Below are 72,089 nucleotides of genomic sequence, written 5' to 3'. Positions count from 1 at the left end.
TCCTGAACTCCTGCTCTCAAGCCACGCTCCTACCTCCCCAACTTCTGGGATTATAGATAAGAGCAATATCCTTTATAATGGAGTGCTGTCCCAAATCCCCTGAGAATGTTAATACGCATTATTTCATTGTTAGATAATGATATGATTTAAATCTGTATCCCCACCCAATTTTCATGTTCAACTGTAATCCCCAAAGTTGAAGGTGGGGCCTGGTGGGAGGTGACTGGATCACTGAGGCAGTTACACATAAATGGCTTAGCACCATCCTTTTGGTGCTGTTCTCTTGATAATGAGTGAGCTCTCCTGAGATTCAGTTTTTGAAAAATGTGTAGCACTTCCCCACCTCTCTCTCTTGCTTCTGCTCGAGCCATGTGAAGTGGCTACTCCCATTTTACCTTCCACTATGATTGTAAGTTTCCTGAGGTCTCCTCAGAAACTGAGCAGATGCCAGCATTATGCTTCCTGTGTAGCCTGCTGAATCATAAGCCAATTAAACTTCTTTTCTGTATAAATTATCCGGTCTCAGGTATTGTTAGCAATGTAAGAATGGACTGATACAGATAATATACAGTTTTTACACCTCATTGACTTTGTATCATTCAAAACTTCTACACTCTCTTTTTAGGATGAGGAAAATGTTTAATAACTGGGTTGTGGTGGTAGATATATACCTCTGTAAATTTACTAAAAGTCAACTTAAATACATCTTATGGTATGTAAAATGTACCTTAATAATGCTATCTTCATAATACCATTAAATTAGAAAACATATATAATTATTAAGAATAATAAGTTTAATCAGGGACACTTGTAACCTTTCAAATTTAATATCACCCTGACTGTGATGTTTAGTGTTTTTAGCCTGAAGTAGAGCTTAGCTGATACAAACACTTTAGTGCCATCCATACAGGGTTTGAATTTGTAATGATATAAATGGGACTACTGGTTTCTGTTTTTTGTTACAATTTTCACAAAAGAAAGAAGAAAAGACAAATATACTAAAAAAAATGGTAAAAGGAACATGAAAAATTAATGAAATGGAAGAAACAAAATGGCATAAGATGGTATAAGTCCAAATACCATCTCTTTTCTAATTTTTCCTGAGTTATCTCACTCCATTAGAATTCATTTTCTCCTTCTGAGCTTCCACAGAATTGTATGTCTCTATAATGAAATTTAATAACTCATTCCAGTCATCTGCAACTATTAAACAGAATAGGGGCTTACCCTACACAGCAAAGACAGTTTGTATTCATTTTTGCTTATTCACTGTGCATAAAAAATGCACAAATAGGAGTTTAATAAACATCTAAATTATATTGAATGATTTTCTCAATAAAAATTTATACATAAAAATTGTTTTTCTTCTAAATTCCAAAACACATCTGGGTTCCAATAGTTTTAATTAAGGCATTATAGGTCATTATTATTTGTTCATTTTACAAAAGCAGAAACCAAAGGCTGAAAATTTTAAGTTACTTATTTAAAATGACACAGCAGTGGCTGAGTATGGTGGCTCATGCCCATAATCCCAGCACTTTGGGAGGTTAAGGTGGGGGATTGCTTGAGCTTAGGTGTTCGAAATCAGCCTGGGCAATATGACAAAACCTGTATCTACAAAAAGACAAAAATTAGCCGGATGCAGTAGTGTGTGCCCACAGTCCCAGCTACTCAGGAGGCTGAGGTGAGAGGATCGCTTGAGCCCAGGAGGCAGAGGTTGCAATAAGCCAAGATTGTACCACAGCACTCCAGCCTGGGTGACAGAGTGAAACCCTGTCTCCAAAATAAAAGAAAAAATAATAAAATGATGTGACTATCGAACAGTGGAGCTGGGATATTTCAATCTATGTCTAGCTGACTTAGAACCCAAACCTTTACCTGCCTCTCGTGAAGATATTTGCAATTGCGAGTACAATATTAACAAATAAAACATCTTGATTTTAAAAATGTTCTGTAATAAGTCAATGTTACAGACATGTAAAATTTTCTAACAGAGTTGGAAATATTTTTAATTCAGGGAGTCAGAACATTATCTGATTTACTTTCTTCTCTTCAGAACCTACCTGTTCTATCAGAAGACTCAAAACTATTAAATTTTTATTTTTTTCTTTATTCTCTTTAAACAGTAAGAATTGTGTTATTAATATGTGAGCTGAACAAAACAGTCAGAAACAGATAAGCTAGTAAAGAAAAAACACACAAAAGAAAACAAAAATGTTTATCATCAATTCCATTTTTCTCTTTTTATAAAGCACTTTAACAAATTATCTCCCAAAGCCTATCTTATCATGATACAGTTGGGTCCCTTGCCATGGTAAGAGGCCACAAGATGAACTATCAGATTTAAAAGGCAATAAATATACTACAGTCCAGTTTCCTGGGAAAAATAAAATGTTTTGAATTTGACTTCCTTTCTATCCCTAAAATGACTTTGGAAAGAAAATACTGATGAATTCCTCATTGATCTTTTTCCTTTGTATGTTTTGTTAGTTGTTTTTTTCTTAAAAAAAAAAAAAGTCTGTGAAAAGTTGTTGTTCATGAATGAAACTCAAAAAGTAGTCAAATCCCTTTGAAGTTTAAGACAGCATCTGTTCTAGTGTCCAAAGAGAGTAGAAAATTAACATCTCCATCACATGGGTTTGAATGTCAAGTTACTGCCACCCAGAAGTTGCAGGTGCAAAGATACAGTTTTGTTTTATAAAGCATGTTTGTGTGTGTGTGTCTGTGTGTCTCTGTGTGTGCATGTGTACAAAATAAGGACCAGGTCTCAAAAAAAAATCATGTTTTAAACTAACTTACAAACATATTTATATTTATTAAGCTAAAATTGTTCTTCAGGTGGATTTTTCTCAGTTACCCGTCAAAACCATTTAAAGTTCAGTCTATGATCATCTGGGTCCTGTTGTAGAAAATGAAAACATTCTAGTGGATAACTTAACTTTGCCAGTTCAGCTAAATGAAAGAAAGATGTTTAATAGGGGGAAGTCAGATTCAAGCAGCATTTAGAAGATAGTTATATCTCTTCTCTTTCCCAGTCAAGGTTTTTAAAAGTTACATTCAAATATTATAAAAATAATGATAAATATCATATTTTAATTTTTTTTTTGAGACAGTCTCACTCTGTTGCCCAGGCCCAGGCTGGAGTGCAATGGGACGATCTTAGCTCACTGCAACCACTGCCTCTGAGGTTCAAGTGATTCTCATGCCTCAGCCTCCCGAGTAGCTGGGAATACAGGCATGTGCCACCACACCCGGCTAATTTTTGTATTTTTAGTAGAGATAGGGTTTCACCATGTTGGCCAAGCTGGTCTCGAACTCCTGGCCTCAAGATATCTACCTGCCTAGGCCTCCCAAAGTGCTGGGATTACAGGACTAAGCCACCATGCCCAGCCCCGTATTTTAATTTTAACTTTATGTATATATGCATTAATTTGTCAGTATTTTGATATAGAGCTATGGAGGCATCAGTTCACTTATTTGTGCTATCTTTTATAAATCATATCAGTAATACAACTTCTATAATTTCCAGTTTCGACTTCCTTAGAGTTTACTGAAAATCTAGAAACACTTGAAAAACAATCCCAGTGTAGAAACCTTCAGTATTTTTAAGTTTCTCATTCATACCTAATTTGATGCCAATGATTTCAAACTAAGGTTGATTTTATAGTCCTCCCCACATTATATTTTGTTAATTTATTTATAATTTACTAACATAAGTAATTACAATAACTCTAAAAAATACAGAAATCTTCTGATTCTGAGAAGATAAAGTAGACATACTTTTCCCTATTCTTCCCACTAAGTACAACCAAAAACCATGGAAATTGTATAGAAGACCTTGAAAGATGGAGAAAAAAAGAGCAGACTGGCTAGGGACTTTGGGATCTAACAAATGACACAGTGGTGGGTTTCCTGGGATTCCCTTTTTGCCTCAAAAATCTCAGGTACGGAGTTGCAGAAGCTGGTCATCCCAGACAAAATAACAGTTACAACAACAACCAAAAGACCCCATCAAAGCCCTGCTTCTTTAGACAGAAGAGAAGAAAAGGAGCAACCTAGTAAGACAGAAAACTTAAACAAAACCTGCTTTACTTCAACAAGGCACTGCATAAAAAACTGTGTCATTATCTATCCAGGCCAGCAAAGGGAGAGTGGGGAGCCTACATATCCACTCTCATTAGGCTGTGCCCCAACACCCACAGCCTTTTGCTTGGGTGCTATCGAAGACTGAGCAGAGAGCCAATACTGCCTGCCTGGTGATAATGAGGCCTCCCTCCCCTGAGGTATCAGTGGAGATGATTTAGGGAAACTGAGGCTCCACCCACACCTGGGAGTACTGAGGCACCGTTCCTACTCTGTGCTGGAGTGACGCCAGCGAGGCCCAGTGGAGGTAAGTGACTTTTACTACTGCCCAGTGGTAAGGAGGTTATACCCTTGTCCCACCCATGGTGTCAGTGAAAGACACACCAAAAGCAGTAACATGCCTGTTACCCCTCCTGGCCAGGGACCTAACAATGGAGGCTTAGTGGAAAGCAGAATTCTCACCTGCGCCAAACAATAACAAGGATATCCCCCAAGAGATGTCAAGGGTAGACAAGTGGAGAACCTGGACTTCACCCTAGCCTGGCAGAACTGAGGCAATACAACCTGTTTCCTTCCCAGTGTAATGTCAGCAAAAATGACCAGAGCAGGGTTTAAATAAAAGCCAGTCTCATAACACAACACCCAAAATGTCCAAGTTTCAAATGAGAAACACTCATTATACCACTACGTACCAGGAAGATCTCAAACTAAATTTAAAAAAATATCTGCAGATACCAATACCAACACCAAGATGACAGATATGTTGAACTGTGTCACAATAATTTCTAAAACAGTTATTATAAAAATGCTTCAGTCATTTTAAAACAGCACTAAAATGAGCAATTGCAAACACTTGCAAGGAAATTAGAAAAACAGTCTCAGCAAAGAAATAGAAAATACATGCATTAATACTAGATTTCAATCCACACTCTGAACAATGTACAGAATATCCAGACATAAGATTAATAAGGAAACAGAGGTCTTAAATAGCACTATAGATTAAATGGACCTAAATGACACGTACAGAACATCACACCCAACAGCAGCAGAATACACATTCTTCTCATGCGCCCATGGATCTTTCTCCAGGATATACTACATGTTAGGTCATAAAACAAGTCTTTATAAATTTAAAAAGACTAAAGTCATGCCAAATATCTTTTATGAATATAATGGAATGAAACTGAAAATTAATAGCAGAAAGAAAACTGGAAGATTTATAAATATGTATGAATTAAGCAACACAGTCTTGAATAGTCATTGGGTTAAAAAGAAAATGAGAAAATATCTTGGGACCCATGAAAAGAAAATACAAAATACCAAAACTTATGGGATACAGCAAAAGGCATACTCCTAGAAAAGTTCATAGTAATAAATATCTACATTACAAAAGAAGAAAGATCTCAAATAAACACCTAACTTTATATCTTAAATAACTGAAAAAAAAAAGAACAAACTAATCCCAGACACAGTAGAAGGAAGGTAATAACAAAGATTTAGAGCATAAATAAACAAAATTAAAAACAGAAAAAGAATTTAAAAATTAATAAAACTGAATTGGATTTTTAAAAAAGATAAAACTGATAAACACTTAACTAACTTAAAAGAGAATATTCAAATAATCAAAATAAAAAATGAAAGAATAAACATTACAATGATGCTAAGAGAAATAAAGAGAATCATAACAGATTATAGTCATGTGTCAATTAACAATAGAGATACATTCTGAGAAATGCATTGATAGGCAATTTCATTCTTGTGCAAACACAATACAGTGTACTTACACAAACCTAGATGGTATCGCCTCCTACACTTCTAGGCCACATGGTAAAGTCTATCGTTCCTAGGCTACAAATCTATACAGCATGTTATTGTACTAAATATTGTGGGCAATTTTAATACAATGGTAAGTATTTGTGTATCTAAACATATATAAACATTAAAAAGGTACAGTACAAATATGGTATGATAATCTCATAGAACCACCATCATATATGAGATCTATCATTGACTGAAACATCATTATATGGCACATGACAGTACTATGAACAAGTATTTGCCAATAAACTGGATAACCTAAAAAAGCTGATAAATTCCTAGAAATATTTACAAGCTATCAAGATAAACCATGAAGAAATAGAAAGTCTGAAGCGAAATATATAACTCATAAGTAGACTGAATCAGTAATCAAAAACCTTCCAACAAAGAAAAGCCCAGGGCTGAACAACTCCAGTAGTGAATGATTCCAAATATTTAAAGATAAATTAATGCCAATTCTTCTCAAACTCTTCTAATAAATTGAGGAGAAGGGAACACCTTTAAGCTCATTTTATAAGGCATTACTCTGATACCAAAGAAATCACAAGGAAAAAAACAACTATAGACAAATATCCCTGATGAAAATAGATGCTAAAATCTTCAACAAAACATAACAAAGCAGTCAGTCATGGTGGCTCACGCCGGTAATCCCAACACTTCTGGAGGCCGAGGTGGGCGGATCACCTGAGGTCAGGAGTTCGAGGCCAGCCTGGCCAACATGGCAAAACACCATCTCTACTAAAAATACAAAAATTAGCAGGGTGTGCTAGCGTGCACCTGTAATCCCAGCTAAGGAGGCTGAGGCAGGCAAATCACTGGAAGCTGGGAGGCAGAGGCTTCAGTGAGCCAAGACTGCACAACTGTACTCCAGCCTGGGTGACAAAGACTCTTGTCTCAAAAAAAAAACAAAAACAAAAACAAAAATAAAAACAAAACATAGCAAACCAAATCAAAAAATAAATTTAAAAGATTATATACCATGATAAAGTAGGATTTATCCCTGGGATTCAAGGATGGCCCAACATAAAAATATCAATTAATGTGATACACCACATTAACAGAATACAGGAAATAAATCACAAGATAAATCACATCATCTCGATAGATTCAGAACAAATGTTTGATGAATTCAATACCCTTTCACAATAAAAAGTCTTAACAAAGTCGGACCAAAAGGAAATTACTTCAGCTTAATAAAGGACATTTATGAAAAGCCCAAGCTATCACCATGCTCACAGGCGAAAAACTGAAAGCTTTTCTTCTAACATCAAAAGATCAGGAACAAGCCAAGGATGACTGCTCTTACCACTCCTGTTTAAAATAGCGCTACAAGTCCTAGGCCAGAGCAATTAGGCAACAAAGAAACAAATGGGAGTTAAATGATGAGAATTTATGGACATAAAGAGGGAACAACAGACACTGGGCCCACCTGAGGGCAGAGGGTGGGTGGAGGGAAGAAATCAGAAAAAAAAAATATAACTATGGGGTACCAGGCTTAGTATATGGGTGACAAAATAATTTGTACAGCAAACCCCTGTGACACAAGTTTACCTATATAACAAACCCGCACATGTACCCCTGAATTTAAAATAAGTTAAACAAACAAACAAACAGCTGGTCTCGGTGGCTCACACCTGTAATCTCAGCACTTTGGGAGGTTGAGGCGGGTGGATCACCTGAGGTCAGGAGTTCGAGACCAGCCTGACCAGCATGGAGAAACCCTGTCTCTACTAAAAATACAAAATTAGATGGGCATGGTGGCACATGCCTGTAATCCCAACTACTCGAGAGGGTGAGGCAGGAGAATCACTTGAACCTGGAAGGCAGAAGTTGTGGTGAGCCAAGATCATGCCATTGCACCTCCAGCCTGGGCAATAGGAGTGAAACTCTAACTCAAAAAAACAATAACAACCGAAAAAAAAAACAGAAAGGAAGAAGTAAAAAATTGTTCCTGTTTGCAGATTATACATATGTATACACACACACACACACACACACGTACTCCATTAAAAAACTAATAAATAAATAAAGTTGCAGGATATAAAATCAACAGCAAAAAATCAGTTGTCCTATATACTAACAATGCATTATGTGAAAAGGAAATTAGAGAAATAATCCTATTTAGAATAGTACCAAAAAATAAAATAGCCAGGCACAGTGGCTCATGCTTGTAATCCCCAAGACTTTGGAAGGCTGAGGCAGGAGGATTACTTGAGCCCAGGGGTTTGAGACTAGTCTGGGTAACACAGCAAGATCTCATCTCTACTTTTTAAAAATGTTTAAATATTAGCTGGGAATTGTGGTGTGTTCCTCGGGTTCCAGCTTCTCAGGAGGCTGAGGCAGGAGGGTTGCTTGAGCCCAGGAGGTCAAGGCCACAGTGAGCCAATTCCAGCCCAGGCAACAGAGCGAGATGCTATCTCAGAAAAAAGAATAAAAAATCAAGGAATAAACTTAACTAAAGAAGTGAAAAACCTGTATACTGAAAACTACAAAACATTGATGAAATGAATTTAAAATGACACAAACAAATGAGAAGGCATCTTATATTCCTGAACTGGAAGACTTACTATAGTTAAAATGCCTATATTACCCAAAATGTTCTACGGATTCAATGTAATCCAATCAAAATCCCAAAGGCATATTGACAAAAAGAGAAAAAAGGATCCTAAAATTCATGTGGAACCATGAAAGACAACAAATAGCCAAATCAATCTTGAGAGAGAAGGACAAAGCCAGAGGCATCACACTTGCTGATTTCAAAATATATTACCAAGTTACATAACATAACTGACGTAAAGACAGACATATAGACCAATGGAACAGAATAGAGAGCTCAGAAAGAAATCCACACAAATACAGTCAACTGATTTTCAACAAGGGTGTCAAAAATACACAATGGGGAAAATATGGTTTCTTCCACAAATGGTACTGGGAAAACTGGATATGCACAGATAAAACAGTGAAACTGGACTCTTACACCATACACAAAACTATACTCAAAATGGGTTAAAAATTTAAATGTAAGACCTAAAACTATAATACTGGAAGAAAATTGATAGAAAAAGCTTAGTTTTGATGATGACATTATGGATATAGCACCAAAAGTACAGGCAAAAAATAAAAATAAAAATAAAAATAGAATTACATCAAACTAGAAAGATTCTTCATAGCAAAGGAAACTAACACAGTAAAAAGGCAACTTGTAGAATAGGAGAAAATATTTAGAAACCAAATATCTGATAAGGGGCTAATCTCCAAAATATAGAGAGAACTTCTACAACTCATTAGTAAAAACCTAAAATGCCAATTAAAATATTAGCTAAGGACTTGAATAGATATTTTTCCAAAGACACACAGGCTAACAAGGATATGAAAAAAATGTTCAACATCACCAATCACCAGGGAAATTCAAATCAAAACTATAAAATAGTATCTCATACCTGTCAGGATGGCTATTATCAAAAAAGTAAAAAAGAAGTATTGCAAAGATGTGGAGAAATTGGAATTCTTGCACACTGTTGTTGGGAATGAAAAATGTTGCAGTGATTATGAAAAGTAACATGGAGATTTTGCCAAAAAATTAAAACTATAATGTATTTCAGCAATCTCACTTTTGGGTATTTATCCAAAAGAATTAAAATCAGAATTTTGGCCAGGCACAGTGGCCCATGCCTATAATCCCAGCACTTTGGGAACCCAAGGTGGGAGGATCACTTGAGCCCAAGAGTTTGAAACCAGCCTGGCCAATGCAGTGAGACCCCATCTCTATAAATTTGTTTTGGTTTGTTTTTTGTTAGACAGGTGTGGTGATGCATGTCTGTAGTCTCAGGTACTCAGGAGGCCAAGAGAGGAGGATTCTTTGAGCCCAGGAGTTTGAAGCTGCACTGAACTGTGATTGTGCCACTGTGCCCTCCTGGGCAACAGCCTATGCAAAAGAGTAAAACCCTGTCTCAACAGAAAAAAAAAAAAAGGAAATTAGATAAGACATTAGTACTCTTAGTCCATTCAGAACAAAATATTTTAGAGAATTTATCACCAAGCAGACCTACCCGAAAAGAATGGGCAAAAGATGTTCTCTAAATAGAAAAACAACAATTAAAGAAGAAATCTTAGAAAATCTGGAAGGAAGAAAGAGTAAAGATGTGAGTAAGTGCAATGCATTTTCTTCTGCTGCTTGGGTTTCTAAATTTTGTTTGATGGTGGAAATAAAAGTTACAACTTACATGATATGATTGTAAATATATGGAGAATAAATTTTTAAGACAATTATAAAAGGTGGAGGCTAAAGGGAGTTAAAGGGAGGTAAGGTTTTTACATTTTACTCAAGATGATCAACTCCCAGTACCAGCAGTCTTTGTGGTAAGTTAAGTATGTATAATGAAACATATATAATATACAAGAGGTATATGTATATACAAGAGATAGACTGAAAATAATTGCAAATGAAATAAGATGAAATTTTTAAAAATGTTTAAGCATCCCATCAGAAGGAAGGAAAATAAAATATAGAAATGGAAATGAGAGAACAAGTAGAAAACAAAAATTTAAATGGCAGGCTAAAGATCTAATATAATAATATTAAATGTAAATGGTCTAAATACATTGATTAAAAGACACAGATAAGCACACTGGAATAAAAAACATGACATAAGTATATATAATCTATTAAATACTCATTTCAAATATAATACAGGCATGTTGAAAATAAAAGAATGGAAAAAGATATTTCATGCAAACATCGAAAGAAAACAGGAGTGACTATATTAATATTACCTAAACTAGATTTTAGAGCAATGAAAATTACCATACATGAAGAAGTACATTATAAAAGTGTCAATGTACCAAGAAAATGATAATTCTAAATATGTACGCATCAAACAACAGAACTGTAAAATCCATGAAGGCAAAACTGACAGAATTGAAAGGAGAAATAGAAAAATTCACAATTATAGCTAGAACTTCAACACATCTCTCTCAACAATTGAGAAAACTAGAGAAAAAATAGCAAATAGAACTCAAAAATATCAAAATAATAGAACTCAAAAACATCATTAACCAACGGCTCTAATCAACATTTATAAAGCACTCCATCCTGCAGGAGCAGAATATATTCAAGTACCCACAGAACATACACCTAAAGCCGGGGGTGGTGGCTCACACCTGTAATCCCAGCACTTTGGGAGGCTGAGGCAGGTGGATCACCTGAGGTCAGGAGTTCAAGACTGGTCTGTCCAACATGGTGAAACTCCGTCTCTACTAAAACTATAAAAAATAGTTGGCCATGGTGGCGCATGCCTATAATCCCAGTTACTCTGGAGGCTGAGACAGGAGAATTGCTTGAACCCGGGAGATGGAGGCTACAGTGAGCCAAGATCACGCCACTGCACTCCAGCCTGGATGACATAGCGAGACTCCATCTAAAAAAAAAAAAAAAATACACCTAGAGAGACATATCTCAAAAAATCTAAAGGAATTGAAATTATAAAGAATGTGTTTTCTGACTACAATGAAATCAAACTAGAAATCGATAATAGAAAGGGCAAAAAGTCACCAAATATATGGAAACTAAGCAATTACATTTTAAATAATCCATGGGTCAAAGAGAAAGTATTAAAGTACACTTAAAAACACACTGAACTGAATGAAAGCAAAAAATCTCAGCATATCAAGATAGGTGGGATATAGCCAAAACAGTGCTGAGAGGGAAATGTATTGTGCTTATATATGTACATCGGAAAAGAGGATATGTCTAAAAAGCTATGAGAGTGTTAAAAAATAACTAGCTATTTAGATTTTCTTATATATTCTTATAATCCTAGTTGCTATTTCATTCTACTACTACTAGTTTGCAAACGTATATGACTATGAGACAAAAAAGGTGTTGATAATTGGCAAAATGAATAACAAATCAAAAAATATAAGAAACATATAGGCCCCTACAATGTAGTAGCAGAGATAGAATAAGGTAACAACGATGTTAAATTACTATCCTGGATTTCGTTTGGTGCATATTACCTATCATTTCCAAATTTCTATTAGTTTTTTAAAATTCATTATGTTTTGTTTGGCTTTTTAAAAAACCTGTCTGTTCAGCAAAAAAGAAAAAAAAAATAGACTCATGAGTGTGTTGTGTCATGAAATTCTGTCTCTTTTGTTTCCAAGTAAGCTTGACACATTTATATTCATTGTAATTGCCATTATAATTGGATTTACTTTTACCTTCTGGTTTCATATATTCTATTTATCATTACAATTATATTTGTGGAAATGAAAATGACACTTTAGATTTGCACACTTCACATACCTCATATTGATGGCTCATATGAAATTAATTTATGACCAGGAGACCTGTTTATAAATACTGAGGACCTAAACAAAGGAATGATACATGAGCTAGAGGGGGGAAATTGGATTTGAAAAATATTTAAAGGTAAAATTAAAATGATTTGATTGTTAATTGAATGAGGGAAGTAGCAGATAAGAAGCTAATCTCTAGCTAGGAACCCTCAGTAAAGGTTGGCATCATACAAGAAATGAAGTAAAGTTACACCAAATACCCCATTCCTCTCTCTCTGCAAGTCCTGTCCCTTCAGGGCCCTCCCTTTGGGAGTCCGGAATTACAATGAGCTATGATTACACCGCTGTACTCCAGCCTGGGCAACAGAGCGAGACCCTGTCTCTAAAATATATATATATATGTATGTATATTTGTGTGTGTGTGTGTGTGTGTGTGTCTGTGTTTGAGATGGAGTCTCACTCATCACCCAGGTTGGAGTTCAGTGGTGTGATCTCAGCTCACTTTAATCTCTGCCTCCCAGGTTCAAGCAATTCTCCTGCCTCAGCCTCCCAAGTAGCTGGGATTATAAGTGTGTGCCACCACACTGAGCTAATTTTTGTATTTTTAGTAGACACAGGGTTTCACCATGTTACCCAGGTTGGTCTCGAACTCCTGACCTCAGGCAATCTGCCCACCTCAGCCTCCAAAGTGCTGGGATTACAGGCATGAGACACTGTTCCTGGCATCTATATATACTTCTTAATATATGTGCATGTGTATGTGTACATATGTGTGTGTATGTATATATGTGTGTACATGTATATGTGTACATATACATATATGTACACATATACATGCACATGTTGCAAACTTTACATATATATACACATCGACTCAATTGCAAATGTGACATATATGATTGTATATATACATATATATGACATATATACATATACACAACTGCAAAATGAGATATATATATGTATGCACACATAACTATAAAAGACGATGACTATGATGTGAAAGTTATGCATGGAATACCATCAGAGCTAAGAGAGGGACCGATGAGTAAGAATACTTAAGTGGACAGAGATGGAAAAGAGTAGTGTAGGCAGAAAGAGTAGTTTGGGACTGAGAGATATTGTAATGAAAATGTGCACTAACTTGTTTAATATCATGTACTATAAAGAAAAACACTTGCAATTGGGTTGGAAAGTTTAAGGTCAGATCAGACTAAGGAGTTTGGAGGACAGTGGTCCACAAAGAATAGTGCAGGGGGCCTGATTGCCATAGGTGTAGATGAGCTTCAGTGTGCAAGCTAGGGTATTCAAGGCATGTGTGCAAAGTCCATCACGTGACGGGATGTGGCCATGAGTGGAGAAAAAAGAGAGATGGGCTGAGGGCCAGAGGCAGGAGACTGGTACCTGGGTGCTGGTGGCTGGTAGCGCGTTCTTCTTGCACTGCTGTTCTGGCACAGTATGCTGGAGTGTTTTAATTTTAGCAAATATTTTGCCAACTTGTTTTATAACTATTAGGCATTTAGATATATGGCATATGAGCCACTATTAGTACTCTTGTGCTGAGTCCTACAAATGCTAATGATAAGACTTGTACCTGGCCTATAGCAGATGCTTAATAAACTTCTGGTGAAAGACTAAGCAGCAACAATGAACATGATGGCTCAAAATGAGGAGAGATGACTGAAAGTAGATCAAATTGGCCAGACTTTCCAAGAGGTGAAGTCTTCTGCTAGGGTTTTAATGTGATAGCAGTATAAATTCAGTTATTTAAGTAGACGTGGTGAATACCCCTATAGTAAATTCCTTCTAAACTACATACTGCAGCTGATAATTAGTACTTTAAAGGGATTTTGTTTAGGAATTAAAAATCACATTTGTAGCTTTTAGGTGTTCAAGAAGTCTTGACCAGCTTTTTACATTTTTGAATTCTGAGCATAATCTAGAAGTATACAATAGCAGAAAGCCTACCAGAACAAGGGAAATTGAAAATCTCCATTGTTGCCAAGGAGCAAGTTCTTAGGGGTGAGTACACCTGTCATCTTTCAACCGAACGGTGTTTTCAACAACACCCATAATTATGCAAACATTTATTTCTTGCTTATCAGAGCTTTCAAAGGATAATTTTATTTACTCCCCACAATGAACTTCTAAGATCTTACTACCATATCTATTTTATATACAGAGAGTATAAATACAGAGAAACTGAGGTGTAGAGAGATTGAGCAGTTTTCCCGAGACCATGCAGATACAAGTGTGGGGTGCCCCAAATCGGTAGTTCAAGTCTAGAATCCTCAATTTTATACTTGATATTGTCTCACATGTGATGGAAATCACTGGATTAATGTCCCAGCAGATAAACTATTGATTACATAAACCTCAGAGTGTTCAAGACAAACATACTGCCATTGAAGAGAAAAAATATTTAGAAATTACAGTATTACTCTGCAAAAAAATACTACTCTACAATACTACTCTTTTTACTAGAGTAAGCATTATTACACTTTTGTTATCCAATTAGACTTAAGGACACAAATATAATTTTAAAGAGGTATGTGTAAAAAGCTTAGGAAACTTGTGTTTCCATCTACAACACCCCTGAAGCAGAAGTTCCCAAGCTTCCCAGTTTATATAAGAATGACCTGGGGAAGTTTTTGCAAAGGAGGCATATTCCCAGAACCCACTACTATAAATTCTGATGAGATACGTCTGGGGTTTGGACACAGGATTTACGTTTTTAACAGCAGCCAACTGATTGCAATGGAGAGCACTCTCAGACAACTTGAGAAGTACAGCTTTACATTCCTTTTCACCGCTGAGTCTTGAAGCCACCTGTCTTTTCAAAACAAACAATTGCTTAATTAGAAGCCTGATGAATTTGGTGTGAACAAACAACAGGTGCTGTTTGCAAGAGATAAGTCAGGAACAAAATCAAAATAGGTCCTGGTTCTCTGCCTATACATAATGCATAGTTGGAACCATTGCACACTAAGTTCTCAATCCCTCACTGAGCTGGATTGAACCTGGAAACCTTAAAATACTGGAAAGAAAATGCTATGAGAGAGAACACACCTATAATTCACCAAAATATAATATATTTGGTAAGCTTCTCAATTGCTTGTTTTCATATTCAGGTTACCCTGCTATGGCTTTCACGGTAGGCAGGATGTGACTAATACCTGGAGTCGTACTTAATGGCATTATTAGGACTGCTAGAGACAGTATCAGCCATGGAATTGGAATAATTGCATTATTAGGACTGATAGCGACAGTACCAGCCCTGGAATTGCAATTGGAATGACAATTCTACTCATAGGGTTTTGGAGCCAACACCTCTCTTGGATAAAGGTAGGAAGTCTCACTTTACTGAATTGGTTTAGGGGCCCTCCATGCTGCTAAAGATTTCAGCCACCTGTGTTTGAACACAGGCTTCTTAATTTGAAAACTGAAATAGAATTTGGATTGTCTTATTCTCCTGAAAACACAAAATCAGGTGTCAATGCCTGGGAAAAAAAGAAATGTAGTGGATTATTGAAAAATCTTATATTCCCAGTTTCTTAGCTTTCTCCCAAATGACTACGATTTCCTTAGTTTGAGATTCTCTCTTTCAAATTGATGCATCGAAAGAAAATTACTGTAAATCATTAGGAAAAAAAAGAAAATTGGTTTAACTTTTTTCTCCCTTTGTCTTCTTTTTAAACTTGTAAGTACTCTGAAGCTTGGGAACTTCTGCTTCAGGGATGTTGTAGATGAAAATACAAGTTTCCTAAGCTTTTTACTTTTTTTTTTTTTTTTGAGACAGAGTTTCGCTCTGTCACCCAGGCTAGAGTGCAATGGTACGATCTCGGTTCACTGCAACCTCCGACTCCAGGTTCAAGCGATCCTCTTGCCTCAGCCTCCTGAATAGCTGGAATTACAGGCGCATGATACCACGCCTGGCTAATTTTTGTATTTTTAGTCGAGATGGGGTTTCACCATGTTGGTCAGGCTGGTTTCAAACTCCTGACTTCGTGATCCACCTGCCTCAGCTTCCCAAAGTGCTGGGATTACAGGCGTGAGCCACTGCACCCGGCCAGCTTTTTACTTTCTAATTAACTAGGAAGATGTTGGATGTCTTAGTCTTTCCAAAGACCTCACAATATTTCTATCCGACAAGAGACTTTTTAATCTGTCCATGAACATGCCTGAGGGTTAGCAGTTTGTACTGTCCTGGAAATTGTGAGAAAATTTTCAAATGCATATTTGTTAATTTGGGAACAGAGTCACATTTTATCTCAAATTATCAAAGAAGATTCTTTTACTCAGAACAGCTTAACAACTACACCCTCTAATAAGAAACAAATCGGTTTCCAGAAATGAAGCAAATCTTCTCAGGGTTTTAAAAAGCTGGAAAGCTTGTTAAGCTTTTTGGGAATAAGATAAAATGTCATATAATTTCCAAGGAAGATTATTTCTATAATATAGGTACTTAATCTCTTCCTCCATCAAGACTATTAGCAATTGCTGTGGACACGCACACATTTGAAAATCTTATCATTAAGGCCATTAAAATATCAAAGGATGATTAGATTACAAACCTTCCCCTTGAGTAACATTTTCTGCTATTGTTGATTTGTCCTGTGAAGCACAAACTTTTCTTGACAGAGGTTGCTAATATTTAAATTAACGAGAGTTTTGTCCTTTCCTAATCTGGGTCCAGAAAAATGCAAGTGATAAACATATTATTTAGGCTATGTAAAATAACTTTTTCTGCCCTTAGCTCTGAAACATACATGAATCTGGAGATAAAATTTAAATAGTTTAATAATATGAAAATCTGCTCCTACCTAATTATTCAGTGATCTAAAGTAAAAGTTCTAAAATACAAAATTTTCTTTTTCTTTTAAAACAAGTGATCCAGATGGTTATATTTGATCTGTTGTCAATTAGATCACAATTATTTACCTCAGATACTTTTGAATACCTACCTACCTTTTAGGGTACAGCCTTAGTCATATAATATTTTAAAGCTAGTTCCTTCATCTGTGGAAGGGACTATTGTGAGATGATTAGAAAGAGTTTTCCATGACTTTTGGATTTTTGTTCCTTTCATTTGCATTTTGGTAATCCTTAGAAAATAACTCAAAAAATATTCAGAGTCTAATTTGAAAGGATCAAAGATTGACAAATTACTACTCTGATATAGTGAAACCTTCAAAAACTATAATAAGAAATAAAATGATCTTCCTCTACCTGTATCAATGAATCAATGAGTATTTTAATTTCTTCCAATCTGTTCATCTAGTTTCTTGAGTGTCTGATAAATACTTAGATCTGTCTCTTCACATTTTAAAATGTAATGGCCATCATTAACACAGCTTTACCATCTTCAACATTTTCTCTACATTAATTCTAGAGCCATGGAAGTTCAGCCTCGGAATTAACACCAAAAGGCAAGTAGTCCAGTTTCTATGAGATTCTGGAAATCCCTTTGTCTCATGCAAACTGGAAATAGAAACTAAATTTCATGTTTAGTATTTCCCATCTTTACGCAAGGATTTCAGACTCCTAAGAAATTCTATCATTCGTGGAGCTGAAATACGATGTGTTTTACTCCTTAGTGGTATACAGACAGTCTTGGAATCACAGGGAATATGCTAAATCTCACATGTGTATCCAAGACGTAAAAGTTTCCCAGTCTCTTGTATCCTCTGAATCTTCTGTGTCATACTAAGCATTACTAATTCCTACAGCTATGCTTCATAAAACAGTTACTATCAATATTCTTCTTCTTATTGCTAGACATCTTCTCAATGTGCAACAGTTTGTCTATATTCTTAAAGTAAAAATATCAGATTTGTACACCACTGCATTTGGTATGCTTAATACAAACCAGTATTTTCTATTTGGTTTGTAAACATTTGGGGGACCCTAAGGCCCTTTTAGGGCACCAAAATGATTTTAATATTAATTTTAAGGCATTTTCATCTTTCACTTTGTTGACATTTATACTGATGATGCAGAGACAATGACGGGCAAAGCTGTTGGTACCTTAGCTGGAAATTAGTCAGTGGTAGCAAACCATACTAGCAATCATTCTCACCTACTTTACCCCCAAGCCCTCACCAGGAAATAAATAGCAAGTTTCATTTAAGAAAATCCTTGCTAAAGGAGTAAATAGGTTTTTTGTTTTTTGTTTTTGTTTTTTTGAGACAGAGTTTCACTCTTGTTGCCCAGGCTGGAGTGCAATGGCGCCCAGTTAATTTTGTATTTTTAGTAGAGAAGGGGTTTCTCCATGATGGTCAGGCTGGTCTCAAACTTCCAACCTCAGGTGATAGGCCCACCTCAGCCTCCCAAAGTCCTGGGATTACCAGTGTGAGCCACTGCACCCGGCCAATAGTTTTAATTTTATTAAATTTTAATCCTTGAGTATTTGGCTTTTTAATATTCTGTGTGAAGAAAGAGAAAGGACACACTATAGATGTCTGCTGCACACCAAGCTAACTCCAATCTGCTAGCAATAGATTATGCCCTTCCTGTTCTATCCTATATCTACATGGCTGCCCATTCTTTGTTAAACTTAAGCATAAAAATAGTTTCTTCTGTATCTTTTGGTCTTCATTCTAAAGGGCTCTGTATATGTATATGCCCTGTCTCCTATTAATCTACTTCATGTCAGTGATTTTCAGCAAATCTTCAGAGGGCCAAGCCCTGGGCCAATTCACAACATTGCAACTTACCAAGTTTCGATGTAGTATAAAGGAGGAATATCTTAAAAAGCCTACAAATACTCTTTCATTTCCCAATTACATTTGCATGTGACACCAGGTTTTTTTAATACCTCAATCAAAACAACAATTGAATGCAAAGCAAATAGGAGAATCCAGCTGTTTTCTATCAGCTAGACAGCAAAGAGATTTGCAAACATGGAAAACAGTGCCACTTTTCTCACTTTGGGTTTTCAAAAATAGCTATTTTCACAAAATTTTATTGTTGGTATGTAACTGCACTTATTATTACTTTAAATGATGAGTATTTTAAAACTTTTTAAGTCAGCTTTAATGTCTAATGTGGTTAATATTGATAGATATAACATATATAAACTTTTTTTGAGTTTCTCAATAGTTAAGATTGTAAAGAGTTTCTTTACTAAAGTTTCTAGAAGCAAATATACAGAGGATTATGAAGGTACTAAATCCTTGTTCTGGATACTTTGTCTCTCAGACATACAAACATACGTTTTGTGCTGTGGGATGGAGGTCAGCAACAATATACAGCTAACTCACATCTACACAAGTAAAAACTATCATGTTTTCTCTGTTGTCTTGTACAGGTGAAAACATAACAGGTATGGGTTCTATAAGGTATATTTCAGGATGTCAAAACCTGAAAGGGATGGGTGAAAGGATGTCATCTTCTGATCCAGACAGCTCACGTAAGATAGAAAGCTGAGGTTTATCTAACGTTATTCAATTGATTGGTGCCACAGCTTATTTGTGAAACTGGATCTTATGTCTCTTAATTTGGTGCTTGTGAATCAGTACTCCGGGACCAGTGATTGTAATTTTGGCCTGAGACTCAGAAAAGAAGTTGCATTAAATGTGAATGTCTGGGATATATTCAGAAGCACTGACTAAGTCAATCTAAAAGACTGAAGGGGCCAGGCAAAGTGGCTCCCATCTATAATTGTAGCACTTTGGAAGGCAGAAGAAGAATTCTTCTTGAGCCTAGGAGTTCAAGACCAGTCTGGGCAACATAGTGAAACCCCATGTCTATAAAAAATAAAAATAAAGGAGTGAGGGGTTGGCCGGGCGTGGTGGTTCATGCCTGTAATCCCACCAGCACTTTGGGAAGCCGAGGCAGGCAGATCATGAGGTCAGGAGTTCAAGACCAGCCTGGCAAATATAGTGAAACCCCATCTCTATTAAAAATTCAAAAATTAGCCAGGTGTGGGGGTGCGCACCTGTAGTCCCAGCTACTTTGGAGGTTGAGACAGGAGAATTGCTTGAACCTGGGAGTCGGAGGTTGTAGTGAGCTGTGATCATGCCACCGCACTCCAGCCTGGGCCAAAGAGTGAGACCCCATCTAAAAAAAAGAGTGGGGGGACAGTAGGAAGCTGAAGTAGGTCAAATAGGAGAGCCTAGAATGAAACCACAGTTAAGGCTCACCAAGAATAATTCAAGGAATAGAAAGGCAGGAAGAGTTCAGTACTAATGTTTTTCTAAATACCCACAATGTTGCTGGCACTAAACTAAGCTCTTAATTTAACACATTATATCATCTAAACCACTTTGTAGCTATTTCCTCCATTTATCAACCAGGAAATGAAGATCCAGACAGGTGAAATATGCTTCCAGGAGCTCACAAACAGCAAACATCAAAGATAGGATTTGAATTTAAAGTCTCTCTCAAACTTGAAAGTTGGCTTTCAAGTAACTTTCACCTCTGGCTTCACATTGTATTGGCCTCTTAACTCTTTCTTTGGCGTGGAAATGGGAGGATGACAGAAATGTGTAGCTGTATATCCATTTGTAGTCAGAGAACATTTTTTGTTTTATGGGTCATGAATTACAAGGACGAGGCGAGAAACAACATGTGTTTTTCTATAATAAAGTAAACTAGTTTTACTAAATGTGCTTCTTGCTTGAACTATGAGCACAGGCACAGTTAAATGCTAGTCAGCAATAACAGGTACTCCTGTATTCCATATCATATCCATGAAAGTTTAGAGCTGGAAGGTTAAGTGTCCCCTTGGGACCTCACAGCTAGACACTTGGCACCCCACAATTTCCACTCTACCTCTAAATCAGTCTAATCCACGTTCTATGTCAGAGTGCAGAAGTTAGGTAATATATTTAAAATTATAATTTAGCATTTGAAAACTACCAAAAATCTACGGAATCAGGAAGATCGAGTCTGATTAAGTGGGATGAAATGGTGCTCTGAAATGTAAGCCAGTCTTTTGAAGAGTTGAACCACCTAAGGCAGAGTTCAAACAAAGGCTGAAGCGAGGTTTGCTGGGGGAAACCAGTGAGTTTCCCCTGAGCAGCGTGAAGTCATCAGGCCAAGGTAATGCTTCCCAGAGGGGTAACCGCTGTGTGTGGAGGTGGGGAGGGGTTGCAGAAACACACAGTATTTTGCAGGTCGGCCCCTGGGGACTAGGATGCCTGACTCCCTGGTATTGCAGTAAAATGCTTGACCTCTAATCACATCCCCCAACACTACACCTTGTGCGACGTGTTGAAAGCATCGTTTCCAGTTTATTCGACTTTTCTGTGTCGACTTGTTCATTCTAGCCCAAATATGTGATAAGGACTAAGAACCCTGTCTTCAAGGTCCTGTCGAGTGCCAAAGAAGCCCACCCCTCAGAGCATCCTTGGAAGGGGAGGAAAGGAAAGGGGAAAGGAAAGGGAAAAGGAAAGGGAAAAGGAAAGGAAGAAAGAAAAGAATAGAAAGAAAGAAAATCTGTTTTACCCTATAACAATTTCAAGCGCAATCTCCAAAGACCAAGTTGGTTAATTTGTAAATTCAGTCATTTTTTTCTAAACAGTGCCACCTACTGTCCATTTTAAGTCATCCGAAGGCTTGTTGGCAAGGACCAAGAGAAAGAAAGGGGGCGGATGATGGGGGGCGGATGATGGGGGGCAGGGGGAACTAGCCAAAAAACGAACTCTACCCAGCCTTGGGACAATTGTAAAAAACGACGAGAAAAGGCCATCTCCAAGCAAGACGTATTTTTACTCGTTAACTTTGCAGAAGAAAGTTTGCAAGAAGCAAAAGCCACTTATGTCATTTCCTTAGAGATGGCTAAATAGCTCTCCAGAAAACAATTTGTATTATTTTCAATGCGCGCTGTTTGAGTATTTTTATGTTAGGGGACTAGGATGAGCAAAAATACACATATAAGTATTTTTCTATTTTTTCCGCTCACCCATGGCAGAAACCTCTTTAGGAGAAAGGCTTTGACACTTGACGTCAGCTCAGAAACTTTTGAGTTGGCGAGGAGAAAGGGTTAACAAGTGGTGGAGCAGCGCGGTCTTTTTAGAGTCCCAGCCGGCTGTCGAAGGCTCCAGGTACACACACAGGCGCACACTTACACACACACACGTGCACACACTCCTCCCAACTATTCCTCCTCGGGGCGGTTACTTAGCCGAAGGGCACTATTTGGCTTTAAAACAAATTACTTAAGCACAACAGGGAGTTTATCGCTCGGAGGGAACGTGTAACGCGGGGGTTCAGGGAAGTCCACAAGGCAAGGGCTCCCACCTCCGCCGCCAGAAGAGAGCAAGGAATCAGGTAGTGGCCCCCTATGTGGCTTGCATTTCTCTACACACGTTAGCAATCAAGTTAATTGAATTCATTGGAGTTTAGAGCCGGCCTCTAGCTCAGAGAAGGCTTTGAATGGCCAATTTCTCTCTCCCTCTCCCTCCCCGCCTCCCGCCCGCCCGCCTGCCCGCGCTCCCAGTTCCCTCCCCTCAGGGTTCCCCAGTCCACACCTCCCTCTCCACTTCCCTCACCCCCCCACTCCCTCCGCCGCCCTATTAAAACACCCACCAGCTCACTTGTTAAGACCCCCTTAAGTTGGAGGAGGCAGAAAGGCAACAACGGCGAGGAAGGAGAAGTCAAGACGTCTGGAAAGAATTACCCAGTCCTGGCTTCGAGCAGCCCATTGAACCAGGGACTTGAAACAGCCCCAGCCAAAGACTTTTCTCCCGATTCTGCGCTTCCTGGGTTCTGCTGAGCCTCCCACAGGCTTTTTTTTTTTTTTTAAAGACGAAAAAGAGATTTTCTGTTATCGGGGGGGAGAAGGGCTGAAGCAAAAAAGAAGAAGAAGAAAGAAAGAAAAAAAGTTAATTTATTTTTAAAGCATAATTTAAGAATTAGAAGACTGAAATGCAACGAAAAAATAAAGAATATTAGTGAAATTACTTTTTAAAGTGGGGGAGAATCAAACATTTAAGACTTCCCTATCCTGTTTAAATGTTGCTTTTAAATTTCTTATTTTTTTTGGCCGGTCGTCTCAAATTCATCTAATCTCTTATTACCTCAATTTTGGAAACTGCCCGCCACCGACCCTCCGGGACCACACAGACAGGCTGAGGACGACTTTATGACCAAGAGCTGAACAAGGTACGTTACACTGGCGCGGTTTGGTGAACGATGAAGGTCCTCAAATAGGCCAGGGTGAAGGAAGAAATTATCCATATAAGTGTTTTGAAATTTTTGGAAAATATGGAGTTTTAAAAATTTCCAAGACTGAAGATCAGGGAATATTTCAGGTCACTGTCAAGCTTAGCAACAGAGCCTTCTTTTCCCATCTCCGTGGCTCTCGCCAGAAATCCGCTGCCTTTCTGGGGACACAGGTAACCTCTCTGCCTAGGGAAGGCGGCACGTCCCCAGATGGACTTTTCCATTTTGCATCTTCCGGAGCAGCAGAGGGGCTCCGGAGTTAGGAAACAGAATTTCCAATGTGTAAGGAAAATGTATTCTGCACAGCCGCCCCCACCCCTTCCCTTCTTTTTTTCCCTTCCACACACAGTCTGTAGGGAGGAAAGCTGCAATAGCCCAGCGAGTTTTACTTGTGAGAAACTTGCTGGGAATGCAAAGAGTTAAGCAATCTGGGCTTCCAGCTCCGGCTAGCTGGGACCCTGGTTAGAAGGAGGGTCCTTCTCTACCTCCTCGCAGCTACCGGCCCCTCTCGGCCACTCCCCCCTTTCCCGGGCCTCCCCTCCTTTACACTTCCCGCACCCCATTAAAGTGTCAGGCTCATAAGCCTGGGCTCAGCTCGGCTCCGGAAGTCTTACTCGGGCCGGGGTCCCTGATGCAGGCGGTGGCACTCGCAGCTGGGAGCGGAAGGAGGGCGCGCATCCCTCTTCTCCGCCCAGGGCCAGTCCGCCTGCCGCCCGGGGGCAGGGCGTGCTAGGGGACCGCGTGCAGCGCTTCAGCAGCTGCAACGTCCCCAGAGCCAATTCCGACGTGGCACCGCGCACGCCGGCGCTTCTCTCCTCAGCTGCAGCTGGGGACACTGCCTGGTGGCAGATCTGGGGGCGCCGTCTCGAGCGCCCAGCCCAGGAAGGAGGCGAGGGACCCGCGGGAGCTGGGGTGGAGGTGGGAGGGAAGCCAGAGGCTGGGTTTGGATGGATAATCAACACCTTGGGCGGAATTCGTCACGCCTGTTCCCGCCCAGCGTAAGCCAGGGCTCCGAAATGGGTCCCTGTGAACAGGAGGGCGGGTCTGAAAGAAGGGTCTGTGTGAGGGTGAGAACCGCGAGGCGAGAAAGCCTTTTTCCTCTGGCTACGGAAACGCAGCCGCGGGAGAATGGCGCTGAAAGGATAATTGAGGCTGCAAAGAGGCGCTGGGAGCACAGGGGCGGTGCCTGGGGACGAGGGCTTGCAAGACCCGGGTCCTATTACACAGCCTTGGGTGCCAGTTTCCCCCAGCGCCTCTCTCTCCAGACCCTAAACGTCCGCGCCGAGTGCTTGGACTCAGGGACACCGCGCGCCTCTGGGGCAAACGAGCTAAACGTGTAGAAGTCCCGTCAGCCACTCCCCTGCCCACTTCCTCACCCTTGGGACCGTTGCTGCCTGTTGGATCTCGGGAGCAATTTTCCAGAAACGCTAGGCTGCTCCAACCCACGTGTCTGCGCTGGGATTGCCTTTGACGTCACACCCAGGGGGGAGGTGTGACGCAATAGATACGGAAGCCCTGATTGGCCAGAAAGGGCTTCCCCCAGTTGGAGGCCTGAGTATATGTAGTCCGTCAGCTCAATGTTAGAATAAAGCGAAGCAAGTTGGTAGTTGGGCTTTGCTGAAGGAGTAAGGCCACTGTTAAGAGGGAGACAACTGATTGTACGTTCCAAGGCTTTGGCTCAGATTTCTCACTGCGGTTAAGGCATATGATAAGTACCTTTGGATTAAATCAGGTTATTATTTTTTTAAAAAGGTTATTTTAAGAATAAAGTTTTTAACGGTCAACACATATTTACATTCACGATACTAGGTTTAAAATTAAAATGTGTATTTCTATAGATTTAAGTCCATCGAATTCGTTGTAGATACAATTTTAAGTTTTATACTTATGTATAAAACAATTTTAAGTTTCATACTTCAATATGACTATTGAATTGAAAAGAACTTTTAAATTCTACATTTTTATTTCCTTCCAATGTGTGCAAGTTGATTCATGCATTAAATTAGTTTTCACCACATTTTTCTAGAGCTTAATAAGATCACTGTACAGCTGAGGTACTGGTTTTTAAGCACCCATCACACTCCACCAAAAGTTTTCCTGAGAGTTTGGCGATTCTTTTACATTTTCAATGACAATTTAACACTTCAAAGTACCTATTGTGTTATATATTATATCTTGTATGTGTTACCAGTTCTGAGACAGATAATCCTGATTTCTAAGTGGACATTTGTAGAATAAAATATTGTAACTAGAGTATCATCCCTCCTATTCCTTTTTTTCTTAGATATCACCTGAGTTGCTTGTACTGTAACTGGAATCAAAAACTTTATCAAAGAAAGTTATGCAGTTTATAAAAATTCAAGGACTTAACAAATCAGTGACTAGCAGTAAATTCTAATGTCACTCTCCACAAAGCAAGGATTTAGTCAGCTACCTTCCTGGAAAATAGGAATTGTGCAACAAGTAAGGCACTGTTACTAGAAAGTAAGTTACTTTGGAACCAGTCTTTTTTGTTAGGTCTATAGAATATAGCCCCATAGTATTGATATTCATAAATACTTTCCCACACATGGTTTCCTTACCAGGTAAGACGTTTTAATTTTTTTTTCTTGATTTTTTAAACACTTGTCACTGGTTCATTTATTTCCTGTTGTTGGCACCATGGGGAAAGTCCTTTGTCTACGGATCAAGGTAGACATACCCTTTTTCAAAGTTATATTACACAGTTACTTTAAAAGTGTAAAAACAAGCAGTTTGTTACATTATTAGCTTCCTGGCTCTTGTATGAAATGCGATTCCTGAGTTAAAGTAATGGGAGGACAGAGCATAACCCCCGTGTCTCAAAATGTAATCTGGGTTCTTCTTTTTATCCATGCCAACCTAGGCTGTGTTCCTCTAAGAGGCTGCAGTGACAGAGTTGGTGGCAGCTGGTATGTCAGCTGAGCTGGGGGACAGCTACCTGTAGAGAAAACTCATTTCCATCATCCCAACTTGGTGTTTTATCCTTTCCCCTCTAGCAGCAATCTGTGTAGAGTATTATCCTACTGCATACAGCCTTATATTACTTAAGTGTATTTTTCTTACGCCTGTAATCCCAGCACTTTGGGACGCCAAGGAGGGCAGATCACCTGAGGTCAGGAGTTTGAGACCAGACTGGCCAACACAGTGAAACCAACCCTGTCTCTACTAAAAATACAAAAATTAGCCAGGTGTGTTGGTAATTATCCCAGCTACTCGGAAGGCTGAGGCAGGAGAATCGCTTGACCTCGGGAGGTAGAGGTTGTATTGTAGTGAGCTGAGATTGTGCCACTGTACTCCAGCCAGGGCGACAGAGCAAGTCTCCTTCTCAAAAAGAAAAAAAAAAAAGTACATTTTGAATGGTAGTCTTGTGGAGTTCATATATATATTCCTTTTCCTTTCCCACAATCTAGGAGAATGTTACTGATGAGAGACAATTAAATATAACAAGGTCACTGTTAAATATTTTCTTATTTAAATAAATTTATTAATGAATGCCTCTGAACTGAATACATCTGTTCTGCAGATAATTAAAAATGTGTTCAAAATGTATTTAATGAAATTTTAAAATAATCAGACTGTAAGGCAAAATATAATCAGGCCCATAAGAAACAGCAGCTATTGTTTGTCACATGTCTAGTATGTTTCAGGCACTCGACTAGATGGTTTACATAAGTATATCTAATCCTAATCTGCAAAGAAAGTTTTGTAAATAAAAGAACTTTGCCTCAGAAAAGTTAAGCAATTCACTCAAAGTGAATTAGTAAGGGGTGTGGCTGGAATTTAATCCAAGAATTCTTGAATATAATGCCCTTGAACTGAATTCATGCTAATTTATGCTGCAGCTGCACTAGTCAAGTTTTACGGGGGTTCAAATTGAGAAGTCACATCTAATTGAGAGAGATCAGTAGAGATTTCCTAAGGAGACTTGGCATTTGTGCTACATTTGACTGTGTAGATAGGGTTTTGACGTATAGAGATAATTCCCAGGAGCCAATGTGCGTTCAAGTAAAACTAAGATTCTATCTCAAGTCTTTTGGCAGTTTTTTTTCCCCCTACACTGTGAACTAACTTTAGGATAATGAAGTTCAGGAACCAGTAGAGCAGTCAGAAGAATATACATCCTAGAAATAATTGATTCATATGGATGGTGCAAAGGAAAAGAAATCTGAAACTTACAGTTCTGAACCCAGACCCCACTGGGGTGACAAGTCCTATAAAAGGCTTGTATCCTAACCCTGCAAGCTTGGCTTAAGGGTCTTTGCTAGGATAACTGCAGTGGGACTAGAGAGGAAAAAGGCAGACTTCAAAGCCAGTGAGGAAGAGAAGGTCACAAGGGGAGAAGAGAGGTTGGGAGGGGGAGTCAAGAGGGTTCATGCTTTGTGTCCAGGGGGTAATGTGCTGTAATGTGAAGACTTTGTGGGGAGACTTCATTTGGGTACTCCTATCTCAGATTTCTACTTAGGGACAGTAGCAGAGGGAATACACATCAGGGATGGGTATCAATGTGAATGAGGTCATGAAAGTCTTATTTTACTTTAACCTAGAGGTTGCCAAACTTTGTTATATAGTTGAATTGCTGGAGGAGATTTTAAAACCTGTGATGACCTGGGCACAGCCCATATCAATGAACTCAAAATGTGGGAGCCACAGATCAGATAATTTTATGGATTGCTGTGTAATTTGGATATATAGCAAAATTTGGGAACCACTACTTTTTAACCTTTTGCTCACCGTACCTTCCTAATCCACTCTTAGCCAGCAGTTAGCTACCACCTGAGTATGTCATCCTAGAAGCAGATTTCTATGATCCTTGCTAGTGTCACCAACCTAGATTAATATTTCCAATTCTAATTATTATGCATATAATTTAAGGCCTATTGCCCCTTCTCCCATACAATGTGAGTTTATATAAAGACAGCTATGTTTTAGAACCAGTTCTACTATTTATTGAATGTGATCTTGAACAACGCCTTCATTAGAGAAACATTCTTTAAATGTCATCATCTTTTGTGCCTTTCTGTGTTTAAATACTTGGCTATAAGTTAAAAAGACACTGAACCTAGCCTTCAGTAGATTTTCAAATATAATGATGAAGGAAGACAAGTGTACTTTACAACTTAAGTTCAAAGATATTACTTGAATTGTCCAGGACACATGACTTATTCATATAACCCTCAAGTGGTTTGTCTGAGCCAGGTTGCTAATATGGGGCAGAGTGTGGATTTGAATCCATTTCTTCTGATTCCCAGTCCTCCTATTCTTTTCATCATGCCATAGTTATTCCTTGTTTACCCGCAAGTAATGGGTTAAATGGAAGGAGAGTCAGGCTAATTAGGTAGTTACTGGCAGGAAACTAACATCACTGAGATCTGATTGTTGCTAATTTCTTTTTAAAATATGTACTTACGTTTCTTTTTTAAGTCTGATAATCTGTTTTATAGGTCAATATGTTTAGCTTCATTTTATAGATGGAGAAACTGAAGATGACAAGTAGTATATAACTTGCTCAAAGTCATCCAGCCACTAAAAGGAAGAGCGAGGATTCTGTCCTAACTCAGTCAGGTTCTAGCGGTCAGATTCTCTGAAATTGATAGTAGATGCAGAGCTGGGATTTGAACACTAGTATAGCTGATTTCAAAATATTTGCTAATCTGATTAATACCAACTAATTTATTCAGTTGCAAAGACAAGACATACATGAACACATGCTCACAAGTCATTAGAGCCAAAAAACCAAGCAGTATATGGATTAATGGCCAATAAACACTGTAAGGGTACTGAAGGAGTTCAAGTTGATAAAAGCTGATGCCCCAGCTTGACCCCTGAGCTCATAAAATAGCTCAGATTGCAACTCACAATCCCTGTAAATGCTCTTGGGCACCATCTGCCTTTTCTATCTTTGCTTTCCAAAGGTCTTCTAGACCTGGTCTGGGAATCCCCACAACCACTGCCTTGAGACATCTGGGTGAAAAATTATGGAGATGGTTTCTTTAAAAAAACAAAAATGACTGGGGCCGGGTGTGGTGACTCACGCCTGTAATCCCAGCACTTTGGGAGGCCAAGGCGGGTGAATCACCTGAGGTCGGGAGTTTAAGACCAGCATGACCAACATAGATAAACCCCTTCTCTACTAAAAATACAAAATTAGCTGGGCATGGTGGCACATGCCTGTAATCCCAGCTACTCAGGAGGCTGAGGCAGGAAAATCGCTTGAACCCGGGAGGCAGAGGTTGCAGTGAGCAGAGATCACACCATTACACTCCGGCCTGGGCAACAAGAGTGAAACTTGGTCTCAAAATAATAATAATAATAATAACTGCTTGACGGGTACCCTTAAAGGCTTGGTTGTCTCCAGCACATATTCACTGCCTCTGCAGAAAGACTGGGGTAGGACATTTGTCTATCAGTCTGCATTGACTGCCTGAGTCCAGATGGGCTTATTTCTTCATTGAAAATGTATTTATTGAGTACCTGCTATTTACCAAGCCCTGGTTTTCATGCAGGGACCAACCAAGTCATTGAACCACACAAGGCCCCATGGCCATAGAGGATATATATATGCCACTTAGAAAATCAAGCAGGTTAAAGGGAGAGAGACTGGCAGGGGGTGAGGAGAAGGCAGGGTTGGGTCAGGTGGAGGAGTTGCTGTAGAAGGACAGGTAAGCTAAGACCTCCCAGAGGAGGTATCATTAGATCTAATTGTAAGTCTTTCCCACATGCTGACTCAGTAAATTTGAATTCATTTCAACTTCTCCCAGATCCCAAATGGAAGGACCACTTTATGAAAACTAGGGTAACTCCATTGAACTCAATTCTCATTGTTGCACTGGAGCTGCGAGAATAGATGTTATTCTCCTTTCATCCAACATTTTTCTCTCAGCCTAATATAAAAAGGTCAAGGGAGAGGAAAAGGCTTTGAGGTCCAGTGACTCGAAGAATAACATTGGGGTATATGAGCCAACAGCAAGGCTGTATATCGGCTCCACAGGTGGAAGCGGTGGGAACACTAATGCTGTTTTTATGGTAACACAGGATTTTGGCTGTTGACATTGGGAGCAGAATTGCTGTTACATAGATGGAACCAGCCTCTTCCTTTGAAACAACCACTTTTCATGTCTTTTTAGGTTATACCTACATAGAAAGTATCTGAGCCCAGAAATCTCAGTATCGGCTGGCCTTGAGTGAGTGCCAATTCCCCATTTTCTAAAACAGTAGAGAAACAGTTTTCAGGCCTGGTGCAGTGGCTCACACCAGTAATCCCAACACTTTGGGAGGCTGAGGCAGGCGGATCACCTGAGGTCAGTTCAAGACTGGCCTGGCCAACATGGTGAAACCTCTCTCTACTAAAAATACCAAAAATTATGCAGCTGTGGTGGTGCATGCCTGTAGTCCCAGCTACTCGGGAGACTGAAGCAGGGGAATTGATTGAACCTGAGAAGGGGAGATTGCAGTGAACCGAAATTACGCCACTACACTCCAGCCTAGGAACCTTGGTGACAGAGCAAGACTCCATTTCAAAAAAAAATAAAAGGAGGGAAACAATTTTCAAAATTTGTTTCTAATCTCTCCTTATACAATGACATTTTATTAGCCAGAAACAAAAGAATGACACCTATTTTTCATAAGGATTCAAATATATTCAGCAAATTTATTGAGAATAATCGTCTGGCATTATGCCACTGTATGAATCCAACTTTTAGTTTTTTGACTATGACAATTAAATACCCAGAATCTTGGTTTTCTTATTATATGCATAATTATTTATAACATGAGATTAATAATGTGCTTACCACCCAAAGTCATTAAGAGTAAATAAGATTATACTTAAAAAAATTTTTGCCCCACTGCCTGAAACCTAGTAAATGATGAATAAATGTTAGCTGCCATTATAATGATGATGATGATGATGAATAAAGTTGCACTCATGCATTCAACAAATGTTTACTGAACACCATCTATAACCCAGGCAGTGTTTTATGTCCTTGGGACGCATTAGTGAAAACAGATTATATATCTCCACTGACTTTGTGGAGATATATATAATGATATACATTATAGTATAGCAAGCCATTCTTTAACACTTGGTTTGGCCTATTCCTGGAGAATACAAGTTAGTAAATATTTGGTATTAATTAATAGGCCAAAGTCTCATAGTGGGGAAAAATGTCTGAGTTTTTTATTTTAAATATTTAGAGAGTATAGATTTCTAACTCACCTTTCTATCTAGTAGTAAGTACTTATAATTTAGGGTTGAACTAACTATTTTCCAATTTAACTATAAAGTCATATGTCTGACAAGGAGAGTATGCTTATGAAACAAGAGTATTTGAATTGGGGATTGTCTCAGACAGTCTAACACATATGGTACCCATATCTATGCAATTGCCCAGGGGAAATTATAAAAAAACATATCTTGTGTTTCATTCCCTGAGGTGAATGTATTCCCTAAGCAAAGCTGGCTCTAAAATGTGCCTTTTACCCTTTGGCCTATACCGAGATGCTGTATGTGCCATGCTAGACAACACGGAGATATCTGGTAGAAATATAAAGGTTCACTCTAGCCACGTTGCTGCAGTTTGCTAGTAACTTTTCCCAAGCTTCAAAAGGACATTCTGTAGAGTCTTATGATGTAAGAGGGCGTTCCCACTTCAGCTGTGTCCAGCAGATGCTATGTCAACACTCTCTATGTCCACGTGTGCTGATAAAAGCAAGGAAAATGTGAATAATGAAAAAGAATGGCAGGCAGTTCTTTTGCTGGCTATGGTGATTTTAAAACAAGCTAAATACACACTTATGCTTCATCCTGGCAAAGTGTTTTAGTCCCGTTGAAATTTTTCACTCTTGTGAGAATGACTCACGTCTTGGAAATGCCAAGTTTCAAGTCTGGTGCTCCCAGTACCTTTAGGCATTGGTTAATGTACCATGTGGGAGTTTTCAGCATCCCCTCAGCTGTGTTAATTAATAAGAGATGCTGTACTTGCCTGCCTTTCACTGAAAACTCAGCATGTCACCATTCCCCAACAGTCTAAACTTTCCACTTGTGTTACGGTTACATTTATCAGACTCCTACATTGCACGCTGTAGCATCCCGTATAGCTGCTAGAAGTGGAACACCAATATGCTTTTTGTTATGTTTGCTTTTCAGCTCCCTAGTTAACTAATCCTTTAAGCTGAATGCATTCCGGTTTTTAAAAACACTTTCATAAACACTGTTCCATTTTGCTCCTCACCATAGCCCTGTGAGGTCTTTGACAAGTTCTGTTATTTCCATTTAACAACAAAAAAAAATGACATCTGCAAACTAGAATCCTGATCTCCAGGGTGCTTTGCATTATTTAAGTTATACTAGTTGAGTACATTAAGCTCCAAATGCATAAAGGATAAACAAACAAAAATCCAGAAATTATTTTGTGCTAACATAAGAGTCCATGGCAGGTATTCCTGTTTGGTGGGTGGCTTCCTTTCATATGGCAATCCAAGGACCAAGTTCCATCTATCTTGGGGCTCTTCAGTTCCCTAAAACATTGTTGATAAGTGTATCAAGCCTGTGGAGGGACCAGAGAAATGAGAGGAGGTATATTCTCTTTCTAAAAAGACCCTAGTGGAAGTGGCACATCTCAGATTTCCAAAGCCTGGAATGTCTTGGCCACACCAAGTCTATGCTCAGGAAGGAAAGGGAACGCAATTGGTAAGAAGCCACACTAAGGTTTCCCAAAAGTACAGTGCAGATCCTCTTAGGATCATCTCAATGTACTATTGCAAGGAATAGCAGGTGACCGTGTGAATGGTGCCTCTTGGAGCTGAGCAACATGGTGGCCATGCAGCTGTTAATAGCTTAGTGGATACTGTGTGAACAGTCAATGTTAAGTTTGCATGTGGATTAGGAAATTATAAATAGCACATCAAGCAAAAGGTTTTACAAAGGTAATTGCTTAGTCTAAGTTTCTATTTAAAATAAATTTATTTCGCTTTTAAAAATCAGTTGAATTAGGCCGGGCGCAGTGGCTCACACCTGTAATCCCAACACTTTGGGAGGCCAAGGCAGGCAGATTGCCTAAGGTCAGGAGTTTGAGACCAGCCTGGCCAACATGGTGAAACCCTATGTCTACTAAAAATGCAAAAGTTAGCTGGGCGTGGTGGTGGGCGTCTGTAATCCCAGGTACTCAGGAGGCCGAGGCAGGAGAATTGCTTGAACCCAGGAGGTGAAGGTTGCAGTGAGCCGAGATCGCAGTACTGCACTCCAGCCTGGCCGACAGAGTGAGACTCCATCTCAAGAAAAAAAAAAAAAGAAAATCAGTTGAATTAAAGAAAAAGATTAAGCACTAAATATCTATAAATATGACAAAAGCCCAAAAATGAATGCGAATGACTAAAGAGAAAGATAAAACTCCAGGAGGAAAAAAAATAAAATTAAAGGTTTGCAAAGCACCCCATTAATGCTAAGCATTGAAATGCTTTGGGAAATACAGAAAAATGGCTCTTTTGTCCTTGAGTTGTTTAAAACTTTTTTCAGGAGATAGACAAAATTTAGTGATGTTAGCAAAACGGACTGTTACTGAGTGGAAATGTGTTTCAGGTCTAATGCGCTAAAGCTTTTTTTTTTTTTTTTTTGAGATGGAGTCTCTCCCTGTCGCCCAGGCTGGAATGCAGTGGAGAGATTTTGGCTCACCATAACCTCCGCCTCCTGGGTTCAAGCGATTCTCCTGCTTCACCCTCCGAAGTAGCTGAGATTACAGATGTGCCACCACGCCAACTAATTTTTGTATTTTTAATAGAGACAGAGTTTCACCATGTTGGCCAGGATGGTCTCAAAATCCTGACCTCATGATCTTCCGTCCTTGGCCTCCCAAAGTGCTGGGATTACAGGCGAGAGCCACCGTGCCAGGCCTATGTGCTACAGCTTTTAATAGGATGGAAACTCACTTGCTGAAATAAATCATGTTATTTGTCCTTTAATTTATTCCCTATTTCTACAAACATTTATTGTGTTTACTGGGTTCCAGTAAGATTCATGATGCTTAGGATCTAATCAGCTAGTACTGGTGATGGTGGATGGAGGAGACAGACATTGGAACAAAGGAGTATAATTGAGAATTATGGGGACTGTGATAGATATGTATGCAGGGTACTTAGGGATGGAAGATTTTTAGTATCAATGGAGAGTTCACAAATAATCAATTCTAAAATCCCTCGTTTAACAGATATTTTAAAAAATAAACAACTACTGAGGCCCAGAGAGGTATGGTGACTCACCCAAGTTCACACAGTTAATGAGCTAGTACTAGTATCCAGGACCCCGATCTCCAATTTCAGCTGGCTGCATGGAAAGGATGTAAGCTGAGTAATAAGCATTGGAGGTGAGATTAAATTACACATGAGAAATTTAGCAAAATCTCCAGTGGATTTTTTTCACTGGCCAGTATCAAGGGGTAAGGCGACTATATGGAAGAATGACTGCTTTGGGTGTTAGAAACTTTAGGTTCCATGCCTGGGTATGACCACATATATAGACTGCAGCCTTAGGTAAGTGATCTAACACGTTAAAGCAATGTATGCAGCATTTGATTAATACATTATGCTTTAATACATTGCGGTATCCTGTACCATTATCTGATTTGACTCTTGAAATAACCCTCTGAGGTATGCTGGAAGGGCATCCTTATCCCTATTTTGCAGATGAGCAAACTGCAGAAAGTCACCCAATGAGCTAGGTGACAGACTGAGTGTCAAAACCCCTGAATGCTTCTAGTCCAGTACTCTCCCCAGGATACTAGGTATATAGCAAGTGTGGGACCATCACGGTTAACCAAGAATATCATTTGATTATATTACAGATGCATTGTGAGAGGTTTCTATGTATCCTGAGGATAATTGGAACCACACTCTTTGGAGTCTCTCTCCTCCTTGGAATCACAGCTGCTTATATTGTTGGCTACCAGTTTATCCAAACGGATAATTACTATTTCTCTTTTGGACTGTACGGTGCCTTTTTGGCATCACACCTCATAATCCAAAGCCTGTTTGCCTTTTTGGAACACCGAAAAATGAAAAAATCCCTAGAAACTCCCATAAAGTTGAACAAAACAGTTGCCCTTTGCATCGCTGCCTATCAAGAAGATCCAGACTACTTAAGGAAATGTTTGCAATCTGTGAAAAGGCTAACCTACCCTGGGATTAAAGTTGTCATGGTCATAGATGGGAACTCAGAAGATGACCTCTACATGATGGACATCTTCAGTGAAGTCATGGGCAGAGACAAATCAGCCACTTATATCTGGAAGAACAACTTCCACGAAAAGGGTCCCGGTGAGACGGATGAGTCACATAAAGAAAGCTCGCAACACGTAACGCAATTGGTCTTGTCCAACAAAAGTATTTGCATCATGCAAAAATGGGGTGGAAAAAGAGAAGTCATGTACACAGCCTTCAGAGCACTGGGACGAAGTGTGGATTATGTACAGGTAGGTCTCCACATTCCTGCCAGGGCAAACATACATTTAAATAAAGCAGCTTTTGTATCTGTCCAGTCATATGCTATAGCCCATCCTTGTACCTTCTGAACACAGTACTTCTTTCAGTTCATTTGAAAACAGCATGACTGTTGAAAGCACATGCTGAAAAAGAGAAAAAAAAATCTTGTAAAACTGTTAAGACTATCTATGAAAATGCTTAATTTGTACCATGTTATTGGTTAAAAATCAGGATTATTTTGACAGGAGACTCTTCCTTCCCTTCCCCCGCCCCTTACCTTCTCTGCCCCCTTGGTTCTGCCAAATCAAATCCAGCGTCATTTTCCACTCTCTAAAACTCTCCAGCTTTGTAAGAAAATAGTGTCTGCCTGAGCAGAAGGGTCTTGAGAAAATCTGCAGACTGAAGGGAGGCTATAAAATGTTTTTCACAGAGACTGGGCAAAATGAGGGTGATCAGAACAATTCTGATTTAAAAGAGGGAAAAAAATTAAAATTGAGAGAAGGAAAAGGAAAACAAAAAATGGAAAAAAAAAATCTTAGAGCAAAAGCAATGTTTATTTCACTCTCCAAACAGCATTACCTCACTCACTGCAACTTGACCTTTGAAAGCATTTGTGATGGTGTTTGCCTGCATGAAAATTAGACAGGCTGTGTCTCCCATTAATTTCCTGATATTTCACTATAGGGGTTCTCCTCTCCTAGTTCTCATTGAAGCTTCCTTCTTTAGAACATTAGTAGGGTCCTTGTGAGTTTCTAGTTTTAATTTTCTGCAGATACTTTATAATATTAGATTTTGGCCATAATGGTATTTCGAGGGGAAAAATGTCTCTGGCTTAAGAAAGGCACTGGGACGTTCTTCCTCTCCTCTAGAATTTCTAGTGAAATTCCAGTTTTTAGAAGCCCCATCCTATTCTTTAGGGTGCTTTACTGTCACAGAGTCATGCCCAGTGGTTGTCAGGTAGTGAGATAGGAACGGGCATCAGCTTTAGAGTCAGTTGACCAAGGTTCTAATCATAGCGATTACTAGCTGGTTGACCATGAGCAAGACCACCCACCTCTCTGAGTCTCAGTTTTCTGGATAGAATAAATTAATGTATTCCAAGTGTTTAGCAAAAGTTATTTATGATGTTATCATTGATATAAGCAAAACTTCTTCTATTACTATTATTGTTTATTACGTTATCATTTAGTCCTTACTCAAATTATAGTACCTGTCAGTTGTCACCATATGATGAATTTCAGTTGATGTCTGAAGAGTTAAGAGGCATTTCTTCATTATATTAATCTGCATGTTAATTTCCCTTCTAGACAGTTGGGAGCATTGCTCTGTCAAGCTTCTCCTAATTTCTCCGAGGTAAAACTTTCAAGTTAAGGTAGTTTCAGTTATCTTCAGACATTCCGTATTGACATAGTACAACTTTGGGCCTAGATGAGAGGATAACAGGCTATTTTTAAAGGGAAAGGATGACTGAGAACTTATAGAAGAGATCAAAAATGAAGTTCTGGGCTTTAAATGAGAAAACATCTGTTTTGATAGTTTGTCTTTATTTTTAGTTAAAACAGTTGCTACGTTTGGCATTTCTAATCAAGGACTCACTGTGTGGGTTTTTTCTTCTTTTCTTTAAACTTGCTCCTCCAAAACCCTTTTCTTCCATCATTTTTGTTTTGAATTTTGTTTGTATCCTTGACAACTTTATGCTATGCCTGTCCAGGAAAAAATAATACAAAATATGAAATATTAAGAGTAGGCCTGCTAGAGCCCTAATCAGGCTTGAGAACTTTTCTTTCTCCGGGCTGAAATAGGGGAGGTCTCCAGATATACTGACCCGACCAGCTGCCCTTAACTAAGTCCTGATGCCTCCAGGGAGTGTCAGCCAGGTCCAAGCACTCACACAGAGATACAAATCTCTTAGCATTCTGAAACTGGTAATTCTGTCCTTCCATCCCACAGTAAATTTCCCAGTATTTAACCATGGCTGACCTATAAAAATGGCAATTTTCTAAGGTTCAGTATAAACACTAAACACTCCCATCTTCTATTCTGATTGACCCAGGGTTTGAGAATTGCAAAGCAGAAACCACAGAAAGAGAAGAAGGGAAGAAGGATTTGAAGATGTTGGCTGCTAAGCATTAGAAGTGATGGAACTTGGAGTGCAGGCTGGTTAGGGAAAGAAGGAAGCAAAAGTTCAGGTGGTAATACACAAGAGAAAAGGGGGGCTGGAAAGAAATTGACCATCTGCTCACAAACTTGCTGGAGAATTCTCCTTAACTGTGGAGAGAGGTGGCCAAAAGGATTGGTTTCCAATTGCAGCTGAATCCTTGGCACTCTTCAGCACTCTTTTCACTTGGTCTTGAATAGATGTCTTGCTTACTGCTCTTATAACCTATTATTTCATACCTTCACCACTCTCCCAAAACCCTATCCAAACCTTCACCACTCTCCCAAAACCCTATCCAAACCTTCACCACTCTCCCAAAACCCTCTCTGCTTAACTATTAACAGATGACCTTGCAGTCAGAAGTACTGATTCTTAATGCTGTCAAGATCATCTTTACTCTCTTCTTACACTGTTTCAGGAGTATCCAACCTTACTTCTTGTCTCAAGGTTCTCCTTTTGATCTATGCTCCTGAGACCACTGGGCCTGCTTCCTCTTGTCTCCTTGGGAACAAAGCTTTATCAGTTACCAGCTCTAACTCTGTCGGTCTCAGCTTTCATCTCTAGTCTTCTCTACTGACTGCTCTCTTGGCCTTGTAGCTGTTCAAATAATTAATGCTGACATCGAACAGTGAGGAGGTCACTAGTCAAGGAGAAAGCCAGTGTGGTAGCAAATTTATCTGATGATGCTGGTGGGTGCTTTCAGAGGTAAAGAAGATAGAAAACAGAAGAAGGGAAAAAATAAAATGAGAAAAGAAGTTGAAAAGGGCCAGTGTGGTAGCTAATGCCTGTAATTCCAGTGCTTTAAGAGGCTAAGGTGGGAGGATTACTTGAGCTCAGGAGTTCAAGACCAGCCTGAGCAACATAGGGGGACCTCATCTCTCTAAAAAAAATAATAAATTAGCTGGACTTGGCGGTGCACATCTCTTGTCTCAGCTATTCAGGAGGCTGAGATGGAAGGATTGCTAGAGCCCAGGAGGTCAAGGCTGCACTGAGCCATGATCACATCAACCCATAACAGAGCAATATCCTGTCTCAAGAAAAAAAAAAGTTGAAGGGAATGAAATTTTGTATTTTGTATTTTTTTAAAAAAATAAAAAAAGAATGAGAAAGATTTTTAAAATTCAGAATCAATGTATTTTCTAGAGAAACCTTGTTTTCAAAAAAAGGATAGATTCTGACCTGTTCTGAGTATGGCTTAATGTTGGACAAAAGTCTTGTATACCTTTTTGAAATACTGTTTATATTGGCTTTTTTATTTACAGAAGTAAAACATGCTTATAGCAGCATGTTTTAAAAGTATTAAAAACACACAATGGGCAAAATTAAAATTATCTTAAACAAATACCCAACTGATTGATGAACACTTTCCAATGTATATTTTTCTATTTTTCCCTTGTTTTTAGAACACTTTGGGATTGTTTAATAATTACATTGATTATGTAATTGCTTTATTCCTATCTCTTATTGAACATAATTCATTGTACTAAGGAAGGCTTGTATATTCCTAATTCCTTTTAAGAAGAATTACAAAGAAGTACCAAACTGCTTAGGTGTCTATAATGTAAAGGCTTTCTGTTGGCTGGATTTGAAATTCTGTACCATAAACCAAATCACTACAAGAAAAGAACATCCTCCCATCCCTCATTCCTTTCACAAAAGAAAGACCATGTTTTCTTTGAGGACTTTTTTTTTTCCAAAATAGTTTTAAACATTAATTTCAAAAAGGTTTTGTAGCTCTAAAATGTTTAGATTTTGTGATTTTGTATTTGCTGCTTAATTTGAGGCTGTTTAACTTAACTATATGTTTACATGTAAATTCCATTCATCTAGAATTCATATAAATAGAAAATCAAGATTAAAAAAATAAAGTTATACAATCTTGATAAAGTCTTAGAAGTTTGTTGTAATACAATTAATGAACATGCACTAGAGCTTTGGATTGATTTTTTTTTTTTTTTTTTTTGGTGGTAGGAGAAATTTTAAATTGTGTGTAATATTCCATTTTTATAAAGTCATCTTCTGTCCTCACTGTTTTGTTTCCCCTATATCTCACATGTATGTGGCCCACTTTTTAGTATATATGAGTTCCATTTATTGAGCATTTACTATAAGCTAGCCATTATTAAGAACTTTACGTACATTATCTTATTAACTAACCATTGCAACAAACTTATGAGGTAGATATGATTATCCATATTTTTCACCTACAGAATGGAAGCTTAGTAGGTAAGGAGTCTACAGTGAGGTCCAAGTTTACATACTGGTTGGTTAATGGTGGATTGGGATCCAGATCAATTTGATTCCCAGGCCTTATGTAGTACATTTTTTGTTTGTTTGTTTCAGTAGTGTGTTTACTCTGGGGTTGTACTGGTAGGAGTTCAGGGGGAATGGTGCCATCTTGTATTTACTAAGTAAGTAAGTAATTGTGGGATTTTTTGTTCTTGCCATTACCCCTTTTTGCTAGAGAAATTGGGGTGGTGGGGGTGATGCAGAATTTCTATTTGCTTTTGGGTTAAGTTGTGGCAGGAACCAATAACAAATTCCACACGTTCTACAGATAGTCTCATTGGGTCAAGGTTAAGATGAAGGGTGAAGGTTAAGATGAAGAGTTAAGCCTTACAAGCAGGAAAAAGGTGAAGCCAGTAGCAAAAGAAAGAGTTTTGAATTTATTTTCAACCTGTTTCCTCATTGAAGGCAGCCAGAGTAATTAATATTTCTCTCTTGCTGTTAGCTGTCAATGCCCTTTGAAGTGGTATGGGAGGAAGTGAGGAGATCCTCCATCAGTCTGAAAACAAAAGACATTAAAAATAAAACATGGAGATCTGGCATTTTAGACTTGAGTCTTAGAATTTAAGAGGCATCTGGTGGAATAGATAACAGTATTTCTACAAAAGATTTTTATTTAGATTGTTGTGAGATAAATTAACTTTAAGACCAGTGAGATAAATTAGAGGAATGCTACAGATGCTTCCAGATAAATTTGAATTTGTTCATTGATAAGAGAGTCTCTATATGTAATCACTTCCTATGTTCCTATTAGTGATTGTTGCTACTGAGCCATCTATTTGTGATAATAATCGACATAATCCTTTAGGTGCGGGTTTACTTACAGAGTATAACATATTAAAGACTATAACCTTATACTAATGGAATACTTCTTTATAGTTATTTGTAATTCACAAGGTACTTTTATTTGTAGTGTATCACAAATGTGCCATGATGATGGCAAATGTCTTGTTCAAGGTCAGAGAAGTAGTAAGTTACAGGACTTCAGACTTTAATTAAGGCTTCTTGATTTCATGGGTACTTGCTCATATAATAGGCAAAATCTTGGCTGAAGAAAATCTAATTTATTAATATCCTACCCTTTAGGCTCTTTATAACACAGGGAGATGGAGACAGCTTTTACAAAATCTACCAAATTAAAGTTGGGCTTCAAACATATTTAATCTCAACTTCACAGTTATTTTTAAGAAAGCAGAACCTTCCCCTTGTAACCAGTTATTTTGAACCCAGGGTTGGCAAACTTTGCTTATAAAAGGCTGAATAGTAAATATTAGGCTTTGCAGGCTATATGATCTCCGTCGTAACTACTCAGTTTTGCTATTGCAGTGTGAAAAGTGGCCATACATAGTAAGTAAATGAGCAAGCATGACTGGATTCCAAGAAAACCTTATTTGTGAACACTAAAATTTTAATTTTATATAATTCCCATGTGTCACAAAATATTCTTCTTTTGATTTTTTTTCCAACTATTGAATAACGTAAAATCATTCTTAGCCCATGAGCCATATCAAAACAGGTGGCAGGCTAGACTTGACCAGTAAGCCTTGGTTCGCCAGTCCCTGTTAGATAGGGAGGAAATGGAGGGAATTAACTCTTGGCTGGAGCGAGGCAGAAAGAGTTATGGCCTTGTACAATTTAGTTGATGATTTTGTGGTTACAACTAAGGTGGCTGGTTCTTCTAAATAATGTCTTCTTGTCTTGATATGTTTCATTTACTCAAAAATTGGTGACTTACTTCATTTCCATATCTCCTAGTGAGAAGTCTTATAACTAGTGATCATGTGGTTTCAACAAATTACAGTGATACATTTAGTGTGGCCAAAAAGATCAGTTTGTTCTGTTTCCTGTGTGCAAATCCTGTCCTGTAGTCTCTCACAGATTCTAATCCAGAGCAAAATAGCTGACGTTCATGAAATTGCATACTTGTTATTGATTAATGAGGAGATGGCTAGAAAGCCTGTTGCTGGATGGATTTTAAGAAGGGATAAAGTTATGCTCTTTACACCCTACTGAGTAAATTCCCTTGTGTCCATGAATATACATGCTTTCACAGACTGTCAAAGACCATGGCTTTCTAGCTGGCATTCTGTCACCAAACAACATCCAGAAGTTGAAAAATTTTAAAGCTCTTAAATCCCACGATAACAAACCCTTTCCCAAGAGATTTCTGAGCTTTCCTTTCTGATACAGCTAAATTCACCATGTGAACAATCTCTCTCAGAGAACTTCTGGGACTTTGCTATTGGAAATTGGGAGGGGCAGGGACCAATTTAAATATGCAGAACCTCATAAATTTGGTTCCAGTGTGTTCATTTCAAAGAGGCAGTTCCCCTGGCTGGCTTGTGCTCACAAGCAGGCGGAGTTATTTGAACATTAACTCTGGATTGCCCTCTTCCTGTTGCTTTTAGTCTTATTTTAGCTTTCTGGTTTTACCTTTTCCAGCTTGAGTCAACAGAGGTGGGTGTGGTCATAAACTCAGGATGCTGGATGCTAAAGATGAGTTAGACTTCTACTTCATCTTTTTCTAGCCTCATGACAGACCTTCTGCCCAGTTCGTAGCCACATACAAACCAGTGATTGACAGGGCATGGGAGAGACAAAACATCACTTTTGGAGGAATTCTTCCAGGTTCCGGAGGCTTGGGATACTTGGATACAAACCCAAGTGTCAGTAAAATCCTGTTTCTTACAATGAAAAACGAATGCCTAGCTTCTGCCTAATTTTTTTTTCTTAAAATAAGTGAGACTATGCTGAACTAAATGGAATGACAAAAAGACAAACAATAGAGTTTCATTTGGAAAATGAGTGCTTCTAAATAAGCAGAGTAAAGTTTTATAAATTCAGAAGTTAACCCAAAAATTGCTATAATTAAATCTAGAAGGGTGATAGGTTCACTGTCTGATGCCCTGTATACTCTACATGGTATAATTTCCAATAATTCATTTAAATTGCTATTTTCACCAGCATTCTTTATTAACATGAAACCTTTTCAGGAAAAAAAAAAGCTATTAGCAAAATTGAGGAAGATACTTTTATTTTTTATTTTATTTTATTTTTTGAGATGGGGGTCTCACTATGTTGCCCAGGCTGGTCTCAAACTCCTGGGCTCAAAGAAGCCTCCTGCCTTGGCTTCCCAAAGTGCTGAGATTATGGATGTTAGCCACTGCACCCAGGCTAGATGCTTTGAAAAATGTTGGGATTCCTTAGTTACTAATGTGAGGGACTCATGCTACAGGTAGCTGAAGTCTCCTTTAATTCTGAGACTTTATGCGTCTACTAATTAGTTAATTTTTTTTAATTCAAAACTGGTATATCAAATACTATTTATTTTCTGTGAGACAGGGTCTCACTTTGTCACTCAGGCTGAAATACTATTTTTGTAGAGTGGTTTGCTGAACTGTTAAATAATTTCTTTTGATATTTAAAAAGAAATGCTAAATCTTGATTCAGTCCAACCAGTACAGTCAGACTTGATGGCAGAATAATGAGATAGATAATAAATACTCAATCTCTGCCAGTCGTGCCAGATGATCGTCTGAATGGGGATGTCAGACTGATTAATCACATGACAATTCTGATCAATTTATATTTGTTAGGACTTTGCTGCATTCAGCAGAAAATAATATCTCCAGTTAGTAAATGTTGCAGGGATAGGGAGATGGGGATTATTTTTTTCCTCCTTTTTTTCTACTTCTGATTTTCTCTCATCATATGGAGGAAGCTGCATCATCAGGTATAAGCCATTCAGCCTTTTCCAGCTGTCTCACTCCTTTCCTAAGAGAAAAGGAATGTCTTAGTCTTATTAGTGAGTATGGAAGGAATAAGGGGAAGCCCAGCTCTTTTTCTCTGGCTTCTGGCAGTGGGCAAACCCCAGGAACAAGTATCAGCTGTACCTTTTGAAGGGACATAGACTGTATCTGCAGGAGGCTAGTCCCACTTAGAGTCTCTCTGGGACTGAGAGTGAAGTCTCTGGAACTCAGTAAAGTCTCCAGGACTGAGTAGTTCTGAGAAATAGAATTATGAAGCCCACTTTTTCACATACAAAGCTCCATTCTCCGTATCAGCTTTGTAAGTATACAAATAATAGTTTGGTTTTGTATTTGCTTTATTATTCTTCAGTTTAATTTTTCATTTGATTTGGAAATCAGACTGGAAAGAGAAGCAAATTTGTAGCCCTTTGCTCTTGAGCCTCCAATAGAAGTGTCTATTAGGAATACACAGTTATAAACTAATTCCAACAATTTTTTGAAGTGATTGGTCTGGTTTCAGACTTGCTTTTTTTTTTTTTGGCTTATAGAAAGGTTGTGTTTAAAAACAACAATGGGCATTTCTAGAATAGTTTAAAAACAACAATGGGCCCCTCTACTTTTAAATTCAGAGGGCTAGATGAACACTTAAAAGTTTAGAATAAAAAGGTGTTGAAGGTCCTCCAAATCCCCTTCCTGATACAATGTCATTTGCTAAGCCCAGATCATATGGACTTTAGAACTATACAATCTTTAGAACTATACTATTGCTTTAGAACTATACAATCATATGTAGGAGAACTGCTCTCCTGTCATTTATTTACCATATTAAAATGAAAGGTAAAATCAGTATTAAATATGTCTCCCTTTCAATAATGTCATAGAATTTTCTTATCATTCAGACCTGAAAGACAAGAAAGCCTAAAAGCCTTATAGAAGGTAACTGGAAATTTTTTTTTTCTTAAGCAGACCTCTAGGGGGACCAGTCATTACAGTTTGCCAGGACCAGGGGGTTACCTGGGATGTGAGACTTTCATTGACAAAATAGGGAGTATCTATGGCAAACTGGGACAAGTTGATCACCCTACAAGTCATACTTGACACATCACTTCAGCTGTTCTACCCAGCAATGTCATTAACTTAAATATTGAGTTTGCTGAAAAATAGGCTCTTTGTATTGGCCATGATATAACAAGCCCTCTGTTATCACCATGATACTTGCTTACTGAGGCCTTGTGGCAGTAAGATGAGGACACAGTATGTATGCCCAATTTTGACTAGAGGGAATGTATTTATAGTTCTTCCTTTAACTTAAGTTTTCACATTCTTCTTTTCAGGTTTGTGATTCAGATACTATGCTTGACCCAGCCTCATCTGTGGAAATGGTAAAAGTTTTAGAAGAAGATCCCATGGTTGGAGGTGTTGGGGGAGATGTCCAGGTACATGGCTTCATTTTTTCTTTTTCTTTTTTTGCACAAAACACTTTTAAGAGCACTCTTACTCATTGACTCATTGAACATATATTTATTACACACCAACTCTGTGCCAGGTACTGTTCTTGGTGTTTGAGACACATTAAAATATGCCTTGGTTCTGCTTCACTGCCTCTTTTCCTATGGAAACTGAAATAATTTAGAATTGTCTTGCTTAGTCCTGGGGTATAACCCATTTCTGTAGTAGCTAATAAGTTATATGCAACTTAAAATAAATGCTTAATGATTTTCACCATATATCTTAGGGCCATAACTTAATATTTCATGTTCTGCTAAAAATTTTTTAGTAACAAGGATTAAGAGATTGAAGTATGATCCAGATGCAGTGGCTCATGCCTATAATCCCAGCACTTTGGGAGGCCGAGGCGGGTGGATCACCTGAGGTTAGGAGTTTGAGACCAGCCTGACCAATACGGTGAAACTCCGTCTCTACTAAAAATACAAAAGTTAGCTGGGTGTGGTGGGGTGTGCCTGTAATCCCAGCCACTTGGGAGGCTGAGACAGGAGAATTTATTGAACCTGGGAGGCAGAGGTTGCAATGAGCTGAGATCGTGCCACTGCACTTCAGCCTGGGCTACAGAGTAACATTTGGTCTCAAAAAAAAAAAAAAGAAATAGAAGTATGGTAAGAAATTGACATATATCTTATACCTATATACTTAAAGGATGATCAGTATGTGATTTAAAAAAATCTGAGTCAAAAAACAAAGGAAGTAAAAAAAGCGACTCAAATTTATACTAGTGAGAAAGGCAACGAATGGATAAGTGGTTTGCCAGTATTGTCCATCATGTGTTATTGATGAAGAAACAGGTAATGAAACAAATATTAATGGAGGTAATTTGATGTTTGTGGGATGGAAAAATGAATATGTGAAAATATGTGAAGATTAAAATAAGATTCCCTTGCAAATATGAGATTAGATTTTAGTAAAAGGTAAGATAGGACATGGAAAATAGACTTCAAAATTTGGATATTATCCTGCTGTATAACCCATTTTATATATGTTGGTTGATAGTAAAGGCAAATAAATTACATTAGAAGGGACAAAGAAATAGCCTGGTGATTTTTTTCTTTTAAAGAAAGCTTGCAAACTCCAGATGAAAACTGAACAAAATTGAGACAGATAAGAGAATTTAGAAGTATTGTGAAGAAAAGTTGATAATTTTCAATAGCCTTTATATAAAGCATTATTTCATGATTTGAATTTTGCAGGAAGGCCATGGGAAACTCTCCTATCACTGGCATTGCAAAAACTTGGATAAAGGAGAGGAAAATTAACAGCCAAGGATAGGATCAATTTGAAATGAACCAGCGCACGGGAGAGATGGGGCCTAAAAACATTCAAATCTTAGATGTTATGAAAGAGCGCCTGGAAAAGAGTTTAGGGATTGAGAACTAAAGCCTAAAAAAAATCTCAATATGGCCGGGTGCAGTGGCTCACGTCTGTCATCCTAGCACTTTGGGAGGCCAACGTGGGCAGATGATCTGAGGTCAGGAGCAAGACCAGCCTGGTCAACATGACAAAACTCTGTCTCTACTAAAAATACAAAAATTAGTCGAGCACGGTGGTGCACACCTGCAGTCCCAGCTACTCGGCAGGCTGAGGCAGTAAAAAAACTGCTTGAATCCGGGAGGCAGAGGTTGTAATGAGCCAAGATGGTGCCACTGCACTCCAGCCTGGGTGACAGAGTGAGACTCCATCTCTAAATAAATAAATAAATAAATATCATCTCAGTATAATAACACAACAAACAGAATAAGAATATCAAAAAGAGGATAGAGAATGATGAAGTAGAAAAAAATATTCCCCATCAAAGAATCACAACACATGCATATAACTAAACAAATTAGTAACAGCATCAGAGAATCAGAGAAAATATAAAATAACCATGCCAAAAAGAGGAAGGAAGCCAAAATAGGAGGATCAAATAACAAATCTTACTGCAGGTAGTAACCTCAGGATGGAGCAAGTTTTGCTGGAATTTTTAGCTAAAGCTTACCTTTTACTTATGTTTTTCTTCTTGCAGATTTTGAACAAGTATGATTCCTGGATCTCATTCCTCAGCAGTGTGAGATACTGGATGGCTTTTAATATAGAAAGGGCCTGTCAGTCTTATTTTGGATGTGTCCAGTGCATTAGTGGACCTCTGGGAATGTACAGAAACTCCTTGTTGCATGAGTTTGTGGAAGATTGGTACAATCAAGAATTTATGGGCAACCAATGTAGCTTTGGTGATGACAGGCATCTAACGAACCGGGTGCTGAGTCTGGGCTATGCCACAAAATACACAGCTCGATCTAAGTGCCTTACTGAAACACCTATAGAATATCTCAGATGGTTAAACCAGCAGACCCGTTGGAGCAAGTCCTACTTCCGAGAATGGCTGTACAATGCAATGTGGTTTCACAAACATCACTTGTGGATGACCTATGAAGCGATTATCACTGGATTCTTTCCTTTCTTTCTCATCGCCACAGTAATCCAGCTCTTCTACCGCGGTAAAATTTGGAACATCCTCCTCTTCTTGTTAACTGTCCAGCTAGTAGGTCTCATAAAATCATCTTTTGCCAGCTGCCTTAGAGGAAATATCGTCATGGTCTTCATGTCTCTCTACTCAGTGTTATACATGTCAAGTTTACTTCCCGCCAAGATGTTTGCAATTGCAACAATAAACAAAGCTGGGTGGGGCACATCAGGAAGGAAAACCATCGTTGTTAATTTCATAGGACTCATTCCAGTATCAGTTTGGTTTACAATTCTCCTGGGTGGTGTGATTTTCACCATTTATAAGGAATCTAGAAGGCCATTTTCAGAATCCAAACAGACAGTTCTGATTGTTGGAACGTTGCTCTATGCATGCTATTGGGTCATGCTTTTGACGCTGTATGTAGTTCTCATCAATAAGTGTGGCAGGCGGAAGAAGGGACAACAGTATGACATGGTGCTTGATGTATGATCTTCCATGGTTTGACGTTTGCAGTCACACACACCACCTTAGTTCCTTTAGGGGCCGTACAGTATTGTGGCATCAGATAGTGCCACCAAAGGAGACATATCACTGCTGCTGGGACTTGAACAAAGACATTTATGTGGGTTTATTTTCATTCTGCCAAAGTAAAACAATACATCAACAAGAAGAAACTCAGATTTAACCTGTTATTTCTATGAAAATGGGATGAATTCTTTGTTTATGCACTTTTTCCTTACTGTGCATCCGCCTGAAAGTGTTTTGCCCTATATACCTCACTAGCCATGCTTTATGTGGGTTATCATGGAAGAAAAGGATTTCGGAAACTCAAGGAAATGTTCAACCTATACAACCTAACTTATGGACTGTTTTGATAGATAATTTTTTTTTAGGAAGGATTTTCTTTTTAACTTTACCAAATAAAATGCCAAAGGAAGTTTTAAAGGCCGTTGGCTGTGCTGTATTTTGATATAATTGTACTGTGTTTTTAAATTCTGTATGCCAATCTTAAAGACAAATTTTGCATATTCTATATTTTACTTCTCTGCAAAAATAAACCTGTTCTTCCTTTTTTAAATAAAATAAGTTCTTAAAAAAATTTATACTTAAAAAATCCTGCCCAAAATGTGAAGCTTGGTTGACTGATGTTCATGATAGAAAGAATAAAATGTTTCTCTCTCTCTACCTTTTAAAACTGAATAGTTTATTTCTGTGAAAAAAAGTATTTAAACTTTCAATATTTTAACTTTTGTTTTTATTTCTTTTAGAAAAGGCCAATATACCTGTCATATTTTGAAAATAAAAATACATACTTTTGTGTGTACAAAAAAAATCATTGAAAATCAAGGCCAAAGGTAGTGCAATTTTTTCATAACATTTTTCAAAAAAAGGGAATGATAGTCTTTGAAAGAAAACAGTAGGCATCCATCACTGGACAAAACATGAATATCAAAGAGGAATATTCTTTGGAGATTCTGACAGTGTTTTCCCAGACCAAGTAAAGTGGAAAGTGGAGAAATTATCTGTATAATTTGGACATGTACAATGCGGTTTATCAAAGGTTTTGTTCTGTGGCCTGAATTTACTGGAACCTATCTATACATTGAACATGTTTTGCCTGTCTTTTTTTATTTTTTTTCAACTTGGCAGTTCACTTTACACCTTCGTAATGATGTTTACATGGGTGAGTTGGATAAATTATAAATATAAAACATATAAATTCAAAATTGGCAGATGTCGGCACCAAGCATCTATCCTCTTTTGCTTTCAAATGAGGAATTTTGTTTTTCTCAATTATACAGATCATTGCTTCCTATTTCCTGTTCTGGGCCTGTATACAAATGTCTACACAGTAGAAGTGATATCAAGGTTTAATAAGTGTATCAATAATTGGCACATATAAAAATTGTTCAACCAAATACTCTGAACTTGGCTAATGTAGTTACTACAGGGTCTCCATTATCCAGTTTTATTTTTTACACGATTGACCTTGCCTTGTAGCTGGTGCTGTGTAGACTTGTGTTGAAAACACAATCATTGGAATATATGAATAATTGAATAAACAGCATTATGGTGAGGCAGAGACACATGGAGAATTGTTAAACGATGAGTTTCCTGCCTTTCTGCCTCTTTTTTATGCAGTCACCTATGTTACATCTATCCTGCCTAAGAAAAAGCTGCACATTCTGTCTTCAGAGTACAAAAAGGTACACATTCTGAAACTCAAGACTCTCACTGATTTGGGAGCTTGTGGGAAACAAAACACACCATGCCAATAAATGAAACTAAAACTTGAGTTTGCCTTTTTAACTATTTATGTTCTAAGTTAAGCTTTGATAACATTCAAATGTCAAATTCTCTCATTCTTATAAAAAGTTGAATTAATTGCCTGTATTTATTTTAGCAATTATTCAATGTATTTCCAGTATAGGATGTATAGTATAATTAATTTTTTGTAAATAAAATATTTTTGATAAGATTATTGCCTTTTTTTCTAAGGGAAGGGGGAGCTTTGTTTTCCTGATTATAATGGTATGGATTTAGGAAGGGGGATTTGTAAAAAATACGATGGCTGGTAAGAGAGAATATGTCATTTAATATTACTTATTCTTAGGTAGAAATCCCCAAAATTGGTGTGGTTTGGAAATCTGCAAAACCAGAGTGAGAGAGAGGAGAGAGACTGTTTAATTATCATTACCCTTGTCTATAATCTTTTTCTTCTGCTTTCCTTGAAAGCAACACAAATTTAGACAATTTTTTTATTATAGTAACTTGTAGCAGGAAAAAAAATCAAAGATATGCAGAAATATTATAAGCAAGCTTGTTTATTTTAGCATTATTTAGAAATAATAACAAAACCTTAACCTAAGATCAATTGATGAGGGTAATAATTAAATAAATCATGACATTTCTAAAAACTGGGACATCATTAGCTATTGAACACAGTGTTCTCAGATATTCTCTCAAAATTATGTGAATTTTGGAGAAATGTCACATTAAAAAAATAAGCATTTTGTACAGTAACATTCCCAATTTTATAAAAGTGAAGATGTTTAAACATGATTACCTCTAATACTGGGAATAATTTATTTATATTCTGTATATGTTTTTGTATTTTCCAAATACTATAAATGTGTTTTTATAATCAGAAAAAAAGACAATAAATATCAAGTTTTTAAAAAGTGGGTTGGGACATCTGACAGCATTTTCTGATTAGAGGAGCTTTGATATTAATTATCTCCTTTTACCTCTTATCCCTCAAATTCATCTTATTTCCAAGTTCTTTTTGTATTATCTGTTCTCTAAGAATCCTTTGTTACTTTTCTGCTGCTACATTATGAACTATATACCTACTGCACATTATTGTCAGATAATGGAGATAACAGAAATATTGATGGTTCTAATCTTAATAATTCACTGATAAAGTCACCACTTGGTGACAATCTTTTAATGTAAAGAGCCTTGAAGTACACATTTTAGGACTGGTCATGGTGGCTCACACCTGTAATTCCAGCACTGTGGGAGGATTGCTTGAGGCCAGGAATTTGAGACTAGCCTGGGCAACATAGCAAGACCCCACCTCTACATACTTTTTTTTTTTTTAATTAGCCTGGTGTGGTGGTGTCACCTGTGACCCAGCTACTCAGAAGGCTAAGGTGGGAGTATTGCTTAGCCCCAGAGGTAGAGGAGGCTACACTGAGCTGTGTTTGTACCACTGCACTGCAGCCTGGGCAACAAGAGAGACCCTGTCTCAAAAAAAAAAAAAAAAAAAAAAAAAAACAACTATTCTTAATTCACCAGCATTATGAAAACAGGCAGGGAGCCAAATATATCCTGCAGGCCATAGTTTAATGACCACTGCTCTTTAGGAATCTGTTGACTTAGTTGTCCCATTAAGTATTCACACTGACACCTAAGTTTTGAATACATGCTATGTGTTAGGTACTACAAGAAGCATGCTTTATGGCTTAGTTATTTATCATGACAGTCCCAAGATGTTCCATTATTATTGCCATTTTAGAAGCAAGGAAGCTGAGTGAGGTTTAAAGAAATTTGGCAACTTAAGATTATAAAGTCAGTACATGGTAGTGGTGAAATTTAAGTCCAGGCATTATGACGTCAAGCTTGCCCCTTCAACTAATGCTACTCAGTATTTTGTCCACTGTCCAGCAGCATCAGCAGCATGTGGGAATTTATTAGAAATGCAAATTCACAGCCCTACCCCAGACCTACTGAATCAAATTCTCTGGGGCAGCTGTTTAATAAGATTTTCACCCAAGTGACTTTTACTCACTTTAAAGTTTGAGAAGCATTGCCCTAATCTAGTATCTTATAATGTTCCCTTCAAACTGTGTATCATTTCCAAGATAGCTATTCATTCAAATATTGTATTCTCCCATTGAAGTTTTCTACTTTAATTTATGGGTGTTGGCAGATATCTGGTTTTAATTAAGTTTATTAAGTACCTGTTATGGAGTGGGCACCGTGGCTCACACCTGTAATCCCAGCACTTTGGGAGGCCAAAGTGAGTGGATCACCTGAGGTCTGGAGTTCAAGACCAGCCTGGCCAACATGGTGAAACCCTGTCTCTACTAAATATGCAAAAATTAGCTGGGGGCGATGGCTCACGCTTATAGTCCCAGCCACTCAGGAAGCTGAGGCAAAGGAATTACTTGAACCCAGGAGGCAGAGGTTGCAGCGAGCGGATAGCATGCCATTGCACTCCAGCCTAGGCAACAAAGTAAGACTCTGTCCCCAAAAAAAAAAAAAAAGTTCCTGTTATGGGCAAGAAATGAAGTGGTATAGTATACACTGTCTCTATACTCAAAGCGCTTATAATAGCATAAGAGGGATATGGTAATTACACAGGGATTTGATGCAAAATAGAGGTATAGAGTGGCATGGGATGTAAAAAGAAGAAGGTGAACATGTACAATTAGCCTCATAATGGCAGGTTTTAAGATAGCCTGGTATTTAGGTTGATTCTTTAAAGATGTATAAACTTGGATGGAAATTAAGGACTTTTCAAGTAAAGGAAATAACATGAATACAGCGATCGTGATGTAATTTTATTATGTGGTCCTTTAAACAGAATTAACACATTTAAAGTGGAGGTTGTAGTTACCCAAGAGTGGGACGTGACTATAGAAAATAAATTTGAAGATGGATGATAGGACACCATAACACAGCTAGGAGAAATACTAGTATTTACATGACTTTTGATAGATCACACGCCTATGGAATTTTTGGACCAGCTTCTAACATTGTCATAACGCGGTGGCTCAGGACTGTAGTCCCAGCACTTTGGGAGGCTGAGGCAGGCAGATCACTTGAGGTCAAGAGTTCAAGACCAGCCTGGCCAATCTGGTGAAACCCTGTCTCTACTAAAAGATATAAAAAAATAAAAAATAGCCGGGCATGGTGGCAGTGGCCTGTAATCCCAACTACTTGGGAGGCTGAGGCAGGAAAATGGCTTGAACCCAGGAGGTGGAGATTGCAGTGATCCGACATTGTGCCACTGCACTCCAGCCTAGGTGACAGAGTGACTCAGTCTCAAAAAAAAAAAAGAAAAAGAAAAAAATATTGGTGAATAAATAAATTAACCCATGAAGGAACCAGGAAGGATGCATGGACTCAAGTAATAAGTCTTCTTTCAGGAAAGTTGGTAGTATTCTAGGTATTTTGCTGCAGGATAAGCTTTGGGGTAGTATTCTAGGCATTTTGCTGAAAGATAAGCACATCAATGTTCCAAGGTATTGAAAGAGTGTAATCCCAGCACTTCGGGAGGCTAAAGCTACACATTCTTTTTGCTTTGGGCAGAGAACTGATGCTTTTGTCAAAAAAAAAAAAAAAAAAAAAGGGATCTTGGCACTGTCTATCAAGTTAAGGCATTCATTCAACAAACAGTTTTTGAGTAGTGATGATTTGCCAGACTTTGCTAGGATATCAGAAATAAGAAATTATACTTTCCTTCAAAAAGTTACTTAAAGGAACTCAAAGTAAACCCTGCTCATACTTTACTGTGGTCTTTTGCAGAAGCTCCTCCTGACCCCACTTCCCTCCCACTGCCACCTTTGTATAGTTAATGCCTATTCTACCCTTCAGCCTCAGCTCAATCATCACTTCCTCCGGGAAGTCTTCCATGACTACCCTCACCAGGTTTTTCTATTATATTCTCTTAAGAAATTTCTTAATGCTTTTTAGTTTTATTTCTATGACTCCTTGGTTAGTATCTGTCTCTTTCAGTAAAGGATAAGCTGGATGATAAAAGGAAGTGCGTGAAATCGTTATCAGCATTGCATGCGCTGATCTGAGCACATACTGTGTCACAGGTTAGGAATTCAATATAAATTTGTGAACAGAATGAAAGTGTGAGGGAATGAAATTCCCAATACAAGTTGGGAAACACCCAGAGAGTCAGAGTTATTTTTTTCTTTTAAGTCAAAATCTCTTGGCTTTTTAGCTATAAGGAATTTCTTCATCCCTGGGTAGACTTATAACTTCTGATATAAAGAGAAGCTAGAGACAGAAATACATCAGTGTTGGAAAGAAAAGTCTATGGGCAGGAGACTGTTCTTCAGTTGTGAGAGAGTTGAAGTAGTAGAGTTCACTAGAATTCTTATAAGGAGGGTGCATGGATCACCCACAAAAATTGTCTTTTTTTTTAACTTACTAATTTAAATACTAAGTGCTACATTTCCTGAATTGTTTAATGGTTCCTGTTTTTCTTTGATATAATTTGGACAAGTACTGTTGACACATGTTCTCATATTATCTGGTTCCCTGGAGTACCTAGCCTTCTCCTTGAACAAAGGCATTTCTGATACAATGTTCTACCTTCACATCATAAAATACTAATGTGTATTTTATATGCTATTAAGCTGTATTACAATGCTGTACATCTGAAGCTTTTCTTATACATGCATATCATATACATTCGTGTAGTCACCTCTTTACAAAGCTATCTCTGCCTTGTCATTTATGACTCAATTCAGTATTATCTTCACCAGAAATCTTCCCTGACTCCCCCTGCCCCACCCGTATTGCATAACATGTTTTCTTTACCCCTAGCGATCTCTCTTCCACATGTGACATGGGGTGATTGTCATCGTGTTCTAGATTCTGGGCTCCCCCACACCTAGCATAAGATCTCTCCAAAAGCAGGAGCTCAATAATCATGGGTTGGGTCACGTTAAATTTGTTTCTATAGGGAAAAAAAATTTTACATTACAAGTCTATGCATATAAATATATATCCTTACTTTAAATGATTTCATTTATTCATGCTCTCATTTGATCTTCAACAAATATTGATTAGGTGTTTACTATGTACTAGACTTTGTGCTTGGAAAAGGAAAAACTGTTTCTTCAGTGAATGCTTACAACATCAGTGCTCCAAGGTATTGAAAGATCATTCATTAAGAGTTCTAATCTCAGGCATGTTTACCAAGAGTAGCTGGGTGTGGTGGCGTGCCGGTAATCCCAGATACTTGGGAGGCTGAGGCAGGAGAATCCCTTGAAGCCGGGAGGCGGAGATTGCAGTGAGCTGAGATCGCGCCACTGCACCTCCAGCCTGGCGCTGGCGACAGAGCAAGACCCTGTCTCAAGAAAGAAAGAGAAAGGGAGAGAGGGAGAGAGGGAGAGACGGACAGAGGGGGGGGGGAAGAGAGAGAGATTGAGAGAGAGAGAGGGAGGGAGGGAGGGAGGGAAAGTAAAGAAAGAAAAGAAACACCGTATTTCTTTGCGGGCTGTAGAAATTCTCAGTTTTAATGTGCTGATGAGCTTTATGAATCTACAAGAAAGGCCCGTCACATACAGAAATCCCCACACTTACATGACTGTGATACTCTTTCCAGGGGATGTCGGTTAACATCTAGATTAACATTATTATTCTGCAGAACATAGTTCAGGCGACACTGGCATATATTTTCTGACATCACAAGCTGAGTTTGTTTTCACTCACCGTCTAGAAACACCACTCAGAGCTTAACCTCCTTATTTGAGTAATCAGCTCCAGGTATGGGGATCACAGGGTTAAGTAAGAGAAAGAACCTTCAGGTTTATTTGGCTTAGCCTCCCAGCTACAGAAACAGGCTCATCTCTGAAGAGTTCAACGTACCCACCTGTGGTCAGAAAGCTCTCCACACTATAGCTTAGGCAAACCTAAGTGATTTGTTTTAGTTCTGCTTTTCAGGGCAACAAGGAGTTTAATCCTTATATGGTGGGAAAATATATAATTAGTGGGTTAGCTAGTCTTTGAAACAACTCTGGCAATATATGAGAGCACTGACAGAAAAGAAGCACTTTTGCTTTATAAACCAAGGGAAATTTTGCTTTTTATTCTCTACCTTGGATTGTGTTGATTGTTGAGTAACAAAATCAAATACTATCAGTTAAAAACAAACAAAAAACAGGTCAGGATAGAATCACAGTACACATGTCTTAGAATGAACACAGGCACTCGTATGTTGTATAAGTAAACAATTCGTCTCTCCAGACAACATGTAATGTGTCTCTAATTTAAAAAAAGATGCAAGTATTACAAAAATAAAAATCCTGGAAGAAAGATCTTTGGGAATTGAAAATAAATGGCTGTTTTATGATGCTATTAGTGGAATCACTGTAGATAGAAAACCTAAAGGTCATTTGGTCCAATTCGGCTGCTTCAAAATCTTTCAGGAATGGAGCAAGGTATAGAGAGAGAGAGAGAGAGAAAGAAAAGAAAGAAAGAAAGAAAGAGAGTGGAAAAAGTTCAAGCTCCTTATCTCAAGTAAGTAAACAGCAATCCATTTGATTTTTCTCCGGGGTTCTAGCTTCACAACCAGTTACAAGCCTTGGAGCTAACATCTGGCTCTCTTTCATCCAGATAAGTGTTTGAGGTCTGCTTTATAATGCAGAAAACCTCTAATTTGCAATTTCTGGGCTGCTTCTCTAATCTTCAACCTGACGTATTGAGGCTATGCTTAAATCCTTTCCCTTCAAAAGGAGTTGTAAATTATAAGCTTTCAGGATTACAGGTCTTTGATAGTTAGATTTTAAATATAAGGCCACTCTGAGTAGTACAGCACAGTACCTGAAATTTTCAGCTCCATTAGAAAATATCATAACATATTTAAAAAATGGAGATTCTAAAGTTCTTGCTCCGAAACAAATTGCTGCCATATTACCCATTTTGGAAGTGTAGAAGGCCAGACAAGCTTGGAGCTCTGACTCATTGTGTACTTGGGCTTTGGTTGCGGATTGACTTGTATTCAAACTACTGCTCTGCTATTCAGCTGTATAAACTCGAGAAAACTACATGTTACTTGGAGCCTCATTTTCTTCATCTGAATAATAAAGGAAATGACACTCACCTTTCAGAGTTACTGTGTAATCAAAATATCCTATGAAAAATACATAGGAAAAATACTTACTGTATCATAAGAATTTAATAAAATTTTACTTTTTCCTTCTCTCACAAACAACTAACTTCATTAATATTCCTTTCTTCCTATACTTTCTTTACTCAGCAAAACACTGCACTGAGGACTTGGATATATAACTCAAATACTAAGGAATTTTACCTCTCAAAATTGCATTTTGGCTGGGCGTGGTAGCTCACGCCTGTAATCCCAGCTCTTTGAGGGGCTGAGGCGGGCCGATCATAAGGTCAGGAGTTTGAGACCAGCCTGGCTAATATGGTGAAAACCCATCTCTACTAAAAATACAAAAATTAGCTGGGTGTGGTGGCACATGCCTGTAATCCTAGCTACTCAAGAGGCTGAGGCAAGAGAATTGCTTGAACTCAGGAGATGGAGGTTGCAGTGAGCTGAGATTGTGCCACTGCACCCCAGCCTGGGCAACTCCATGTCAAGAAAAAAAAAGCCATGCATTTCAAGCCTCCCATTTTTAGGTTTCTATACAGACTTAATTTTTTTTCTCTCTCTCTCAGAATAGGTGGCCACCCTCTTCAGACACTGAACTGGTACTCATGTCATGTATCTGACATTCAGAATAACACTTAATACAGAAAATTTTTCATCTGATAAAATAAATGCTTTGGAAAGTCTAAAATATGGTAAGTGGGACAGTAGGAAAAATATGATGTTGGCATTAGTCGAATTTGAGTCCTGGCTTCATTGAGTTTTGGTTGACTTTTGGTGAATATCTCAATTTCTCCATTTGAAAAGTATAAGAGATCCCCTGCTACAAACCTCACAGAGAGTCTATTGAGACTAAATAATAATATTTAGTAACAATAATAGAAGGAAAAGGCCATTGAGAATTTTTTAAAAAACTCTGCACATTTGCGTTATGATGATTAGTTCTGAGCACTAGGACACAGGAAGATTTTTACTTTGCAAAGGTCAGATAAGGGCCTGAGTCCTGGTGGGCTCTTCTCTTCATCACTGTCACCACCCTGAGCCAAGCCACCAGCATCTTGTCATATTGTCAGACATCCACCCTTTCTCCCACTCCGGCACCTTTCTAACAGCCAGGGTGAGAGCATCTTCTCACCTGCTCAGAAGCCTTCAAACATCTTATCTTAGAGTACCATATTCCACGAGGTGCAACACGATCTGCCTTCTGCATGTTTCCATGACTTCCTGTTGAACCTCTCCCCTTCTTCCTTATTACATTACACACTGGCATCCTTTCTGTTCCTCAGCCAAGACAAGCTTGTTCCCGCTTCAGGGGCCATTAACCATTGCTATTTATTTGCCTAAAGTGCTCTTCTCCAAGAACATAGCATGGTTGATTTCTTCTTGTCACTGAGCTCACCTCTTTGGAGAGTTATTTCCTGGCCATGCCATCGAAAGTGACATCCTGTCCCCCACTCACTTTCTACCATATCGTCATATAATTTTTCTCAAAGCATTTGCTGTTGGAAATTAGCATATTTATTTATTTATTTATTTACTTGATTCTTGTCTCTCTGAGCACCCAGAGTGTAAAATTCAGAGAATAGGGACATCTCAGAGCTCAGAACAGTGTTTGACATGCAGAAAATACTAAATGAATGTGGCTGAATATATGCAGGTATAAAATATTGGTGCTAAATATCTCACTTTGATAAGTCTGTTTCTGCTTACCCCAAATTGAATCATAAGACATACCACAGAGGACATCAAGGGTTTAAAGAATGACTTATTTGTTGTTTTAAAGTGAAAAAAAAGAAGCCTTTTTTCCCTTTTCCCTGATATTCATTTCCACAAATTGACAATTTACCCTACAAGTTAGACCCAAGTATAATAAATACTTATAAATGTATGGCTTAGTTATGTATAGAAGGTGAAACTGGAGGTTTATCTCTTCTTTTGAAAAATTGTTTTAATCAATACTACATGAATGTTTATTTAAGCTCACACCCAGGATTTTAAATTTTGTAACTCTCTTTGATATCGGATAATATTTTTCAAGGCTAAGTATCTGGTTGGGAAAAGACACTGTAAGGAAAAGAAACAAACTAATTATCTGTGTACTGATGGCCACAGTTACTGCTTGCTCATTTTTAAGCCCTACCCAGGAGAAGTCCCACATCACATTGCCAGGAATCTAGGCACCGGATGGTGATTTGTGGCCAGCAATAACCTTTACTAAGTAGAATTTTGGTAGAAGGAACATAGTTAGAGATTAGCAAGTACAAAGAGAGCTGAGAACTTCCATTGACCTTCCAAGACCATGACGGAGGCTGCTTATGTTGCTATGACCCCATTAGATGGCCAACTTCCAAAGTCTTCGGAACATGACTTCTGGGCATATAGAGCTCGTATCTCACCATATGGATAGAAGTCCAGCCTAAACAAGGTCTAATTAAGAAAGTGTCTCCACAAAAACGATACTATCTGGCAAGGGACAAATTCAATGATGCCATAGGTATTTTCCATCTTTCCTTCCCATGCTTGAGTCATTTCCTTTCTAGAGCAGATAATGGGTAGTCTACAGACTGTGACTGGGTGAGAATGTATGTGTAAAGGTTAAAATATTTCTCCAGAATTGATCTAATCCAGCTGAGCTTCTGAAGTCAGATAAATACAGGTCCTCACAACTATAGTCTTATTCCCTCTTCCCTTCTATGATTGTGAATAAGAACATAACTTTTTTTTTTCACTCTAAACCTGCTGATAAAACAAATTAGTTTTCTTTTTTTCCTGTTTAAACTAAGCTAACAGGTGTGAATGGTAGACTGAAGGGAGGCTTAGATTTGGAGTAAACATTAGCTAGTAGCTGATCACTCTAATCCAAGCACTTCCTACTCATGTGATTTTGGTTAATTCATTTATTTAAGCTTCACTCACCTTATTTCATTATCCTGCAAAGCCCAGGTGAATCATCAGCCTCTTCTGAAAAGCTTTTCTGGTGGTAAGTAACAGTCAGTAACTCTGTTCTTTATTTCCAAATGTCACTTGTGTTTTCCAGTAATGCATTTAATACATTATATTTAATTATTCAAAACTTTATCATGTTCCCTCTTTAATAGACTGTGATCTGCTCAATGAGGAAGTCTATGTCTTACTCATCTTTGTAAACATATTTTATCAATATGAAATGCTTTTTCACGGAGTGAAGACTATATTTGTTGATCAAGTGAATGAATAAGTGATCTTGTCATTTATGATGATTAACAAAAAAAAGAGAAATGTTCTCTAAGTCAATAACAAGTAAATATCAGGTAGGTTGGGTGACTACCAAATGACAAGCAATTTTAAATATATGATTTCATTTAGTCCCAGACAAGCCTGTAAGTTAAGCATTAAGAAGCTCATTTTAAGGTGAGGGAAATGACATTTGGAAGTATTAGATTTTGCCAAAGTCCATTAACACATAAAGGTAGAAGTCAAAAAAAATTATTCTTTTCAAGTCTGACACTGTTTCCAATCTCCCATAACCATCTTTACAAATGCTTTATTCAGACTGGGTGCAGTGGCTAATGCCTGTAATCCCAGCACTTTGGGAGGCTGAGGTGGGTGGATCACATGAGGTCAGGAGTTCAAAACCAGTCTGGCCAACATGGTGAAACCCTGTCTCTACTAAAAATACAAAAAGAAGCCAGATGCAGTGGTGGGTACCTGTAATCCCAGCTACTTGGGAGGCTGAGGAAGGAGAATCACTTGAACCTGGGAGGCAGAGGTGGCAGTACGCCAAGATCACACCACTGCACTCCAGCTTGGGTGACGGAGCAAGACTGTCTCAAAAAAAAAAAAAAAAAAAAAGCTTTCTTCAATAAATGCGACTAGCATTAAATTAAGCTGTATCTCAAAAAACACATTCTTACAGGGTATTAAAATAATGAAATTCATTTATGTTACTTTTCAATTATCAAGCAACATAGAGATCTATATATCTAACAATACATGGCTTGGATAATCTAAAACACTGATGCATCTAAGATTAGAGTGGTTAAACACATAGGCTTTGAGGTAGGTTCTGAATTCTGATCCCAACTCTGCCATTTATAAGACATGTGACCCTGAGCAAGTCATGTAGACTCAATGAGACTAATTTTCCTCATCTTTAAGAAATTTCTTTCTTGAATGCAACAGAGCAAGCCTGACCAACTAAGGCAGAGAAGGGATGTATTGAAGAGCAAGGGTCAGGGAATCAGGCAGAAATGGAAGAGGGCAAAGACATTGTAGCTGTGGATAATTAAAAGAGAATTCTTGTTCTGATTCGGGGGCCTTCTTTCCCATGTCTGCCTCCTACAGTGAATGAGCTTCAGCTATGTTTTTGTCTTTGTGCTGTTCTGCAATTATGAGTCCATTTCTCATGAGGGAGATTCTGATTGGTTCAGCTTAGGTCACACGCCCAATCTTTGACTAAGGGAGGGCAGGGCTCTCTAATAGCCATTACTGTCAATTCTGTATACAGTAAAATGGAGGCAATTCTCCAAAAGATGATAGGGGTTCTCTTACAAAAAAAAAAAAGCTTTCAAAAAATGGGAGTCTCAAAACAATGAACATCTATAAAATTCCCTCAAAGGGTTAGTGTGAAGATTAAGTGTGTTTTAGAAAATGCATGACAGTATTGGCTAATAGTAAGTATTCACAAATGTCCAATTTTTAAAATAATATGAATAGAAGTATCTTTATCTTAGATACATGATATAGCACACTGATTGGAGCAGAATGCTTATGTGTGAAATTTGATTGTTTCGCCTATCACCTGTGTTATCACTGGCGAGTTACGTAAGCTCCCTGCTTCACTCTCTGCATTTGTCAAAAGGTATCATGAAAGTATTAGTTTCAAGGATTATGAAGGTTATTTTAATTGTCGATTGTGTGTAATAAATTGTGCCAAAATGTAGTGACTTAAAACAAAAACAATTTATTATTTCTCACAACAAATCAAGCCAACTCTTGACCACAGTGACTTCTTAGCCAGGCATCATCTACATCATTTTTCTCTCTCCCCGCTCTATGTGCTCTTTCCAGCAGGGTAGCTGAGTCAGAAAAAAACTATCCAAACTGTGTTTTTCCTCTGCTCTCACACCACGACAATCAACACAGAAGACTTCTGTGACCAAAGGTGTGGTGGTTTTCCCACACACACCAAGCAGTGGACACCAGCTGCATGTTCTCTAATTCATTCCAACACTAATCTACCTGGGGATAGTGTCAGATCCGACACATATAAGACTCAGTCCCCAAGACTACCCTCCCTTCCCCAGATACCAGTCAAAAGACCAGGTCTCTCAAACTTCTGACCTACCAGCTTTGAGTTGGGGTTCTCATGTACACCTTTGGGTTCTGTTAATTCAATGGAGCAGCCCACAGAACTCAGGGAAACAATCGTGTTTATCGGTTTATTGCTAAGGATATTGTAAAGGCTACAGATAAAGAGACATGCAGGGCGAGGTATGAAGGAGGAGCACAGAGCTTCCATGACCTCCGTGGATACCACCCTCCAGAAACCTCCATGTGCTCAGCCATCCAGACGCTCTCTGAATCCAGTCTTCTTGGATTTTTAAGGAAATTTCATGATGTCAGCATTCCTTCCCCCAGTATATGGCGGGGGTGGGGGTGGGGTGGGGTGGGGTGGGTACTCTATCTAGGGAGTGTCCTAAGATCCATACCGAGAAAAGTGGGAGAAGATTAGAGTCCTGTCTTGGGGTAGGTAAAAGGAAAATAGAAGAAGGTCAGAGTAATTCTGTTTTTTGAGGCCTAAGACACACAACATTATAACAAAAGACTGTAACAAGGACTAGGAGAGTTACTGGCCAGGAACTGTGGAAAAAAACATATATATATAGTTATATTTACTGTAGTGTTATATATATATGTAACACTACAGCAGCCAAACCTCTTTACAGGGTAGCTGTAGCTTTGGGGAACTCTCAGAGGCAGACAGAAAATTTTAAGAGAAAAAGCCCTAGTGCATGAGCAACTATTGGGCCTCTGCGTGTCTCAGGCTAGCTCATGTACAGCTGGCCAAATAAATTAACCTGACCAAGTTCAGAATTGCTGTGCAAGGACTATACACAGGATATACATAGTTTAGGGTAAAATAGTTAATTGACATGTTCACCAGTCTACCACAATAATTACATGAGATTTGTAAAACACTTAAACAGTGCTCAGTAAATGTTAACTAATGGCCCGAACCGTTTATTTTACAAAAGAGCAAAAAATAAAGATGTGTTACTGTTGTTAAATATTTTAAATACAATTTAGTCAAGTCTTGATCATAGGCATTTCTTGGCTGCATTTTCTATTGAGTACCCGAATTCACAATATTCTGCCTTGTTGGTTAAGGGATCTGTGCATCTTAGACAGCAGACATTTAAATGGCAAGGCTAACATTTTATAAGACTTGTTACATCAGCAATTTCATTTCCATAAGAAAACAAGCTGCAGGAGCTGCAGTGTAGGGCCAAAAGAGTTCTCATTTAATGTGCTGTAGATCTGTTCAAAGATCTGAATGGCAATTAGACTGAGATTTGAAGTTTCACTTTACAAAGAACTAAAAGAATGTTTGGGATCTGAATAATCTTAAGAGCAGGTGTTTACAATCATTCATTTGGATCGTGAAAGAACCTCAGTGAGGAGCTTTGCTGGAGCTTTGAAATGCATCCTAATGAGTGAGGATGACAAATCCGGAAAGCTTACTCCCTGTTGAGTTGATCTGAGCTGGGATTATTTAGTATTGCTCATTTGCCGTGTTTTCCAAATATGATTATTTTCGGTGTCAGATGTCTCAGTATTACTTTAGACTATAATTAGCTAGCAAATTTAATTCCTTTTGAATGTCTGGCACGCAGTAGTGATCCATGAATATTAGGTTCCTTCTGTATCTCAACCCCAACATGTTATCAGAATTCCTTCGGTTTCAAGTTAGAGGAAACAAAGCACAAGTAATTTATATAAAGAGAGTATTGGGCAAATGCACTGATAGCACTAGCTTGAGCATACCCTGAAAATGACCCTGCATGGCAGAGGCATTTGAATGTGTGTTCTGAGCTAGGGAACTCAGGCATGGCCAACCGGGGGATTCTATTTGTTCCTTGCCCATGAGGAACATCTGAGCTGCTGTCCCTTCTTGTGGAACATGGGCCACACAGGGGATTGGGGCCCTGAGTTCTGGGATGAGTGAAGGTTGCCAGGTGGAGGTCGTTAAGGGGAGGGTGTCAAGTGAAAATATTATATAAACTGCATGCTGTTTGCAAATGATTGCAGTTTCCCTGCACAGACCGCCACCACTGGGCCATGCGATTATATTGTCCAGCTTGCCACCACTGAACTGTAGGGAGGCAGATATGTGGTTCAGCCTGTTGCCACTAGATAATTTCTGTGCATAAGGTGGTTCTCCAGTCCAGCTGTTGCCACTGGACTCTCTTTTCTCTTTGTAGGTCCCTAATTAAACCCCATATCTTTTTTGCTGACTCTGCACCACTTCTTTGGCCTGTTAAACTTAGTGCCTTTCCTATTGAGGTTAATAGGGGTTCAGTACAACAGAGGGAAGTTTATTTTAAAGACATTCAAGAAGAAAGTGTGATTGGCCCACCTTAGCTCAATAACCCTCCCCATCTGAGTAGATGTAGCCTATGATGTAGGACTACCATCTTCCCCATGGAGGAGCAGAATCTATTACAGCAGATGAGGTAGAATGAGCAAACGATTACATATATGTCAATCATACATATTATCACAGACCCTACAGGTAAACCCACAGTCAATTAAAAAAACAAGAGTCTCTTGGTGAAGCAGTGAGTGTGACATCTAGAAAGCCAACTCCCTCGGTCTTCTGTTAACTCTATTCCTTATAGCTCTGTAGCCCTGCAGATTTTGCCCAAATCCCTTCCACTGATGTCAGATGGATGCTATGCAGGGCAGCCCCTTGGACTACCTCTGATGCTGTGCTCTTGCTCAATTAAGGCTGCCGTTTCAGCATCGTTTTCAGTCGCTTTGCTCTTGCTGATGCTTCCTGTAGCCATCATTCCACTGTCAAAGGTGCAGTCACCATGCTCTTTATGGTTTTTTCCATTTGTTCTGCTGCTGCTCCCATAACCCAAGAGTGCAGGTGGCAACCCAGGTAGATTAAAAACGCCTTTTATAGGATAAGTGCATGCAGTGACATGGATGAAGCTGGAAACCGTCATTCTCAGCAAACTAACACAAGAACAGAAAACCAAACAGCACATGTTCTCACTCATAAGTGGGAGTTGTGAGAACACGTGGACACAGGGAAGGGAACATTGCACACCAGGGCCTGTTGGGGGGTGGGGTACTAGGGGAGGAATAGCATTAGGAGAAATATCTAATGTAGATGACAGGTTGGGGCAGCAAACCACCATGGCATGCGTTTACCTATGTAACAAACCTGCACGTTCTGCGCACGTACCCCGGAACGTAAAGTATTAAAAAAAATGCCTTTTATAATGTAGTCCAGGACTAAGGCCTTTTGTTGTCATTGCTTTTTTTCCCTGAAGTCTAGACATGAGCACTTGCAATAGTACTACATATTTATAGTGTGCCTTGCATTCAGTATCCCAGGAAACAGACCTTGAGATGGTGACTCTTTTGCAGATGGTTTACTGTGAACTGCTTTTAGGAAAAACACCTTTAAGATCATGAGGGAAGCAATAACAAGCAGAGGAAAACGTTGAGCTATGATAGAGTTGCAACTGAGGCGTCAGCCTATCCCTCGGGGGTCCCAGAGACAAAGTGGTCCTCTAGGGTTGTCTTGAATTTAGACAAGGGTGCTATGTTTTTGTACCCGACCTGTCGTAACAACCAATAATTAGCTGAAGCCTGTTCTGGGGGAAAAAAAAAAGTCAGCCTTAAACAACACAGTTCTCTTCAGCCCAGGGAAACTTCTGGGGAGTCATTCAACTGTCCTTCAAAAACAGTCAACCGGGCATGGTGGCTCACGCCTGTAATCCCAGCACTTTGGAAGGGAGAGGCAGGCAGATCACCTGAGGTCAGGAGTTTGGAACCAGCCTGGCCAACATGGTGAAACCCCGTCTCCACTAAAAATACAATAATTAGCCCGGTGTGGTGGCACATGACTGTAATCCCAGCTACTTGGGAGGCTGAGGCAGGAGAATTGCTTGAACCTGGGAAGCGGATGTTGCAGTGAGCCAAGATTGTGCCATTGCACTCCAACCTGGGGGAAAACAGTGAGACTTCATCTCAAAACAAAACAAAACAAAATAAAACAAAACAAACAACAACAAAACAGTCAAACTCTTAGCAGCTAAGGGAGTGAGTATCTCTGTCCTAAAGCAGGGAAATAGATATTGCCTCTAATATACTGTGCTCATCAAAAGTGCAAATTCTCCAGTGTTTGGAGGTTTTTAGTCAATAGATCTCAGATGGGCTTCAGGCATCTGTGCATCTTAACGATGGCCCAGGTGATTCTTATATACATCCTCATATATAGTTTGTATCATATCTATATTTTGGTAAAAATTGCTCCAATAAGTAAAACAGTCGAGTTCTCACCTAAAAGAGCCCTTCTTGGCTTTTTTTTTTTTTTTTGAGTCAGAGGCTCTGTTGCCCAGGCTGGAGTGCAGAGGTGTGATCTCGGCTCACTGCAGCCTTTGCCTTCTGGGTTCAAGCGATTCTCCTGCCTCAACCTCCTGAGTAGTTGGAACTGCAGGCACATGCCACCAAGCTCGGCTAATTTTTTGTATTTTTAGTAGAGATGGGGTTTCACTGTGTTAGCCAGGATGGTCTTATCTCCTGACCTTGTGATCTGTCTGCCTCGGCTTCCCAAAGTTCTGAGATTACAGGCATGAGCCACTGCGTCCAGCTGTTCTCTTAATATTCTCTCTTTCTATTCTCAGACAGAATTTTCTTCTGTTCATCAGCAGATCTTCTCCTTATAAGATTTTCTAGGCTGCCTCTGTATACTTAGGACTTTTTCCAACATTCAGAAGTTTATAAACATAAGGTCCATTTCATTCTTTTTAAAATTGTTTTTTAGCCATAATTTTTCCCACTTTTCTTTTCTCAAGAAGTTATGATACTAAGTTTTAATTATTCCAAAAGGTAACAAGCCTACAACTCCTTAACCTCCAATAAAATATGACATTTTGTAGCCAACCTTTAGGAATAAATCTCAGGGTCCCCTGGAGTTACTTCACTGAAACTCTTAGGTATATTTTCATGAAAATGTTGGGTGACGGGGTGTTCTGAACCCTGCTCTGTAAAAATTTGTGCTGTATCTCAAAAGTAAAGCATTGCACCTCCTGCTGTTTTCTTCAAAGCCAAGCTGTGCAGGGTTATTTGTGTCCATCTAGAATTCTTGTGCCAGGTGGGGAAGTCCAGAGTCATAACCTTTCAGATGTAGGAGGGACCAGAGAGATTGTCGTGCCATTTTCATTCTTTCTCTCCACATTGTCTTGAATTTCAGAGGAATAAACTAAGGATCATGAAAACCCTTGACCTAAACAATAACACAAAGCAAACTGATGCCATGGCCTAGACTAAGGATCCTTTCTATCAAACTAGGCAAGGTTGTTTTTTTGTTGTTGTTGTTGTTTTCTTTTTGAGACAGAGTCTCATTCTATTGCCCAGACTGGAGCCATCTCAGCTCACTGTAACCTCCGCCTCCCAAGTTCAAGCTATTCTCCTACCTCAGCCTCCCAAGTAACTGGGACTACAGGTGTGCGCCACCACGCCCAGCTAATTTTTGTATTTTTAGTAGACGCAGGCTTTCACCATGCTGGCCAGTCTGATCTCGAACTCCTGACCTTAGGTGATCCACCTGCCTTGGTGCTGGAATTAGTGGCATGAGCCACCACATCCAGCACAAACTAGACAAGTTTAAACAGGCATAACTCAGAAGTACAACAAACCAAACATGGGCATATTCCCTCATTATAAAGCAGAAAAATCCTTTGTGGAGCAGAATAGATGAATTAGTTCTCATCTGTCTTACTTCAGAAAGGTCAAGAGATTTCTTTCCTCAGATATGACAAGTCCTTTTTCTAAAAAAAAAAAAAAAGGTAATTTTAGAGTCCATAAAAGAATGAATAGAATCATCATCACCTATCATCCACAAAATATTTTTTTAAGGACTCAGTATTTTTTAAATTAGACTTTTAATTTTAAGATAATTGTAGATTTACATGCTGCTGGAAAAAATAATTCAGAGAGATCCCATTCCCTTTACTTTGTTTTTGCCCTTTCTCCAATGGTAAAACCTTGCGAAATTGTAGTACAGCATCATATAACAGGAAACGGACGTTGATGTAGTCTATCAATTTTTTTTTTTTTGAGACGGAGTCTCTCGCTGTCACACAGGCTGGATGGAGTGCAGTGGCATGATCTCAGTTCACTGAAGCCTCTGCTTCCCAGGTTTAAGCGATTCTCCTCCCTCGGCCACCTGAGTAGCTGGGACTACAGGTGTACCCCACTGTGCCTGGCTAATATTTGTATTTTTAGTAGAGACTGGGTTTTGCCATGTTGGCCAGGCTGATCTTGAACTCCTGACCTCAGATGATTCACCCGCCTTGGCTTCCGGAAGTGCTGGGATTACAGGTGTGCGCCACCTCGCCCAACCGCAATCTACCAATCTTATTCAGACCTCCCTAGTTCTACTTTTTCTTGTTTATATGTTTCTGCATGTCTGTGTATATTTAGTTCTATAAAATTTTATCACATATATAAGTTTGTGTGTCTGCCACCCCAGTCAAAGAACAGTCCCAGCACAAGAATCCATTGTGTTGCTTGCTTATTTCCATACTCACCTCCATAGCACACTGATTCCCTAACCCTGGCAACAACGCTTGCTGCTGTGTAGAGAAGAGACCACAGAACAGCAAGTTTGGGAGCAGAGGCACAACTTGGGAGGCTGTTGCTGCAATCTACTTGACAGATGATGATGCTCAGAGTGAGATGTCTATATCAAAGTGTGGGAAAGTAGATTTTGAATAAACTTTGAAGGTAGAATTCACAGTATTTCTTGACTTATTGGGTGAGGATTCTGAGAGAAAGAAAGGAGTCAAAGATGATCCTAAGGTTTTGTTACAAGCAACTGGAAGGATGGAGTTACAATCAGTGGAGACAGGCAGATTGGTCTCACATCCGTTTTCACAGAGTAGGAAAATATGGGTGAATTCAGGGCTGACAGGCAATAAATCAGTAGCCAATAAAGTATCTTATTCAGGCAGAGTGCTAAGCACACCAATACTTAGATATTAGTACTGTTTAAAACTGTCATTGGAGGATGGGAAAAGAAAGGACAGGATCGGAGGAGATTGGGAGAAAAGGGAAAAGAAGGTGCCCATTGAGAGGAGAGAATTGGGAAGGGGGTAAGAAAAAGGAGGAGATCCTTGTTCTTCAAGTCACAGATTGCTTACCACTATTAACGAGCGGCATTTCATTTAAAAATTCCAAATATTCTTCTTTCTTCATCTTACACAGTAACATTGTTGTTGTCTTATGTTCATGTTTTTCTGAGTAATTGTCCTGATATTCTAGAAGTTAAAAAGTCCAATAAAATTGATCATTGGGCTGGGCACCGTGGCTCATGCCTGTAATCCCAGCACTTTGGGAGGCCAAGGTGGGCCGATCATAAGGTTGGGAGTTTGAGACCAGCCTGGTCAACATGGTGAAACACCGTCTCTACTAAAAATACAAATATTAGACAGGTGTGGTGGCAGATGCTTGTAATCCCACCTACTTGGGAGACTGAGGCAGGAGAATCACTTGAACCAGGGAGGCAGATGTGGCAGTGAGCTGAAACAGCACCATTGCACTCCAGTCTGGGCAACAGAGCAAGACTCTGTCTAAAAAAAAAAAAAAAAAAAAAAAAAAAATTAGTCAGGAATCAAGAAGAATTGTAAGAGCTTTGACTTGCTTGATGTGTTTTCTTATATTATTATACTTTTCACATGAAATTAAGGAAGCTCCTTTGTAGGACAGAGGCACTGAAATATCAATCATAAAAACATCATTTCAGAGTTCAAAGAAACACTGAAGCTGAGCACAGTGGCTTACATCTGTAATCCCAGAATTTTGGGAGGCAGAGGCAGGTGGATCACCTGAGGTCAGGAGTTCAAGACCAGCCTGGCCAACGTGGTGAAACCCCATCTCCACTAAAAATACAAAAATTAACTGGGGGTGGTGGTTGGAGCCTGTAATTCCAGCTACATGGGAGGGTGAGGCAGGAGAATCACTTGAACGCAGGAGGTGGCGGTTGCAGTGAGCCGAGATCATGCCATTGCATTCCAGCCTGGTGACAAGAGGGAAACTCCATCTCAAAAAAAAAAAAAAAAAGATAAAAAGAAACAAAGAAAAACATTGAAAATATTAAGTCTAATACCCACATTTGAGGAAAAAAACAAAAACTGAAGCAGACAAGAAAAGGGGCTTGTAAAGGATATTTTGTAATCACCGGTCTTTATCAATTATATGGAGAGCTTTGGGCATAAAACGTTAAATGAACGTAACCTATAAAATTTTCTTTTATTTATACACATGAGAGTCTTCTTAAACCAATTCTCATTAATGCCAAGCTGTTTTGTGGGCTTGAGACATGATCTGAGCATCCTGAAAATGAGTTGCGTGTCAGAAGACTAGAAGCAGTACACAAACATCAGTGCTAAGCCAGGTCTCTGAATAGAGAGCCAAGCGGGCTGGTCCCTGCCTAGGAGTTGTGGAAAAAGAGCCAGTGGAAGTGAGTGAGACATGATCTGAGGAAGGGAGTAACGCCGTCTGTCTTAGCTCCTGCAGACAAGAGTTCCATTTGTTCAGACCTCACTGCTTAAGTAAAGGAGATTTCTTAAAGATATCCAACTGTCTTCATTTTTGGAATAAAAATAAAGCTCTAGATGAAGAAGAAGAAGAAGAAGGAGGAGGAGGAGGAGGAGGAGGAGGAGGAGGAGGAATAATAATAATAATAATAATCAAGGAGCCATATGCAACACCTACAGCTTTCTGGAGATTTAGCAGGGAAAACGGCATTCTGGGACCCCTAATTGAGTACCCGAAGCTCCTTAGAACAAAGAGGAGGCTCCCTGGCAGCCTGCCCTCATTACAAAGCTTGTTCTCAAACTTTAGGCTTTCCCCAGGGCTTGCCATGATTGTTTTCATTTAAGCCTGGTGAGGCCCCCCAAGTAGAAGGCTTGAAGATTGCTTCTGAATCAACTTCGTCATGCAATACTCAGAGTGCCAGGTTCTTGAGGGGAGGGGGGGTGGGGAAGAAAAGGAAAGAAATAAAAAAGAAAAGCAAAACAAGAAACACTCTTGAAGCCCAGAAAAGCTTGGCTCAAGCCTATGCACGTAATAAAAAATAACAAAGAGGAGAAAAGTGTGAATGTGTTCTTACAAAATGCGGAGTCATTGTGTTTATTTATCATCAAACTTCAGTATCAAAATTCAGCTACAGCTATTGCTGTATGCAGCTGAGAGATACCTGGGAGGTTAGTACCTGGGTTGGGGATTATATGAATTGCTGCTTGATGTAGCTTTTTATTTCAACAACCTGGCTAATTACCCAGGCAGGGCAGCCCATCCACTGGCTGTCTCTGAAAGAGAGATAGATTCCACGTTCAGTTTGGCAACTTAAACCACCCTGGGTGTCTAACTTCTACTCTCAACCCACACTCAGAACAAGCTGTCCTCAGGTCCAGTCTACCAAATCCAAGAGAAAAG

At 38.8% G+C, this 72,089-nt stretch overlaps 1 protein-coding gene across 1 annotated transcript; it reads left to right on the top strand.

Annotated features, from left to right (window-relative positions):
* Window positions 1–22,745: 22,745 nt before the first annotated feature.
* HAS2 (hyaluronan synthase 2) lies at window positions 22,746–50,552 on the top strand. Its single transcript, XM_012466428.2, has 4 exons — window positions 22,746–23,307; window positions 35,223–35,849; window positions 45,387–45,488; window positions 47,570–50,552. The coding sequence occupies exons 2-4, from the start codon at window positions 35,223–35,225 to the stop codon at window positions 48,497–48,499; spliced, it is 1,659 nt and encodes a 552-aa protein (XP_012321851.1). The 5' UTR covers window positions 22,746–23,307; the 3' UTR covers window positions 48,500–50,552.
* The last annotated feature ends 21,537 nt before the right edge of the window (window positions 50,553–72,089 follow it).

The sequence above is a fragment of the Aotus nancymaae genome, unplaced genomic scaffold (assembly GCF_030222135.1).
Source record: "Aotus nancymaae isolate 86718 unplaced genomic scaffold, 86718_ANA_hifiasm-v0.15.2.pri h1tg000036l, whole genome shotgun sequence".
In the NCBI taxonomy this organism is placed as follows: domain Eukaryota; kingdom Metazoa; phylum Chordata; class Mammalia; order Primates; family Aotidae; genus Aotus; species Aotus nancymaae.
Note: the sequence above shows the minus strand (reverse complement) of the source record. Positions and strands in the feature narration are given on the sequence as shown.

Excerpts from the sequence above, each read along its gene's own strand:
- HAS2 (XM_012466428.2), top strand. The coding sequence starts at position 35,223 with ATGCATTGTGAGAGGTTTCTATGTATCCTGAGGATAATTGGAACCACA. Across the intron at positions 35,850-45,386 it reads GAAGTGTGGATTATGTACAG|GTTTGTGATTCAGATACTAT; the intron begins GTAGGTCTCCAC and ends TCTTCTTTTCAG. Across the intron at positions 45,489-47,569 it reads GTGTTGGGGGAGATGTCCAG|ATTTTGAACAAGTATGATTC; the intron begins GTACATGGCTTC and ends TTCTTCTTGCAG.